The 55,668-nt window shown below is 52.3% G+C and overlaps 2 protein-coding genes across 2 annotated transcripts; one reads left to right on the top strand and one right to left on the bottom strand.

Annotated features, from left to right (window-relative positions):
• Window positions 1-7,594: 7,594 nt before the first annotated feature.
• Window positions 7,595-8,646, top strand: LOC122364436 (trypsin-1-like). Its single transcript, XM_043334796.1, has one exon. It carries the CDS (start codon window positions 7,660-7,662, stop codon window positions 8,506-8,508), a length of 849 nt encoding a protein of 282 aa, XP_043190731.1. The 5' UTR covers window positions 7,595-7,659; the 3' UTR covers window positions 8,509-8,646.
• A 141-nt stretch (window positions 8,647-8,787) lies between these two features.
• LOC122364437 (B-cell lymphoma/leukemia 11A-like) lies at window positions 8,788-40,443 on the bottom strand. The gene is made up of 4 exons (XM_043334798.1): window positions 40,023-40,443; window positions 26,553-26,597; window positions 16,133-16,528; window positions 8,788-11,571 (listed from the first exon to the last, which is right to left on the bottom strand). Exons 1-4 carry the CDS (start codon window positions 40,078-40,080, stop codon window positions 9,515-9,517), a joined length of 2,556 nt encoding a protein of 851 aa, XP_043190733.1. The 5' UTR covers window positions 40,081-40,443; the 3' UTR covers window positions 8,788-9,514.
• Window positions 40,444-55,668: the final 15,225 nt, after the last annotated feature.

Genomic DNA, 55,668 nt, shown 5'->3' with positions numbered 1-55,668 from the left:
CCCTCTCTCCCTCTCTCCCTCTTCCCTCTCTCCCTCTCTCCCTCTCCTCGCCTCTCTCTCTCTCTCTCTCTCTCTCTCTCTCTCTCTCTGACAACTAGCATTTGGTATGTTTAGGTCCCCCCATGCAACCTACAAACTCGCCAGCCCACCACATTTACCAATGCACCGTGCACTGAGCAGTGTGCCCTGTGTAGACGATGCACAATGCCTATAGCGCGTGCTGCCCTCTGCCAGTGAGTATATGGCGCCACCTGTGAATGACGTCGAAGCACCGACAAAACGGTGCAGGTAACTTCATGGGACATCGAGATAATGTGACGGAGAAAGAGAATGCCTTACCATTGTCCATTAGTCTGGTGATGTTTTCAACAAGCAACAAACAGCTAAGCTTAGTGCACGGCTTATCGAATATCTTTTCTGAACCGTTGATGAAAATTGGTTCTTCTAGCGGGTAGGTCAACAAAGTCCGTAATCGAGACACACAAAATCAGACCGCGTAAGAGATAGGTAAGTACCTACTGTCGATTAGTATAGTCTGGATAGCGTCATTAACCCTCGCGGGCCCGGGGGGGGCGTTTTTCGCCCCCCCCCCCCCTGGCGAATATTTGCGATAGCTCCCGAACGCTTAGGGATAGGAAAGCGAAACTTTCAGTACCTTTTCTCCCATCTATTTGACATCTTCTGAATAAAAAATTTGGACCTAGCCCCCTTGATGACGTCACAAGGTCCATTTTTCTAGACCCCTGCACGGCAAACTTCGGCGTCACAGACGCAAACTTCAAATAGCTGCTAAAAATAGAGTTTTAGAGATAAAGACAAATTACGAGCACGGTTGTGTAGCGTTTGACCTAGAGAAAAATAGAAAAATAGTTTTGGTGACCTGAGATCAGAGGTCAGGTCAACGACCCCGAAATGTGGTTTTAGTTTTTCGCAAATAACTTCGACAAAAATGGTCCTAGAGCTACGGCAGTGGTACCATCGCATTCGCCTTGTCAAGCCGCGTCGAATGATATATATTTTGTTCGGAAAAGGTCAAGTTTTATGTTGACCTCATGTGACCTCGAATGACCTCTGGTTGACCTTGACACATGAAAGGTCGTATATGATGGATTTGTATCCGCTGATCACGAATCTGGCATCTATTTTCCTCTCAGCCTTCATTTAGAGCTTCCGGATGGCAAAATTGTCTTATTTATTATAACTAACTTGAATTAGTGAAATAGCCTCTAGCAGGGATACTCTTCTGTAACCTTGACCTTTGAGCAGCCTTGTATCGTAAGATGAACCACAAATAGGGAACTGATAAGCCTCAAAACATTTCAAAACATCTTGGAAGTTAGCACGCAAGATGTGCGAAAAAGTGCCAAGTTTGAGGTCAATTTTGAGCGTGACCTTGACCTTGATCTTTGATTTTGAGCACAGTTTTGGAATCCTCAGATTCTCTGCTTTCGTTTGACACCCAATTTTGCCGGTTTGATGCAGCCTGCCGTCCTCTAGAAGGCTTACTTTGAGATCACTACAAATGTGCCGGTTTTTGCCTTTGACCTTGACCTCTGACCTTGAAAATTGACCTGAGGTCAAAAATTTTAGGTGCTTTAGAATCGTCTCGTAAGGACTTTTCGTTTGGTATCGCTTTTGTTTCCGTAGCTCCCTTATTTACGGAGTTAGACAGGGGGGGGGGCGAAAAACGCCCCCCCCCCGGGCTGCGGTGGTTGGGATTACCCCCCGGGCCCGGCCGGGTTAAAAGCCATAAAGTGCTCACCATGCATAATGTCATCGAAGGTCTATTTCCCCCGATTCAGACATTCTACGAAAAATTGATTCATAGCTAGTAAAGTTTATGTTCCTTTGTTGGCTAAAACATCGCAACCGCAAGAGAAACATTCGACACCATGGTCCAAAGACATAAGGTATCGTTAAATATTCACGTTCGTTGTTATTTCGAAATTCCTTCATATAGAAAAGGTAGCATTTTTGTGGATACAATGACGTACCATACGTGCAACCTTCTGTCATCTGTCAGACGGTAATTTGTCTCTATTATTCGATGAAGTTTTCACCATTTTCAAACTTACGGCTTGGTATAAGTCAGGTCACTGAAGGCTCTTTACGAACAGTTGTCCCTCCTCCATCATGAGAAATCATGTCCGTCTCCATTTCCTCCTCCGTCTCCATAAATGTGCAATTGTGCATACAGTAGGTAATCGATTTACCATTTGGTAATGTTGAGATATGGTGCAGCCATCTCCACGGGCCCACGGTTGCTAGTTGATACGACATGAAACATTTCGAATCAATTTACTTATTCAAATAATATACCTTCTTGTCTTCGACCACATAAGCAAATAGCTTATAATTAGTTATCATTATAATTGCACACCGAGCTAGTGACACGCAGACTGCCTTCAAGTTCTATCCTGATGGGCAGGGCTTCAGTTTATGACTAGTTTATGACATCGCTACATTCCATTTTGAATGATTTCATGTTGCATTTAACCATCAACCGTTTAAAAAATGAAGAGACTGGCGGAACAAGATGGCGCCCGTCCGGACATCGATTGGCCAGTGCGGTGGCCGGTCCAGTGCAGTGGCGCAGAAAAACGGCCGACCGGCTGGCGACGGCGACCGAGAGCGGCCACCGACGCGACGGTCGTCGACAGTCGACTGACCGGTCCGGCATCGCAAAATGGCCGCCGACTGACCGATCCGAGTCCGACAGCAAAATGGCCGGTATCACCGCACCAAAGTGATTCAGATCATAGGCGGCGGAACGGGGGGGGCACCGGGGCACCGTGCCCCCCCTTGAATTCTGCAAGGGGGGCACCAATAGCAAGGTGCCCCCCCTTAAATTTGATGTATTAGTACCAGGGGCGGATTCGGGAAAACTCCAAGGGGAGGGTCATGAATCGAAGTGGTTCCCCTACCTATGCCCAAAATTAAAACCTCAACGGATTTCGGCCACTTAATTTTGGTGGTGCCCTATTTTCAGTTTTTTTATTTTTTATTTTTGGTTAGTCATGTGATGACTGGTGCCCCTGGTGCCCCTGCTAGGCCGCTGGTGCCCCTGAAAAGACTGTGGCACCTACCTACCCTGCCCCCTGACAAGCCTACGGTGGGCCCTGACATGACTTAGGTGCCCATGGGCCCTGACAGGCCCGTGGTGCCCCTGACAGGCCTGTGGTGTCCTTGCTAGGCCTGTGGTGTCCCTGGGCCTTGACAGGTTTGTGGTGCCCCTGTTAGAACGCAGGTGCCCTTGACAGGTTTGTGGTGCCTCTGACAATCCTTAATTGCCAACGACAGGCTTGTGGTGCCCTTGACAGGCCCATGGTGCCCTTGCGAGGCCGGTGGTTCCCCTGCGAAGCCGATAGTGCCCCTGGCAGGTCTGTGGTGCCCCTGGAAGACCTGTAGTGCTTTTGCTAGGCCGATGGTGCTCCTGACAGGCCTGTGGTGCCACTGACAGGCCCGTGGTGCCCCTGCTAGGCCTGTGGCATCCCTGGCGGGCCTGTGGTGCCCCTGTCGGCTGTCAGGCCTGTGGTGCTCCTGGCAGGCATGTGGTGACCCCAGGCCCTAAGTCATGACCCATGTGACCTCCACCCTGGGATTCGCCACTGATTAGTACTGCGATGGCTTCTTGTTTTTGGGAATTATACATGTAGGATAAATCGAATTTATCAAACGACAATAAGGAAGAGACAAACACATAGGTACTTGAGGATCAGCTTAAAGTTAACCACACATACGGGCAGGGGTGTAATTTTCCTAAAATTATTGTGGGTGCCCAGCTGTAGGGGCGCCCGGCGCCAGGCCGTTTTGGGGCGCGATAGATATTCTTTATGTGGGAGCCTAAATTAACACCGAATTTGATAACATTGCTAGCCGAATGGCGCTTCAAGTGACGTGTCTGACTAAGCAAATACACGCTTAAAAGTGGAGACTGACCGGAAGGACGTAAAAAAGATGTAGAGAGGCGCCATCCAGTAGGAGGGGCACGAAATGTGGAGGCACCAGACGGTTACGACTTACGAGGGCGCCGTGAGACGATGAAAAGGGCGCCATTCTCTTAGGAGGGCGCCGAGTGATTAAAACGCTATGTGGTCCAGGGGCGCTAAGAGGCCAGAAGGGCGCCGCACAGTCAGTAGTGCTACGTTGGTGGGGACGTGGGGGCGCCAGATGGTTACGAGGGCGCCTTGAGATCATGAAAAGGGCGCCATTCTCGTAAAAGGGTGCCGAGTGATTGAAAACGCTATATCGACACCATTTTTTAAAACCCACATCTGCTCTCCCGTGAATTTCCGGGAGGCACGAAAGATCTCCTTTTAAAGGAACTATCCCACCTTCTAAAATGTTGTTAAAACCAGTTAAATTGTGCCCGACTTTATAGATTGGATGACCAGGAAAACGGTTCTGGCATTTATTTTTCATTAAACATCTTAGGCTTCCCATACACACAAACTTTCAAATATGTGACATCACAGCCCAAAATTACCTCCTTCCCCAGGCCACATTACTGTCATAAAGCTGATTCTTTTTACTCTGTAGGCACCACAATAAAGTTCAGACCAAGTTTTAACCCTCGCCCGTAAACGGCGATCTGCCACCTTCGCCCATGCAGGGGGGGGGGGGGTTGGTGCGACCCCCCCTTGGCGTTTGAAAACGGAGCGTCGTAGAGCTTAGCGGAAAAGACCAACGGATTGCTCTCGCCGAGATCTCGCGATTGGTGGTATAGTTTTTGGTCCTAGGTCAACATTTGACCTACTTTTGACCGGTCAAAGGTCAAATTTTTCGGAAAAATAGACTTTTTCAACTTTCCGCGGCGATTGCGGCAAAACGGTGGAAGATATCGACTTGAAACCTTTACTTTCGTGTTCCTTGATCAATTCTCTATCGTTTGGTATGTATTTCGTTTCCCTAGCTCTAAAAATGGCGCGTTGGGAGCGCCGGAAGTCGGCAAGGTCACAGTCGGCGGCAGAAATTCGAAAAATCAAAATTTAAATTTTTGAAATCTGATTGTGTTTTTGGATTTGGGAGGTCCATTTGCTCCCTATAGAAGCTAATATTGCTGCATATTCCCATCGAGGTGACAAGAATTAGCAAAATAGTGGTTCGGGCGCTTTTCAAAAATAGTACCGGACGCTGTTCCTCTTGTGACGTCATAGCTCCGTGACCTGACCTGACCCGGTCAAGTTTCTTATACCATATGATAGCCAATACTTGCCCCAACATGCATGGGAAGTTTCATCACGATCCATCAACCGATGTCCGTACCACCGGCAGGAAACCTCGGGCGTTGGCACTCAGTTTGTGAAAATCCGGCCGGAGGCTGTTCCCTTTGTGACGTCATAACTCCGTGACCTGACATGACCCGGTCAATTTTTTTTATCAAAAGATGCGCAAGGTTTGCCCCATAAGGTACCCAAAATTTGGCGGCGCTGCGCGCCGCCGTTTTTGCACTATTTCCGAAAAACCTCGGGGGGGGGGGGTTTGCACCAACCCCCCCCCCCCTACATGGGCGAGGGTTAAGCGATTTTTCAACGAACAAACCCATTTAAATCAGAATGACTAAACGAGGTGACGTCACACTAACGGTCGCTCCATGTTGAAGATAGGGCCTTGCGCAAGGCCCATTTTCAAAAGAAGGGAACGCATTTCTTCAACACCAAGAGGCCGCGGGGGTTGCAACCTAGATAGATAGTGGTTTCTGAACCTCGCCGCAAGCTTGGCTATCTCAACTCAAACCCCATGTTAAAGGTGGGATAGTCCCTTTAAAAGTGTCCAATCGTCCGATCCTGATCAAATGTGTGTTCGTAGGCCTGTTCTTGTATTGCTTTATCTGCCAAGATAGACAAACTTGAGAAAAATCGAGTGATTGTACCTTTTTTGAAGGTCTCTAACCAACTTGTCTGAAATTCACCGGAGAACAAATGTGGAGTTTAAAAAAAGGTGTCGATATGTGGTTCAGGGGCGCTGAGAGGCCAGATGGGTGCCGAACAGTCGAGGGATGCACGGTGAACAGAGACCTAAGGACGCGAGACGGTCAGGAGGGCGCCGTTAGACCATGAGAATGGCGCGGTGCTGTCAAAAGTGCGCCATTCTCCCAGAAGGGCGCCGAGTGATTAAACACGCTATATTATCCATGAACGCGAGACGGTCGCCGTCAGGAGGACGCCGTTAGAGCATGCGAAGGGCACCGTGCTCTCGAAAGGACGCTTGCAGCCTTGTAAAAGACTTGTGGCTGCATTTTCATCATTGTGGGGGCATAATTCAGGATTGTGGGTGCATATGCCCCCACAAAGAGATATAAAATTACACCCCTGCATACGGGGTGAACTGCCATTTTCGTTTAGTAAAAAAAAATAAAAAAAAATCAAAAAAATCATCGTGTCAGGGCTGTGACGAAAAATAAGTGGCCTAAACCCGATGAGAAAACAGGATTTGGGGGTACCCTAGGTTTGGCTCCTTGAGCCATGGTGCCCCCCCTTGTCTCAAATCGTTCCGCCGCCTATGATTCAGATACAGACAGGGATGAGCCTTCCTCAGCATTTGTTAACCAGTCTGATGGAGTATATACCATCATTCTAAGAATATTATGAAATCGTGATGTAAAATTGAAATGAATAGGGAAAATAGGTAAACTTGACTTTTAAAATGTATCCTCTAGAAACGATCTTGGACTGTAATGGCAGTGTGGCTGCCCAGCTATATGCACCTTCTTATCAAATACACTAACGGCCCTTGCCTTTTCTCTGGCTCAGTTTCCGTCTCGTGTAATGCGTTGCATTAACATGGGGAACTGTGACTGATGCAACACCAGTAGTATGGTGGAATGTGGCATCCCCGTAGGAAGACCAAGCGTTCTCTCCCCCGGCCGGTTTTCGACATTTGGGTCATCCGTCAGGGAGCGTCCTCAAATTACGCGCCCGTCCTGTTATTGATGGGTGTTTTATGCAGGCCTTCGGTCGCTGAGCGCTGGCCGCGCGCCGCCAACGTCGCCAGCGCGCCGATATTGCCGCAGCGTCAGATGACAAATACGCCGCAGGGACGCCCACCGTCCGCGTCCAGCCAGCGGCGGCCAGGCGTCAGTAATGCGGGGGGATATGGCGCTGTCATTTACAGTCCACGGAAAGGTCTGAACTAAGGAAGGAGAGGAACACTCGTTGTAAGAAATATGCGGGGAAATGTAGGCATTGAGGTCAAAAGTTGCATAATGCATGCGCTAGGTGGAAAGTTGCAGGTTTGGAGTGTGTTGAAAATTCAAGAATTAGATTGAATCTATAAGGCACAGGTGGATAGTTACGATATATCTACCTTCGTACTTTGCGGCCAACATCGCAGTTTTCTTAGGATGGATTGGCTCTATATCTTCATCCTGACACCCACAGGTTCCGTTTCGTGACTGCAAAAATATCCAATGTCATTCGTTTCTAATTAAGATCGCCAAACTCAGCTGTGCCCTATATACTTTGTCATGCCGTTCCGGCTCCTGGCGTCATACGTTGAGCGACGCACCTGTTGGGGCGCTGCCTTTCGTTACCACAAGTGTGCCCTCACCACGGCCAGTGGCGTCCGCTCGTGTATCGCTCAGAGACCAGTGACAGCTCGTCAGAGTCGTACTTCACCGACAGGCGAGAGAGTGTGTCAAGACACATCATCTAAGACATCATGAGACTCAGCGCTATCACTGTTGTGTTTCTGTTCAGTAGCGCTTTGGCCGCACCATCGCCCAGTCTCTACTCAGCCTCCAGCAGCTTCTGTCGCTGCGGCATCGTCAGGAGCAGCTCGTCCAACAGGATCGTGGGCGGTCGGGAGACGGACCCGCAGGATCTGCCGTGGCAGGCGGCGCTGATGTGGCGAGGTCACGGCTGGGCCGGTTGTGGCGCCACCGTGATCGGCAGGCGACTCGTGCTCACCGCTGCACACTGCACCAGCGGGAAGACCGCAGACCGGCTCTCTGTGATGGTGCGGTCTGACCGCGTCTTCAACCCGGACGAGGACTCCCTTCGGTTCGATGTTGCGGATATCATTCAGCACAGTGGATACAGCGAGGTACACAACGGTAATGACTTCTCCCTGCTCCGCCTCTCGGAGCCCATCGAGTTCCCTGCCGACGGTTCTATCTCGCCCGCCTGCCTACCAGCACCCGGAGACACGTATGTTGGCGCGAACGCAACCGTCAGTGGATACGGCATGCTCAGCTGGAAGGGTGAGTTGTCTGTCACTCTGCGCTCTGCGCACGTGTCTGTCATCTCGAACGCCGCCTGCGAGAGGGCCTATCCTGGTAGCATCAAAGACTCGATGTTGTGTGCTGACGGCGCCGGAGAGCGAGATGCGTGTCAAGGGGACAGCGGAGGACCGCTAGTCGCCGAGAGGGAAGGCAGGTTCAGCCTGATCGGCGTGGTCTCCTGGGGTAAGGAGTGTGCCGAGCCCGAGTACCCGGGGGTATACGCCAGAGTCACAGAGGCGCTTGACTGGATCAGAGAGAACGCCGCGGATGATGATTTCTGTGATTAAATTCAGCAGTTGATGTAGATAAAAAGTATTTTTCGTCCATTTTTTTTTTGAAATTTAGACTTTCATTAATTACATACTTAGACTTGAACACAAAATTAGTATATTTGTGAAAACTATGGAAAATATCTGAAAGTACACGGAATTGAAGAAGAGAGCGATAGCCAAACCTATGTCTAAATTGATAATCGTCTGTGAAACAATACAAATACAACTTGAAACATCCCTGGACTGATTTATAGCCGCATTATTTATGACGTTGTTTACAATGAAAACAAACGGTGGGTTTGCATTTTTTTATTGCCGTGCTTTCCATGTACATGTTCCCTACATTTACGTTACTCGTCTTTAGAGAGGACGTAAATTCAACGTGTTGCTTTTACTGCATCTATTGGAAACACACATATGTGAATGAACTTCAAACTTGGTGAGCTATTTACAAACTGCCTCTAGCACATATTCATAAGTAATTGAGAGTTAAAAGGAACATTCTACTACCGAACACCCGCAAATGTTCCTTACAGAACACTTCTAGTGAGCAGCCTCCTAAAGTCAACACGTAGGCACTCAACTCCAAGTAAAAACCACATTCACAACATGCGTGCGCATTTTTGGTTATCGGCAAAGTGACATTAAAGCTGATGAGTTTCTAATACTGCGTGCGAACGTTGTACTTTGTCAGCACACACTCCAATACTAACTCTCCTTGGTGCGGTATCGGGCACTGGACTCGCTGTCACCACACTCCCCAATGTCCCCGACGGGTCTAATTCACACATTCTTTGCACACATGACGTGGTACGTACGAGCGACAACCTTCCTGCGTCAGGACTCTGACGTCATACCGTTCGCCTATGAATCACAGTGTAGTCATTGTTCTCGCTCTATCATATTTCACGCACAAACGCACACACTTGTGACATCACAGAACACCATCGTCATGGATAACCGAAACACGCACACAAACGTACCCAACAACCCTAGCTAATCACACTTCTCGTTCCTGTTCTCATGACTGGCCAGGAAGCACTGACGGCATGAACGAGGCCTTGCTGGCTTTGCTGACAACACACTTCCGCATGTGCTTCTCGAGGGTGGACGCGACTGAGAAGGGCATGCCGCAGAATCGACACTGGAACACGTCCTTGCCCATGCGGCCGTGGGTCTTCATATGCCGAGTGAGCTTGCTGCTCTGTGCGCAGGCGTAGTTGCACATCCGACAGCGGTAGGGCTTCTCACCCGTGTGAGACCGCTTGTGGACGGTGAGATTGGAGCCGTTCTTGAAGACCTTTCCGCAGTACTCGCAGGTGTCACGTCTCTGACGACGGGTCAGGCCGAGGGTAGCTGCGGCGACCGAGGGCGGCTTCAGGCCGAACGGCTCCGTGGAGGTGGGAGGCTTCAGGTTGTCCTGTCGAGTGGGAAGTTTGTAACCATCCAGGCTACCCGGAAGCTTATAGGCGTCTAGACCGGTGGGCAGTTTGTAAGCGTCCACCCCACCAGGGAGTTTGAACGAGTCCAGTGACCCGGGTCGGAACCCGCTCAGCCCCAGCTCGGCCGAGGCAGCCAGCGCGCTCCCTGCCGCCTTGGCGTGGCGTAGTAGGGCGGGAGGAAGGGACGGAGGCAGACCCAGAGGACTCGGGAGAGGCAGCGGCGGGAGCCACATTCCGCGCAACGGTCCCGCCTCCAGCTCTTGGCGAAGTCGGCGCGCTTGCTCCAAGGTACTGATGCTGGGAGAGGAAACAGTCGGCATCGGTACCGAAGATGGATGTAGGGGCAACGAGGTCGCAACGTTATGAGAAGAGGTCTTGTCCGTGGCACTCTCCTTGCCTGATTCTTGTAGTGCTTGACGATAAGCATCCCGGTACGCATTGATGCTCGATAGACCAAACTTGTCCATCAGTTCACCGACCAGCGAAGGCTTTGCTGTGGCCGGCGGTGTTGGCGCAGGAGAGGGCGACTTTCTCGTAGCTGTTCGTCGAGTAGACAGGTCCTCCGGCTGATCCTCTGGAGCATCAACGTCCTGTTCACCCGTCTCTCGCTCGTCCTTCGCACGCTCCTCAGCTTCTTCCTCGTCCAGGGTGCTTGCATCCTCACGAAGCTCTTCAGCAGCGGCAGCAGCTGCTGCCGCGCGATCCAGCTCGTTTAGATGCGTCTTCATGTGTCGCTTCAGTTTGCTGCTCTGGGTGCAGGCGTGGCTGCAGATGCGGCATCGGTACGGCTTCTCACCGGTGTGGATACGACGGTGGACAACAAGATTGCTTTGAAAACGGAACTCCTTGTGGCAGAACTCGCAGGCTCTTGGACGATCACGGGAAGTGGCGGCTGGGCTGGTCGTGACAGCCGACAGACTGGTGGGTGGAGACGACTGCCGCGCCCTCTTCATGGGAGGCTCAGCATCGGTGCTTAGAGAGGCACTTGCCGGCGGCTGAAGGGTACGTGAGATGTCCTCAGTGAGGGAGTTAAAGCGGAACCTCTCCGAAAGGATGTTTTCCACTCGGAAGTCGCGGCTTGTGGGTCGGATTGGAACGGGGATGGGTGAAGGACGGCTGCTGAGGTCGGATTGGAGGCGTGGTGGTGAGGTAGCCTCCCGAACGATCGGCTGCGGCTCGTCTACGGATGGAAACGAAGTAGCGTGCTCTGCTGAATCTTCCCCAGGAGTGGAGGCGTTGCCATCACGTGGGAAGACGGCGCCCTCGGACGAGCAGGCCTGAGCGGCTGGTGGCGGGCTGGGAGACTCTTGTCCTGACCTGGAGTCACACTCAGGGGATATCGACCTGTGAGCCGGTGATGAGACTGATATGGAGGGAGAACAAGGTCCTGGTGACGGAGAGGAGGGCTTCGGGGCGTCATCCGAGGGCGGCGGAGATCCTTCTGTCCGTGACGGCACTTCATCGGATATATTCTCAGAGCCTGTTGCTGGTGCGGGAGACGATGTTGTTGAACGATGGACGTTGGTGGCGTTATCCTCGTAGATTTTGACCTGATGCCGCTCCTGAACATGTCGCACCAGTGCCCAGGCCGAACTGTGCGGTTCCTTGCACGTGAAGCATACGTAGCTCCAAGGACCTGAAACGAAGAGAAACCTAACGTAAGCATAATGTCGAGGCATCATTCGATAGCTGTAACCATTGAGATTAAGTGCTTAGCGAAGTATAACGGCCCTGTCACTTTGAAACCACGCTACAGCTGATTAATATTCGTGTTCGGGTAAGCGATTGTAGGTTTACTATTCTGATATTTTGGCTCTCACAGAAGGAGACACAATTGTGGGGTAGTGACCCAGACCAACTCAACCACTTTGTCAATTCTGCCGTGTCGTTTGCCATTTCACCGCCTTGGCTTCCCGCGGGCAGGCGTTATGTTAATAATTTAGTCCCGGCTTCTCGCTCGTGGACAAAGTTATCGTCCCTCTGGAGCTGGCACGGTGCGACACGGCACACAGTGCCATTAGGAGGCTGTCGCCGCCGCCACACCGGAACTGTCGCAGGTCGCAGCGTGCGTGGTGGGGTCATTGGGAGCAAGCTAGAAGTAGAGCTTATGAGTTTGAGTTTATGTGAAAGTACAGATACCAACTCCGTATTGCGCAACACTCATCGATCATGCGAGTTTTAGATCGATATACATATGCCTTTTCCACCCATGTCTGTGTTCCACAATCGTGGCTGACAGTCAAATCCACCACCTAAGGCCAGCAATGTAGCACAATGAGAGATAAGAATAACAATTTGGCAGCAGCCTGAGACACCAGAACAGGCCCACACCAGGGGGCAGACACGTTGCCCTGACCACCGCCGAATCGGCCACGACAGAGTCTCGTCATATGACATCGACCAAACGGTCGGACGGTGGAGCATCCCACACTGATTATTCGATCAAACGAGGACGAGGTCCGACATATAGCACGCGAGCAACCCCTCGGCGATATGTCAGAGCTGCTTTACCGCGGCAGTTTTTGTTTATGTCTGCCAGTGCCAGCCATCTGACCCTGTGCAAATTATGCATGTAGGGGGTTGATCAGAGAGGACAGACATGGTATGAAACTGGCTAGTAGAATAGCTTGTTATGGACAGTAGACTCGGAATATTGTACGCCATGGGAAACTAAAAACGGCCAGGAAATTCATAAACAATAAACAATAAAAGGAACTCGCCTAAACACTTAAATTGATGCTAGTAATATTGCAGACCGGCAAACATGATCCAGACACCAGTGGATACTTTCCACGGCCGTTCATGAATGTTGTTCGTCATTACCTCAACGGTTGACTGATGGCTTTGAGTGCTATGGTACTAACCTCACATATCGCTTTCAGTGTCACATATCGATATCGATCAAAAACACATACCATCACCATTTCCACACCTAGGATTTACCATTTTAGCACGGAAGCAATCACTCAGAGGCGCCAGTTTTTTAGCACCTCGCGGAAATCTCTGCTCGTTTTGTGGCCCGCCTCTCGCCTGGACTAGGGATCATATAAACACAAAGCAGCGGGCGGAGGCGCCGACAGTGACGGATGAAGGTGGTCCGACACGGTCGACCTGGTGGCCACACAGGGTCAGCTGCGGGCCATCAATCAGGGTCTCGGCGGCGCCCCGGTGTGCCCCAACCTTGGTGTAAGGCGCCCCTGACGTGTGCCGCCCCCACACGTCACGACCTGGGGAGCGAGCGTCCGACAGAATCACGACGGCTAGTAGAAGTGCGCGCGAGCTTTGAGCTGCTTGCGCTGTGAGATGCGTGAGATGTGAGATGCATGAGATGTGAGATACGTGAGCTGTGGACTACGTGAGCTGTGAACTACGTGAGCTGTGAACTACGTGAGCTGTGAACTACGTGAGCTGTGAACTACGTGAGCTGTGAACTACGTGAGCTGTGAACTACGTGAGCTAGTATTCAGTTTAGGTACCTTCGTTTTTGCTTTGCATCATGTCACTAGCAGTTTTCATCACACATTTATGCTGATGCACTTGTTAATTGCTTTATCATATCTCGAACACACCGCCATGTAACGTATGACTGCTATTCTGTTCAGCGGCAGCCACCGCCAGACATTTATGAACTAACAACCTTAATTTATAACGTCCAATTTCATCATGACAGTCGGTTCTATTGATTCTCATGGTCATAGCGGCGAAAAATATCGCTCCCGTCCACGAAAGGCTCTTCACCGGCCTAACAAACTTGCATGTCCCGTCGGTGGCATGACGCACGACCGGACAGTCATGTCATCCCGGCGGTCTGCCGCAGCGACCCGTCCCCTCCCCAGCGGCTCAGGTGCGGCGGCACGGCGCGCCACTGCCGGAAGCGACTGGCGCGGTCACCGACGGCCACTTCCGGCCGGACCGGGCGCCGGACGTGGCTCTATTGGCTCGTCGACGACTGGCGGAAGTGGCACCGGTGACACGACCGGTCATAGAGCGCGGTTGGCGCCGCTGGACCTCATGACAGGCATGAGCAGACCGGCGACCGGCGAGCGCTGCGGACGGCGCTGCAGTGACACGGTTTGGAGGATGCTGGGTTGGCCCCGTTCAGATCAGTCCATCGGCTAGTCCATCAGTCCACCTGCCGGTCAATCAGTTTGCCTGTTTTGTCGTTCCGCCGATTTGCTGGTCTGTCCTGTCCTTCGTTCCATCCATTGATCTGATTATCTGACTATCCGTCAATTTGTCCACTCGTCCGCCTGTCCTCTCCCGTGCGTTCATCGTTCCGTTCGTCAGACCTTCCGTTCGTCTATCCGTCTGCCTTCTCTCCCTCCTTCCGTTCGTCTGTCCGTCTGCCTTTCAATCCTGGCCCTCCATCCCACTCGCCGCCGAGGACGGCAGAGTGGTCACGGGTTCTCTCTTTGTGGTCACGGGTTGCGAGCTGCGGCGGTCCGTTAACCCGCGCGGGGCTGGGGGGGGGGGTAAATTTTACCCCCCCTCGCGAATTTTTGCGATATCTCAAAAACGGCGGCGCGCAGCGCCGCCAAACTTTCAGTACCTTTTCTTACATCAATTTGACACGTTCCCTGAAAATTTGAGCGAAATCCGTCGGCAAATTTTTGAGAAATTGACGTTTTAGTGACGTCATGTTCGCCATTTTCGCCTCAAAAACGGCAAAAGTTCAAACGCCGCTAACATCTTCATTTTTAAAGGAATCAAGACGTAACAAAAAAGGTTATACGTAATTTTACTTTGTCTATCAAATGGCTATCTCGGTTTTTTGAAAATTTTGGATTTTGGCCTAAATTTTTTCAAAAAACTAACTTTTTTGGGAAAATCATTATAAAATCCAAAATTTTGAGTCTATCGAAAAAACCGGAATATATGTCATAGAAGTGGTCTATGTGCACCTACATACCAAATTTTAGAAGAATCGGTTCAAAAATGTGGGAGTTATTCAAAATTTTATGACGTCACGACACACAAAATTTTTGAAAATGACTTTTTTGGAAGTTCTAGACCTCATACGGAAACAAAAATAGCACCATTCGATTCGCTGTGAAAAACAGCATCAGATAGACACCTTTTTAGGCCTTAAAAACCAACTTCAAAATTTGACCTCACTTGACCTGACCTTGACCTGACCTCGACCTGAAATTCATCCAGAGGTGGTCCATATCACTTATTGAGTGTGCCTATTGAATTCTATGAGTAAAATGACCCATAAAACATGTGTCGCACATGCCCTTTTCTATATTTTGTTTTTTGGTGACCTGACCTGACCTGACCTGACCTTGACCTTGACCTCTGAATGATATTGTATGCAACGAATATTGTCTTGGTAGCCTAAGAACACGTTTTGGGCGATCAGTCTCAGTCCATGACTCCATTCTTCGGTAACTACGGTGCAAGGCCGATACTGTAGAAACTTGCAATTTGTACCCTTGACCTGACCTTGACCTTGACCTCAAACTTTAAATTAAGTACATGTTTTTAGTAGTTCGTGATGAGAGCTTTCGATTGGCGTTTGAATTTTCCAAATCGGACCATTAGTTCGGGAGATAACAGGGGGGGTAAAATTTACCCCCCCCCAGCCCCGCGCGTTCGGCTGGAGACCCCAGCCCCGCGCGGGTTAATCACATGGTCACTGCGCGTGACTTCCGCCGGTCACCTGTGGCGGTAGCCGTCCTTAGACGGTGTTCTGGCTCGCGGTTTGGCAGTGATCGATAGTTTCTCGCGAGCAGCTCGCGACGCAGTGTTTCTAAATATCGGAGACGTCGGTGAGTTATTGTTGCGCTCCACCGTTCCAGGTTGGCGCATGACTGGTTGAGATGGTGTTAGCTAGTGTCAAACCGCGGGTAAATGATGATCGATTAAATGTGTCTGACGAGTGGCACAGTTTGCGGTAAAATAATGTATGTTAGGGCTTAGTCCCCAAATCGAATGGGTAGGTATATTTCATTCAGTGGATAACTAGGTACACAAGTGGATAAAACAATAGCTAGTGATTTATCCATTTGTGTACCTAGTTAACCAGTGAATGGAATGCCCCATTCGATTGTTCATCTTATGATTACAGCCTGGGCCTATTTGAAGCACGTTTACCATACGCAGTTAACTGTGGAAAATATGGGCTATTGCCTTTTGGTGTAAGTTGCCATTTGACATTGCAAAGGGACTTTATCAGCTAGTATAACTTCTCTCACCTGATTCATTGGTATTGGCGCCGACATCGACGACCGAGCTCTTCCTCCTCTCGTCTTCCCTCTCTTCACTCTTGGTTCCCTCTTTCTTCTCCGACGAGGACCCACTGGATGCAGTGGACGGCGTCGGTGACTGTTCCCTGCACTCCGAGTTCTCTCGGTCTCGGACAGATGGCGTTAGGTGCCGCAGCAGACTGGCCGCCAGGCGGCGCTGTGTCTCGAGGTCATCGCCTCCCTCTGCCCCCGGCAGTGCCAGGCGGGTCAGATGCTGGCCTGGGGCGACGCTCGGGTCGGTGGAACAGCTGAGCGCCCACTGCTGGATCAGCCGGATGAAGTCTGGCAGGTCAAAGTCGCGCTGACAGACACGGCAGGTCATGGCGTCTTTGGTGGGCTCCGAATCTGCGGAAGAAGAAAATAAAAATTAAACACAAACTTTCACCTACGAGGCTTTTTGATCAGCACACAGTAACCTGCACATATTCTCTGACAAAATTACGTAGTTGCACCAAGCACCTCCATTCTTACACGAACCACATATGACTCAACGAGACGAGATGACTCATCTGCGCGAAATGAGCAAACATCCAGCGGGGTTCATATCTGGCAGTTTCCCCGTCCGCGGTCAGACGTCCGACCGCGGCGGCCACCACAATCACGAGGACAACAGCGCAGCGGCACTGGCCTTGATCCGCCAGTGAGCGATGAATGGTGCTCGGCGCGGCGGTCTGAATCACAGAGCGCCGCGCCGACACGCACACCCGTCACCGACATCGCTGCCCACACCGCCGCCAAATGACCGGTCGCGGCGGCCCACCTGGGCTCAGCCGGCGCCGCACGATGAGATGTTTTTCACTCTGATTCTGCAGCGGGCGGACGCAGTCGTCGACTCTCAAGGACCATTGACACCCTGCAATTTCCTCTAGAGCTGGCTGTGCGCCGGACGCGAGAGAGGAAACGCCTGGTCGAAGCCAGAAAACGACACCTATACTTTGAGACGGGATTGGAGAGAGATCGTGCAGGTTGGTTGGAAGAAATTGCAAGGAGGCTGCGGATAAAATGATAGGGATAAGATGGAGGAAGGAGCATGTCTGAAGAAAGTTTAATTGTGAAGTTTGATTCAAGCAGCACCGCAGAAGCTCTTCTCTCTTATCAGCAGTGGGCAATGGCATGCAACACGAAAATGTCCCCAAAAGAGCCACGTTTCTCCAGCGACTTTGACGTTCTGTCGCAACTTTAGGTAGGCCATGTTAAACTCATCAGAATTGGTATTATTTCTCCACATGGCTGAAAGCCAGGATAATATTTGTACCATTTATTGCAAGCGCCATTTATGTCTGTTATCAACCCAAACTACGCCAAGCGAGCTAGTATTGCCATAAGCGTTCCGCTAACTGGAGCTGCCCTGCGGCGTGTGCATGGTAGCGTGACAATGAATGGACCACTGTGGACCAGCGGAATTAATTACAGGACACCCTCTCGACCCCTGGGTATCGTCCTATAGATAACCGCTACCCACAACCGTCCACTTCAAATCAGGGTATCCATTAGGAAAAGCGGTCATCGTGAAGCGAGCTGCAGCTTATACAATTGGCTGCAGGTTGTCACACATCAGAGGACCGCATCAACATCGCGTGTTGCCGCCGCAAGGCTGCCGCCGGCCGCGCTGTGTGTGTGTGGCGGGGGGGGGGGGACATCCCCCTTACCACACACGACACAAACCAATCACTGTCCACTAGGGGTGCACGGATGATGCACTGCGCACGCACGGGCCGCGCCCTGCCGTGCACGAACGTGTAATGATACCAGTTCTGTCTGCAGGAAATGGCCGGGTCGTTAGACTCGAACCGGCCGACGCGGCGGCGAGGATCACGCGTGCAGGGTGCAGTCGGCATCGGCAGTGACGTCAGATGTTGATAGTGACGTCATGATATTAATGAGGGATGGGGAATGGTCGGTGAACAGAAGTGATGTCATCTGTCGCGCGATAATGATCGGTCAGAGGCGGCCGCTATGCTTTGCGGCACAGCATGCTTACAGACGTCTACCAGTAATGCCATCTAGGGAGGAGTATTGCAACTAAGTAGCATATAACTCGCATGGCCATAACTTTCGGCAAGGCTAGCGTAGAGATCAGATGAAATTGTTTTGAAAATCAACATTCTATGCTTTTAGCAAGCAGCTACTGACATGAATCCTACATCACTGATGTAGAAAACTGCGGCATTATTTTACGGGCGCTACAAAAAGTGCGTTTATGTACCAATGGCGACACTGCACTCCTTCATTCAGTGGCTCTATTTTGTATTATTGGCAGTCAGCCATGTTATGAATAAGAGCCAGCGTTCAGAGGCTCGTGGGGTGACTCGTGACGTCACAAAGGTGACGTTACGACTAGAGGTGGAAATGAATATTAGTCATTAGTCAAAAATTAGTCGACTAACGTTAGTCAAGCACTTTTTTAGTCAGTCAAAAGTCAGTCAACCAAAATGTTTGTTAGTCATTAGTCAGTCATTAGTCAATGATTTTGTTGCATATTAGTCGACTAATTTGTCGTGATTCGTGAGGTGACTTAACCCTCGCCCTGACAGGGGAGGGGTCGATGCGACCCCCCCTGAGTTTTTTTTTTGCGATGCGCGCTGAACTATTAGTCGGATCGTGCTGAAATTTTCAATAGCCTCTGGGGTATCCTTTGCACAACTTTTGCTAGACAAAAAAAAAAATCCGGTCATGTCAGTTCACCGAGCTATGACGTCATAATAAGTACAACCTCCGACCGTTTTTGACAAAATCGTACATACCGTAACTGGACGTGATCTCATCGACAAGAACGAAGCTATTCCGTGTGGTTTATGTCAGAATTTGACTGGACATGATCTTTACATTGTATATTGACCTTTCTAAGGTCAACCAAGATGATCTCGCATGTTCACACGCTGACCTCCGTGATATGAACTGTGTTTAGTGTCCGTAGTGGGGTTCCTTGAGGTCCTGAATCCGAATCTGCGGTTCAATTTCCACCTAAACGCCTTCAAAACTGTTCCTACAAGTGGCAGTGAACTCCCCACTTCCCCAGGTCTCCGGTTGACGGGCGGCCGCTGCTGCTGCCGGTCAGCGAGCATAGCCTTGCGGCTTTTTGGGCCAGGTACCGTGGTACGTGACGTCATTGAAAGCCTTTTTTATCACCATAAAAAGTCATAAAAAGTCAACAATATGTAATTTTGCAGCTGAGGAATACGCTCCTCTGAGGAATACGCTCTTCGAAGTTGCAAGTCTCTATCTTTCATAGACGCACCAATGTTGACTCGATTAGTTGGAAAGCTCTCGATATTCGCAAACGTCCTCGCCAGCGGCGGGCGTGGCCTCCCATGTTCCCGGGGAATACGTCACGCCAGTAATGACTGAAATGCAGTCAACTATTCCTCATTTTGTTGCTAATTCGTTGCGAAACGCGGTCGTGAAAGTTTCATGACGCTATCTTTCATAAATTCGCCAATATTGGCTAAGTAATTTGGAAAATTATAGTTTTTTCCACGAAATTTGACCTTTGACCAATGACCTGTCATAACTGCGTCAAATATTGACCCATGGTAAAAATATACCACCAATCGCGAGTACTCGTTGAGACCAATCGACTGGTCTTTGTTGCGAAACGCCACGACGCTTAGTTTCGAAACGCCAGAAGGATTGCATCGACCCCCCCCCCCCCAGCCAGGCCGCGTTACGAAAAATGCCCTGCCAGGGCCGGGCGAGGGTTAACCCGCGCCCCACTGGGGGTCGCCGGCCGAATGCGCCCGGCTGGGGGGATAAATTTTACCCCCCCCCCTCCTCCCCGCCTGTTATCTCCCTAACCAGGCGTCGTAGCGGCCGACAAGATATCTTGCGGTGGCTTCGCATCGCGTTTGCCATAAAATGATTAGGGAGAAAATTTGGGATCGATTTGTGTTTTTTCCGGTGTCGATCGGAATTATTTACGCAGTGCTAACAAATTCCGAAATTTAGTCAAATATTAGTCAAAATCAAGAAAAATGGCGTTAGTCATTCATTAGTCAATCAAGCCTTTTGAGACCAAAGATTAGTCAGTCAAAAGTCAGTCAACCAAAATTGTCATTAGTCATTAGTCAGTCATTAGTCAAGATTTTGGAAAACGTTAGTCATTTCCACCTCTAGTTACGACTTTGTGGTTAGCTGACCACAAAGATGCCGTCAGCTGACCACCGCGTGCGGTCAGGTCAGGTGACCGCTCAGACCAGCGCACTGCGCACAAAGTCCGGCTGTCGTGCTCTGCGGGCGATAGCTGATGGAGCTCTCTTTTTAGCTCAGCATCATACAATATCAATAAAATGACTTTGGAATCACATGCAGTTTTATATTTGCAGTTTCCTTATGACCGTCAATTGAAGGCAAAAGCAGCACCAACATAATTCCTTTATGTTCCCACACTATCCATTTTGCAATAATTCGCAGTCAATCAATCTACCACTGCTAGCACCATTTCATTACACAATCAGTGCTTCCATTCCGCCCACTCACGGTCGTTGCCCACCCTTCGACTGCCGTTTAAATTCGCCTCAGTAACGGACCGTTTCACGGACACCTGTACTCCCCTCTCCCCCTCCCCAGTACTTCCGGTCAGTAAACACACCTGTTACCCCTGACCCATGACTAACCGCCTCCCTCCCCCCTCCCCAGCGCGATGCTTTGCAAACGGGCGAGGCGTGTGCACTGTGCAGCTTTTGGTGAAAAATGATAATATAAACGCAAATGGGTGCGCAATGCTGAATGGAGAAAAAGTGAGGCAATACATTGTTTTACATAGGTTTCATTTATGAGGCAAAGGGTGCAGCCAATGTTTAACAGCGTTCCTAAGACAGAAAGAGTATCAACAAGGAAGCAACTGCATTAGGTAGGTACCTTTTAGTTGATTGTAATCTGTCATCAAGCAATTTTTTAAGAGCAATGGAGCATTTCGATTCAAAACTTACTGATATTCAAATAGGTAAACTTAAAAATAAAAGCCGTGTTAAAATCTTTTAATACTAATCTTTTAATTAACACATCAAATCGTTAAAGATTAATGATAAATCGCGTCTTTATCATCCCCCACTAAAGGCAATTAATAAATGTATCGTTTTGTTTTACCAGATCAGACGAACTGTTTCGTATCGTGAATGATTTACACCTCTCCACAGCACCGTCCGACGCACATTGCAGTTTGCACACTACTCCCATCTCACTGTTTGTGGTGCACCGCTCTGCAGTCACGCGCTGGCCGGTCACGTCCCGGCGTTCCCCACACTGACGTCACAGATCACGTGACCTGACCTGACTGGACTCGCCGCAGGAAGCGGTCATCATGACACTGGTGTTGTGACTAGGACGCTGTAGGTCACTGTGGGAGTGTTTCACTGGACGCTGCTACCACGCTGCTAGCGCATTTCGCGAGCTGACGTACGTCACGTATGTGACGGAATGCGAGTGGAACTCTAGTTTGGAGTGATGCATTCTTGGCGTAGTCCAGTTTTATGGATCGTAAAAAGATGCATGCGTTTTGCAAATATATTACAAATATTTGAATTGTTAAACTTATCCTTTCTTATTTCAACATTTTTCACGAGAAAAGAGATGACAAATTGTCAGAAAATGTCATATCTAAATAATTTTCGCACCTTCATACAAGAAAGGAATAAAGTACCGTCGAAGAAGGAGGGCCGTAAATTCAAGCTGATTTTCAAGTTGCCATGTGGAAATTCACATTCAGCCTTTCCCGATCCCACCCGGGCCGACCGCCGGCGTTGGGCTCCTATATGGGACCCCCTCCCCTCCCCACGCCATATGGCCCCGTCGCCGGTCGGGGCGCACACAAAGCCGGCCTTCTTTACACCAAACGGCCGCCACAAGCGATAAAGCTGGCCGGCAATATTTCACCGGGCCGCCGTCCAGACCCGCCTTCCGGGCTGGGCGGGGCGTCCGGGGGGCGGGGGGGGGGGGCGGGGTTTCCCGGACCGGATCCCCCAACCCTGCCCCCTTCCTTCTCCAGGGAGCGGGTCAGAGTATAAGGCGGGGACATAAATCAGAAGAGAGCGTATGAAGCGGGCCGCGCCGCCCCAGGGTCCAGGTGCGACGCCGCAGGGCAGCCTTTTTATCCCCCGCGCACGCCAATCTGTCCGTGGCAGCGCGGCATTTGTGACGCGCGTTTGGGGCGATTGTGGCGCAGCGGCGCGCTATTGAGAGCCTCTGAGAGGCGGGGCTCTGGTCACAGAGACAGCTGACCGGGGTCCATAGAGGGATTCTCGTTTTTTGGTGAGCTAGCCATGCCGCCCGCCCCCGGGATGAGGCAGGACAGGGGAGCGCGAGGCTCGGAAATGTTATCGTGGAATCAGGCCATGTGGATAGCTGGCCAGCTGCCTGTTAGAGCGTGGAACCACGTTGCAGCGTGGTATGTGGTCAGAGAGCTGAATGTTCGTGGTTTTCAAACCGCCAAATTAAATGCTGACAGATGTGTAGCAGTTGACACTTTCTGAACTATTTATCGACGCGATATAGGCCGTTATGCTTACATTGGTGCGAGAGATACATATAAATAGCTAAACGTCTACAAAGAAATAAGCAATGCAAATAAAGCTTATCTACCCGAATTTAAAAGCACACTGTTGAACACAGTCTGCCCTCCATTTCATCAGCCATCTTGTATTACAGATGGAGCTGATAGCATATTTTGGTCAGCACTCAGCCGGCCGTGCCAGCGTCGTGACAGTGCAGCCGTCACTGTCACCGCATGAGACACACCATCTCGCCGCGGTGACCGCTGAACAATGCCAGGCCCCAGCGGCCGCCGGACGCGGTCACTCGGCCCTCTCAGCCGAGGGAGCGAGAGCCATAATTTGCCACGGGTGATTGCCACTGCCCTTTGAAGAGACATTCCGCAACAGATGAGCTGCAGAAGCGAAAGGTGACACTTGGTCCGTGTCACTGGCATCGGTGAACGAATGATATGGAACACGGCCAGAGGCACTGAACTGAGCTCACAAAGAGCTGCTGCAGGATAGCTGTAAGTGCGGGGCTCTAGAGCTCAGAAAGCTCCACACACGCACACGTACCGCGCATCTGCTATTACAATCGCTGCAATTGTGCGCCGGCACACGCGCAGTTGGGTGGAAAACATCCTTTCTGCTGCGCCGCTGCCGCCGCCGTCGCTCGGCGCTGTTTTCTGGTCGGTAATGGGGCAGAGATACGGATCGTTGACGCAATAGATGCTGCTACGCCGAAAGGCGGCGGCGGCGTAAGCGGCGCGGCGCGACGCGGTGGCGCGGGCAGGCCACCGTTTGAGGTCAGCGATAAAACTGGCCATTAGGGCCGGCGGTGCGCCGCTGTTTAACAGGCCGACACAAACAGCCCGCGCCCGGTGACCCGAGAGATGACCTTACACGTGATCAATAGGTCGGCGCGCGCCCCGCTGGCTCTCATTTGACACCTCCCAGCTTTCCCCGAACGCCGCCCCTCGAGGCCAAGCTGGCCGAGGACGGTACGGACTAGGAAGTCTGAGCGCCAATCGATTCAACGTGACTCTGAATAGAGTTTTAATCTTATTTGAGTCGTCCGTGTTTTCGTGATGATCGTAATCGAGATATACTAGTGTCAGACGACTCAGGTAAGAACTATGAACGTATAGACAAAGAAACGAATGGAACCGGTAACTGCACCTGAGTGCATCGGCCACCGGGCTGCTCTTTTCAACCTCTTCTGCTTGTTACGAGTCGACGAAACACGAAACTCCATTCAAAACATCGGCATTGTGAACCCCTGCGGGTCTTCGGCAGTAAAATCCAAGCCATTAGCGTGACTTTCATCGAGCCTATCACAGCGAATTATCATAACTTCCCACCTCTGACCTCTCATTTCTCCCTGACCTCGGTAGCCGAGAAAAACATGGAGCCACTGTCTTTCCTATAGCTTTCCTCACAACCAGCTCATCAGCTGAGAGCTCTGACGACGGTATCAGTGGCGCCGCGGCGGCAGACACGGCGCTGGCGACACTCGGAGACAGTAATGGCGCAGCCGTCCGTCGTGAATCACGCGCGGCGTACGATCTTTGTGGCGCAGGGCGCGCTGTGTGACACAAAGCGGCCATTGTGCGCCGCTAATGTCTCTGTTTGTCTCTGTTTGTCACCGCGGTAGCACCCGGTGGCCGACGGTAGCACGACTCGGAGACAGGACAGTACACGGCGCGACCTACGACCGACGGCGCTGGAGATATGGGAGACCGGAGTTCCCCCGAGATTGATGACGGTCTGGGGTAGGCTGACACGTGAGCTCAGAGCTGACCCATTACACTGCAATTCAGGCAGCTTGCGGATTGCAGATTGCAATATATAATAGGTCAACACAAAATAGTGTCGAATAATATGCTTGTCGGAATGCTTCGTTGGTAAATATCTTTTTTAGGAATATGTGTGGCTGTGATTTGTCTAATAGAGCCACATACATTTGTTTTGTTTGATGCATTCACTGGCAACTCATAACAAATTTCATATATAAATTTATGTTTTAAAAAGACTGACAGCATTCTCAATGACAGCAGGCCCCTGACCCTCACAGCCTCGGGGTCAGGTCAGGTCAAAGTTTCTCAGGAGGGATCCCACAGATCGCCCTGGGGCAGTCATCCGGTGAGTGGGGACCGACTGGGAGTCAGCGCGGTGCCATGCAGAGTTTACGAGTGTGCCCCGCCCGGCCGCTGTGTCCAATTAAGCCGTGAGGTCACCCGAAGGCCCGGCGGCTGTGGCAGCGCGCGGGGTCAATCCCACGCCGAATGGATGCACTCACACAATGAGAACTTCACCGGCCGCTGTTATGACGATGATATCTCGGTGTTTCTCGTTAGACTCAGCCACATACGGAGAGCCGGCGGCGGCTGGTTACGACAGAGCGCGTGCGCCGGTCGGCGGCCGGCCCGCTGAGTTCCCCGCGCACAGGCTCGCCCACTCTCCATTTGACCACGAGCTGCGCGCGGCTCGAGTTCGGAGAGCAGCAGGAGGTCCGGTCGAAGCAGATTTAACGGCCAACTCAACCCTGACTGGTGACCGTGGCCGGTGCACAAACAACACATTGACGCCCACTCAGCGCAGCGCGCGCCACTGCCCCGGGCTGGCGTTTGAGCCCGACATCACCTTTTCCTGCTGTGCACCGCCCTCGCCTCTTTCCGCAACTTGCCGGCCGGCCTGCGTGAGCCGGTCATCTATTGGGACTGTCAAGGTCAAACGTCGGGTCACGCTTGAGGCGCTGGTGGTCAGGGTCAAACGGGGCAAAAACTGACCTCAGAAGTCTCGCCGCCAGACTTATCGGCGCTGGCTTTTCTGGTTTAGTCCGAAGAGAGAGAGAAAGAGAGAGAGAGAGAGAGAGAGAGAGAGAGAGAGAGAGAGAGAGAGAGAGGGAGAGAGAGAGAGAGAGAGAAAGAGAGAGAGAAAGAGAGAAAGAAAGAAAGAAAGAAAGAAAGAGAGAGAGAGAGAGAGAGAGAGAGAGAGAGAGAGAGAGAGAGAGAGAGAGAGAGAGAGAGAGAGAGAGAGAGAGAGAGAGAGAGAGAGACGCGGTCCGGCCGGCCCTGAGCGTGGGCGATCGGCCGATCAGCCGCGGGGCAGAGACGAGCACTCCCGTCACGGTCGAGTTGTGATGGTGGCAGCGGCGGCGACAGGTCGGTTACGGACCGGTGCTGCCCGTGGCATGCGAGTTATCATCGGGTGCCATCGAAGTCACCGGGGCGCGGTCGGGGGGGGGGGGGGGGGGTCATCGAAGGTTCGGGGCAGGGACAGCCAGTCAGCCGTGAGGGGGCCAATGGTGGCGGTGGTGGGGGGGGGGGGGATGGGGGATGGTATGCGGGACAGGGGGAGGTTGTGTCATAATATTGTGATGGGTAGCTGAACAACCATTGTTGTGGTTTGGTGCGTGTTGCCATGTTACTATGGTAATTTTTATTCAAAGAATGAATTCAGCATGCCTTTGTTTGCACGTGCAATGTCTAGTGATTCAAAAGATTAGGTTCATTTTAATTATAGAAACTGCAAAGTTTTTAAAGGGTTATGCTCAATATATTATTTTTCCTTGAACGTGCCTTCCGTCCAATGACTAACAAGAGATCATGCTACCAGTTCACCTGAAAATTTAGCCGGCGACCCCGGAACAACCGTCCAACCGAATCAGCTCAAACCCAGAGTGCCGGGACGACGCGAAAGCTGCGGGAGCAAAGGGCAAATGTCGGGCCGTGCCCTGCAGAGCACATCCCCACTCGAGTGGCCGAAACGCCCGAAACGACCGGACGCGGGCCGTGTCATGGATATTGTACGACACGCTTTCTACGCCGGTGGAAGTGGGCGCCGCGCCGGCGTAATTAAGGCGGCGTCGGTCCGATTGCGTGACCAAAAGTGACACGTACCTGACCCGCCCTGGCAGCAGATCTCACGGTGCAACAGCTGCATCCCTGCAACAACACACAAACAGACACGGTTAGAATAGCTTGGAACAGCAGCGAGTTGAACAAAAATTACTGCGGTTAGTTAAAACACAATTTTTCTTTTTATGAATAATTTACGACAAATGTCCTCATGATTTATTATTTTTTTAATACTACCTCAAACAATGTCTTATACAATAGCTTCACTACTACAGTCATAAGAATCGAAACCCAATTTGCCTAAAGACCACTGCGAAGTTTGACCTCCGCGGCGATACGGCGCAGCGGTGCCTGGCGTCCGGTCGCACTTTCTATACACCTGACGACAAAACTGTCGCCTGTGACCCGTTGACCCCTGGCCACCCAGGGTGCACTGATGACCGGATAGGGCCAGCGGCGGTGGCGTCGGCCGGCGGACGTCGCCGTTTCGTTTCTCCACTCACCGACCGCCGTCACCGGTCACAGAAGGTCACGTGCGGCGCCTCGGGCCATCAGAGGTCAGCGTGGGTCACCAGAGGTCACCAGGGGTCACGGCACAATGACGGGCTCGGCAGCGCCGGAAGGTGACGCCAGCGGTGTGAGATTGAGGCACGTGTCGCACTGGGCCACCGTCGGCCGGCGAAGGCGAGAGGTCAGCAGGAAACCGCCACCGGCCCGCCACCGAGCGCCGACCGAACGCGATGGCTTGGGAAACCGTCAGCCGCCAGCGCCGCCCAGTCGACGGGCCGACATTTGAATGGAATCGAGGCAAGATGATATCGTTTGAGTAAGCGACATAGCTGTTTGCCTGGTGGTAAGGTGCGTTTGAGCTGCCATGAGCGATCATGTTAACCCGCGCCCCGTTGGGCTCTGCCGAGCAACGCGCCCGGTTGGGGGGGGGGCATTTTGGCCCCCCCCTAAGATCTCGAGAACCACGCAACATAGCGACAAGCGGTAAACGGCGTTGGATAGCCCCAACGGGGAACTACCTTGTGACCCAATTTTATTGACCTAGGTCAAACCGATGACGTCACAGGTCAGGTCAAAGGTCCAATTTTCACCGTTTACAGGCACTTAAAGAAATGCGTTGTAAAATCGAGTAAAATGCATTTCATTGAAAATCATCGATGGGGATATGTTCTTCAAACACATATTTTGCTATTTGAGGTCACTGATACCAGGTCAGGTCACAGAGGTCAGGTCACGGGGGGTCACAATATGAAAGTGTCGTGCGATACATGTTTTATGGTCCATTTTACATGACAAATGCGATTATATGGGTCAGGCAGCCTTTGGGGCCAGCTTAGATCACGTTTTGGTCAAGGTCAGGTCAAGGTCAGGTCAAGGTCAGGTCAAATTTCAAAGTTAATATTTTTGCATAAAATGGGTATCGAATCGATGCAGCTCGTCACGGGGAGTTCAATGGTGGTCTTTGTTTTGCCGTACGTGGTCTAGAATTGCTAAAAATTGAGTTCAACAATTTGACGTCATCATTTTTGAACAGTTTTTTCGCTATAACTTGGCCAAAAAACGAGATATCGATCTGAAATTTGGTATGTATATAGAAGAGCGCTGGGACTATCACATATATTCCGGTTTTTTCGAAATTCGGAAAAATTTTGGATTTTTTCAAAGTTTTTCTAAAAAAATCAAATTTTTGAATTTTTTTGGTCAAAAACCAAAAATTTTGAAAATCCGAGATAGCAGTTTTGTAGCGCCGCTTTTTGTCTACTAGACCATATAAAGAACTTTGAAATTGCTTGATAACTGTAGATTTGGTGAGCGTTTCAAGATTGCATGTTTTTTGCTCATTTTTGCTCGAACATGACCTCAGTTTGACCTCAATAACTCCTGACCTAAGGTGACCTAAGACTTGAAATTTGGTGTGAAGGTGTCAAATTGATGCCCGGGAAGGTACTGAAAATTTGGCGGCGCTGCGCGCCGCCGTTTTCTTGCTATTCAGGAAAAACCACAGGGGGGGGGGGCCAAAATGGCCCCCCCCAACGGGGCGAGGGTTAAGGTAGCCTAATTAGACGATCAGCTGACTTCGTCACCTGCGGTGGCCATGGATCAAGGGAGCTCTCGCCCTCCCCTTCCCCGCGTACCTCAAACGTAGCTCGCCCTTCCAACGATCACGAAGCCCCGGAATCTAGAAACCCGGGGACCCTGTGGCCCAATTTCACGCGTCCGGGCGCCGTGAGCCTTCACCAAGGCCATCTGCGGCTGACGGCGGGCCTTCGAGCCACCGCACCCTGACCCGGGCAGGCCGCGGTGGTTCGGCCAGCCGGCACGGCCCGGCCACACATTGCGGGGAGATGGCGCCCGCTGGGAGGTGGTGGCGCTGGGACTAACTGGAGCGAACTGCACATTCCATGTCCTCCAACACTAACAGGGTACTACCGGGATTCCACTGGGGTAACACCAGACAATCCTAAAACACTACCGGGAATAAGTCGGCAAGGGTCGGTGAGCGCAGTGGTCAGGGAACTGCGCATCGTAAGACCTCAAGGTGCATGTTTCGACATTTTTTTCTTCAATGAATGTGAGTACTGAGTTGCATTATCGATATAGCACTACCCAACATTCTCCTCTGTCTCAGTGAGCACCTCCTATCAACCTGGCCCAATCCCCAACTCCTCAGCCGCTGTCGTTACAATCAGTCCTGTTACGCCTGCCGTTGTCGCCGGCTCCCCTAACGACTTGCCGCTCCCGCAGCGGAGGCGCGTCCCTCGGCTCCCAGCGCGGTCTGAGTTGACCCCAGGGTGAGGAGCGTCCGGCGGGCCGACGGGGGCGCCTGCTCAGCTTTCTCCGCGGGCCAGGGCCGGCGCCGCTCCCACGCCCGGGGCCATGGGAGCGGCACGGGCGCCGCCGGTCGCCCCGCTGACCCCGGCGCCCCTCCCCACGACCCTCCCCGCAGGACGCGCACCAGACCCAGAGGGGAAAGAAACGTCATGAATCGTGGTGGCTCAACTGTGGTGAGAAACATAAAAATGCACGACGTGCGTCTTAGGTAGGGTGGGATTGTGTGCGTGTGTAACTGTTTGGTGCTCATTCTTTTGGTATGATAGCTGGTTGTGAAACTATCCGCCTGCTGCTCCGCGCGTGGCATTCACTTGTTTCGATGAGGTGAAACCCGGGCGAGGCTGGATCAGATACCCTGCTATTGACGTGGTGCGACCGCCCATGGTAGTGGACCGAGGTGACATAATAATAGAGCTGACCTGACAACTGTCATCGACAACCACCAGTAGCGTTTCAGGTGTCCCAGGTCACCGCAAGGTCATGTGGGCCCATTCATCGCCCAACACCTAGATATTATCGCGCTCGGAAACGAAACAATGGAATGCCGCCCCTGGGCACGGACGACGGAGCATTAATTCCTCACCGAAAAACGTTCACCCAATTACAGTTCCGAACGACCGGCTTCTTTTCGCATGACGTACAACGCGAGAACAGTTTGGACCGTATAGTGTGACAAACCTCAAACCCAAGCTCGGCGAGCCGTTTCGCTGGCTCCTCCAGCCGGCACCTGGCGTGTGCCACATATTTGGAGCGCGCCCGCCGAGCCTGACGGTGCCAGAGGTCAGCCGGGCCTCTCCGAAGGTCACCGCCCGCGGGCGGTACGGTTTCCATAATCCGCCCATCTCATTTTCACCGACCACGGACGGCCGTCACGGCCAGGCCACGCCTTCGCTCGGTGGTCAGAGCCGCTGCATACGGAAAATTGTTGCCTGAATTTTAAAGGAATTCCTCATAGAAAAAATGATGGCTGGGTGCTTTGAACGAAACCTTTTATTAGCACACTGGCACGGATACTTCTACAAGCCTCAGCCCTTGCTTCGGGTTGAACCACAACACAAGTCTGCTCGAAACTCCAAGAATGTTGCGCAAGCTGAGGGGGATCAATTTCCAGTCCCACCTTCCATCTCGACCCTGGCATCGGCCCGCTGATACCGTCGGTCTCCGGTTCACCAGCTGTTGAACGTGCCTCCTGACCGACCGGCGGTCAGCCCTGCTCTAACGACGTCCGGTGGACCAGTTCGGGTACCGCGCTGTGTCCTCCACGACCCGGACGACCCGAGACACCGCTATGCGGTCACCCGAGACCCACCAGTGGGGTTTCAGTTTCGTCTGACAAACAGACATCATTACAGGTGGTCGCGCGCTGGCCCTCGACGACGTTACATTGGAAGTCGGGGCTTGGAGGAGAATGTTGGTGGGTGCGGCAAAGAGTAATTGGGCACGTGATGATCTCTACTTGGCTATGTGGCAGATCTGAATTTAAACAGGTAACCAAACAAAGTCAAAGGGTTATTTATTTGTAAACATAGTCACAGACTAGCAAGAACATGTGTAGGTATAACTATAAATTTAGTCCCCCTTATTTCAGTTTACGTAGCACGTTAGAAAAATCCATGTTCTTTTAATTTATTAAGTTTTTCAACGAAAAGTTTAAGGCCACGTATATTTTCTAAATTTATGTTTTGACAGTGCTTATCACCTTCACCGGCCTCGCTTCATTCTTTCACAAGCATTCTCGCTTCAATACCTAACCAACTCACGCTTCGCTCTAGCCCATCCGTCGCCAGGGGTCATACCCCACCGGGTCAGTCGGGCCCATCCTACGCCGCGGGCGCCCGACCTCGCCACCCCTGACCTCGCCCCCCCCTGCGGTGACCTCCAGGGCGGCCGGCCGATCGGAACAGCTGACAACAAACACTCAAGGTCACGCCTCTTCGTGCCGTGCGCCGTCTGTCGCACGCGCCGCAGCGGAGCTGGAGCTAATGAGAGCTGTGGCAGCCCCACGCGGGGGGGGGGGGACGGCTGCCACGACCGTGAAGAGCCGTCTGAGGATAAACAGTCGGGCTAAATCGTGGTGGAGGGCTGAATAACACAGGGCTAGGAAACGGTTTCGCTGTGGGAAGAGCAGGGGCTGAGTTAGAGATACGTTGTGAAGGAATAGCGATAAATGCATGATGTGAAGAAGAAAAAAATACCGCAGTGAACTGACTCAAAAACCATAAGAGGTGACGACCAATGACTGAAGTACATTTCATTTCAAGCGAGAGTTGTCCAAAGCCAGACAGGTTACGAAGATGGGACCATAAGATTCGATACAGCACCAATCCAGACCCGCCCGAGATCTTGGTGATATGTCGTTTGTGGCTGTCAGGGGGCTGGCCGGGTCTCAGCTGGAGTTCGCCTGTCCGCCCCTGCCGACATCTGGCTACCTAGCACCAGTCTGTCTGCTCCCTCCCCCCTCCCCCCTCGAACGGTCACCGGTGCCCACAAAAACGACCGGTGAACCATACTGAATGCAGCGCTTGGACGCGGGCGCCACGATCCGTACAATGGGGATGATTGAGCCCAGTGACCCGAGTGACCCTGACCGGGGTGCGGGGCATTCAGGCGACGCGGTCAGAATCTGACCCTGACTGACCCCTGGCCACCCACTGAACGATAACCGCCTCAGGCGCGAGCAGCGTGACCGTCGAGGGACCTCGGGTGACATCTAAGTGACCCCGATCTGACCTCTGAGGGCCCGGAGGTTATCTCTAGGTGACTGTTGCGTGGATCGTCTTCAAGGCTGAAAGATACGTTTATTTACCCGTAAAGCGATCGATGATCGAACGCATGAGTGGACGTTCCTGTTTTACATATTAGTTATGACAAAACTTTTGACGAAGTGCATCGGCGTAGAATTTTTTAACAGCACGAACATAACTGTTGACATCCGCACCATCCGAGCTGGTGCTCCTGCTGTGACCTCCCACTATTTGATATCGACCTCCCGCCGTCCCAATATACCGACCAGATCCGTCCGCCCGCCTGCCCGCCCTATTGATCACACGCAATGGCCCTATTGGTTGCAACTATGCAGGCTTGCGCAAGCGGCGGCGGGGCGGCTGAATCCGGGAGCCACAGCGTACCGGCGGACTTCTGCCTGAGTAAACAGGATAAACAGCTCTGCGGAGCGCCGCGGGGGCGGCTGGGGAGGGGTCACGGCTCCGGGGAGGGGGGGGGGGGAGATCGAACGGGAGTGGTTGGCGCTTGTGCTGCCTGGAGCCTGTTACCTGGTACGCTCCGTGGATGTTTGTGCCACAACTGGACAAGGTAAATGCGGTAGTTTTGGAAATAAATCGACCATTGCGGACGGGACTGTGAATAAATGAGCAAACAGGCCACTCGCTTACCGCATTGGCTGCCGGCCGACGCAGGTAGGCAGGCCAGACGCAGCAGCACCGGCCTGCGCCACGGCTGAGCGGCCTGTTAACGACCTGCCGCGACTCAGCTTTGGCAGCCGAGGGCGCCTGGTCTGTGTCAATGACGTCATTAATGCGCAGCCCTCACTTAGGGGCAGCTGAAGAAGCCGGCCACTAAAACGGACATTAACTTTTTCAGACGTTTCTGTCAGACGAATATTGGTCGTTTTCATTTGTAGGAGTTAATTTAGATGACATCGGCTTGGCCATTTTTCAGTGTTAGTTTTTGTTCTAAATTCATTCGCCAGCGGCATATCAAATCAATTTAGCGTGGGGGCAGTTTGGTGCAGTTTGGCTCTCTCTAATCGGAACTATAATGCGAAAAAACTATCACGCGATGATTTGATTAGCCCTATTGTATTTATGGTTTTTATTCGTCACATTTTAGAGAAAAGATCGCGATGAAAACCTATGTAAGATATTGTGGCCGATCACGCTCTCTCCCGCAGCAAGAATCGCTAAAAGAAATCAGACTCGGTGTATGAATAAAAATCGTAATAATTAGGCAGCTGCAACAACTTGTGTCACATCATCTCAATTCTCAGCCGTAGCGTAACTCAGTAAGGACCTGCTGGTTCAATGTTAATTCCTACAGCCCATTCACCGCGGTTAGAGTCAGCCCTGTCACGAGACACCCAAATAGCTTGTCCAGCAGCAACGACTCGTTGAAAAACGGCCGTCCAGCAGGCCATACCTTTTGTGGACGGTTTGTTCGTTATTAACTGCGACCCCAGTAAGACATTTAGTCGTTCCGTGTCCCCTCAGCTGCATTGTGAAGTTGGTCAGCCATTCGCTCGGGGCTAGCGTGTCACTTCTGGTGAGTGTCATAACTCAGCGGCATAGACCTGTGAATGGGCGGTCGAGTGGACCAAAGGGGAGCGCCACGGGAAGTTGCCGAATTGAGGCTATTTGTGGGGTTTTCTGAGTTGTGGTTATGCGCTGAGTGATGGTGGATGGCCGAGTGGTCAGCATAACTAAGAGGTGGTTGTTGCTAGTTGAGTGAATCCTGGACATCAACTGCTTCCTGGCACGATAGTGATAGTGACGCAATGTTCTAAGCACCTTGAAAATAGCATAGTTCTCAGTGACCCCAGAATTTCACAATGGCATGGGCCGTGGCAAAAAGAGCTGAATGCTGAGAAACAAGCTGCACTTAACAGTACCACACGTATACAAATTTGTTTCGCAAATCAAGCTGATCTATTTCTTCCCCGGCTAAATCTCTACCCGGGCTAAAATTATATCAATGAATTATCTAAGAACTAACCAATTCTGAGAGAAAATATAAATCCTTCCTCCACGGTTTTATATTCATATGAACACGCCACACGGAGGGAACCTAGGCTCCCGCTGGAACTCACATCTGTCCACTGCCCAGTACGGTCACACATCACTCATGGTTTGGCCTTGGAAGGCAGAGAACCACTCTGGAGCCTCGGGCATCCGCATCACTCTCGGCTCATCCCATTCATCAGTGTACGCATTTTTCATGGCGACCACAATGACACCGGTGTGGCGCCGCCGCCGAGGCCGGGTGGCCGAAACCTGGCCTTGCAGGCCAGGTTAGACGGTAAATACTAAATAGACAACATTACAGAACAGGAGTTAGAAGATCACTTACCACTAGGGCAGGTTATCAGGTTGTGCTGCCTTAGTGCAGTGTGAAAACAGTGAATCGGAATAGGAGTTGGAGGATATCAACGAATTGATTTAGGCTTGTCACTCGTCACTCGTCAGCTTTGCAACTTGCAAGGAACTGCGCCACGGCAAGATCCAAGGCAAGGAGAATAGCTGAGCTGAGCTGTGCTGAGCTGGGCTGGGCTGTACTGGGCTGGTTCGATAGAATCAGGCGCGCTGACCATTTGTCTCTAGTTTGTCCCTGTTTGTGACCGCAAATCGTCTCGGCAGTCACAAATTGTCATCTCCTTACCAGTTACCATCGGCTATGGGGACAAACTCCCGTTTGAGTAATGACACTGTCCTTTGTCTCGGCAATCTTCCAGCTCCCTTGGGACATAGGTGAGGCATCCTGAGGCAGTGGCTCGTCTCTGATGGACATAGAGGCCCGGCAGGTTCCAGTCCGGCCACCGGGAGGGCAGTAATGGAAAGCGAGGAGCGATTTGTCGGACAATTAGTGGCTGGTGTTGGCTGAAGGCTGATTAGAGCAGGTCATCACCGCCTCTGGAAAGGAGCAAAGTGATTCCGTGGTGGTTTAGAAATGGGGGTAATGGCCTTTGGAGAGTAGAATGGCGGAAACTCTATGGATGCGTTCAGGATCGAACCTAACGTGCAGGTGCTCTCCATCGATTAGACTGTAACAGAACTTCATGTCACTGGCACCCAACAGAAAACTAGCGACATAAGTTGGTTTATTTTTAAGTTTCAAAGAAAGAAAAGCTTGATTAATTTTTGTTACAATGATGCCTTTATCTGCCATACTCTCGCACAGTCGCAGGGGAGTGCGTGACACCAACGGATTAACACGTTCAGTCCGGAGACCACCCACTGTCCGCCGTTTTTCACCGAGCTTATCCAAACCCTGAATGCCCCGCAACCCAAAACCGGTCGTTGAGTCCATGATTGACTGACCATTGGCCGCATTCATCTCACCAACAATACTCCACCGCCACGGTTACCATTTCCTAAACTCGCGCTGCCACCGGGGTCGGTTAAACGGGGGGCGGGTGCAGTCGGCTGGCCGCGACCGAAGACTAGATTTATCGCTTCTGTCTCCTCCCCCCTGCCGCGGCGACTAATGTGACAATTAGGCGAGGGTGATTGAAACGCAGTGACGCGGGTCGCCCCTGCCGGCGTGCACGCGTCTGGCGGGGTCGGGAGGCAGGTGGACCGAGAGGTATGCCATGGTCCTGCCAGTCCCTGGGGAGGGATTTAGGCCTGTGAGCGTCTCAAAGGGGATATTTCTGAGGGCGGGTTCATGACGGGGCGTGAGAGAGAGAGAGAGAGAGAGAGAGAGAGAGAGAGAGAGAGAGAGAGAGAGAGAGAGAGAGAGAGAGAGAGAGAGAGAGAGAGAGAGAGAGAGAGAGAGAGAGAGAGGAGAGAGAGAAAGAGAGAGAGAGAGAGAGAGAGAGAGAGAGAGAGAGAGAGAGAGAGAGAGAGAGAGAGAGAGAGAGAGAGAGAGAGCAGAGCAGAGCAGAGCAGAGCAGAGCAGAGCAGAGGAGAATATAGAAAAGAGGGGAAGAGAGGAGAGCATAAAAGCATCATCCATCAATTCGGAGCCGGTCAAACTAAAGCAATCAATGAGCCAAACCAAACTGGACCAAGCGGGCCCAACTGAGAACCAGCTAGACCCAGCTGACCAGCGATCTAAAAACCGACCCTCACTGGGGGGTGAGGACGTGAAAGCTGCACTGTGACCTCAGCGGTGGTCGGGGCGGGGCTGAGGTCTTCCGGACCGACCGGTCAGGATGTCCTGTGTGCAGTGCGGTTGGTACACGGACCGGACGAGTGAAAACGGGCGAGTGACGCCCGATGGGCACCGTACTGACACGATAAAGTGAGAGGATTTCCGACCGCACTGGTCAGAACCTTGTTACTGCACTGGCGCCACGGAGGAGCACCGCAACTTACCACTGCATGGCGAATCGGAAGCATGAAGATGAAGAATGAATTTGTGCAATGCGGAAATTTCCGTCCAGTCGATTCCGACTTTTTCATGTTTTTACGAGAAACATTACGTAGCTGTAAAAAATGTTTTTGAACAACTCTACTGCTGAACAAAGTGACAAAATGCCAACAGAAGCGGCTTCATTTGTTCTTGTAAGCTCATCGGTTATGAGTCATTAGTTATTTTATAAGCTGATGTGCTTTCATAGTAAGCCCTTCTGACAGTTTGTAATTTATATTTGCACAAATTGATTCGATTTACCCGGAGTGTCCAGATTCCCCACCGCACCCGGCAGCTGACGGGCCAACCGCTCCCCTGTCATCCCGACCGCACCGCAACCACTCCCACGAGACAGCCCGTGTCCCTCTGTGTGTGCACTGTCCTCCGTCCCCCTCCGACCGGCGCGGCGCGGCGGCGGCGGGCTGCAAAAACAGCCGACACCGGTGCCCATTGAGCTCCGTTTTTACCGACGACAAAGCCTCCGCCCGGGGAAGGAAGGGGAGCAGCCGCAGCCGTTCCCCTCACGGTTCCGCCGGCCGCGAGAAAGGGGTGGCGCCGCGCGAGACACATCCGGATAAATAGCATAGCGCACCGGTCATTGGCACCCGCCGCCACCGGCCAGGGGTGGGGGAGGGCGAGAGGGGCGATCGTCCGCTAAAAACCGCCGGAGGAGATAGCCGGCGGTGGGAAAAACGACCGTGATTGGAGGGACGAGGGGGAAAGGTGGTGGACGGGGCACCTGGCCGCATTCGTCACGGGAAGAGTGACAGGCTGCGCGATGAAACTGGATCCGAGAGAAACAGCGATGCTTGGCGGCGACCAGTGAGGTGGATGCTCGATGGAAGTGATAAAAGTTCCTGAATTTCACTGATTTATATAACAAAATATAAATTTGGACAGTGGGTCAACAACGACTTTCATTCATACCTATATTTGATACTTATTTATTTTAAATCGGATAAAAACCACGATACCACAAGTCATCTTCCCGAACTCATCGTTTCTTTTCACCACACGCGCCAGCATCATTCTAAGGGGGAGAGGGGAGGGGCAACGTCCGCTGAGGCTCGATCGAGCCATGGACGCTGGCTCCATGGGTCGGCAGCCCGGCTGGCCAACGGTGGTGGGTCGTTTATCCCGATTGAGTCCCAGATGATGGAGTGGTTGCCGTGAAGCGGCTGTAACTAGCGACAGGGCAGCGCCACGCGGCGGGACGTAGCGGGACGCGACGGGACGCGACGGGACGTGGGACGGAGCGGTGGGAGGGAAGGAGGGATGGGATGATGGGACGATGGGAGAGCGGATAGAGGGAGAGTAGGGATGGTAGAACTTTGATACAACATGGTGGTGTACCAAGAAGAGAATGCACAAAAACGATCAGACGGACAGTGTGCTATGGCCAAAGGCTGCTTACAACCAATTCATCCATGTTGAAGTATTTATCCGCAGAGCTTGAGCTGGTTGGGTAGTTTATACAAGACAGGTAGGGCCTATCGGCATTAATCGATCGGTTCTGAGGTGTCGCGATTCAAGGAAACCGCAGGGACGATACATTTGAGACGGAGAACTGGAGAGGAATGAGGACGGTGCGGCCGAGAGGACGATCTCCGAGGACCCCTGCAGCGATCGGCCGAACCACACGCGCTATGACGTCACCGTTCTGCGGTGCGCGATTGAAGTGTGCTCAGGCGGAAGGCTTTGAAGTGCCGCCCACAATGGCTGCTAGGGTTTACGGGGGTGGCTGGTGTGAGGGCGGCAACGGACGGGCAAAAGGGGAGATTGCAACATGCTCGGCTGGATGTGATAGGGGAAGATTTGAAACTGGAGGATCAACACCGAAAAGCATTCAACCCTCAAACGCTCAGTTGAAAACATAATTACATAAACCCACCTGTATATTTATCTAACAGGTATCTGACAACGTAGAATACTGTTGGGGCATGCAAAACATTTGAATGTAGGCGAAAAATAAGGAATACAATCTATGGAAACCTAAGGTCACCATCCAATGTCACTCTTCTGCAGATAATTGAACGTAATGGTCCGATTTAAAGAGCAATTAATGGCTCGACTACGACAAAAGGCGGCACCGAAATTTACTGGCTCGTTCGAACAGTGGAGGTTCAACAGAGCAGAACGGGTCAGTTCAAAAGCATAGTTTATCGTCAGAGTTCCTTTTATATTTCTGCATGATCTATTGATCTAGTATACAGGTATCTACGATAAGGACTCGTGGACAAACGTCACTTGCTCAGAAAGTCTATGACCGCTTCCACAGAGTTTACTCAAGTAGAGGCTTGATCGAGGCATTATCAACGGCATGAAAGATAAAGCTGATAGAATAGAGTATGTGTGAGAGATAGTTAGTAAGCACTGTGTTGGATAATACCAAGGAATAAGCAGCTGTCACTGCACGGATCATGTCTAACTGCCTTTTGTGACTTTGGGAAATCAATGCCACAAATCAGTGCCCTCATACTTTTCATTTTGCTGCACTTTTTTTGCAGAGCCGGTCAGAACCGGGCGGCATGATGAGCACAACGACATCCAAAGTGCACCAAAAAATTAGGGTCCGCAGTGCTGCATCACATATTTCCGCCTATCTGAAATTGCCAGCCTGGAAGGCAGCTGTCGGAAAATGTTCAACAAGCCATATCTTTGCATGCATTCTCACCCCCAATGCTCACCAGTGCAAAGCCAACAGACGACATCTAAAAAGAGAGATGACAAAATGCCTAAATGACATTGGCGTGGCGAATATGATGTCATGAGTCAAAGTGGTCGGTAACTTGAAAGCCATGAACTTTTCTGATTTTGCTTATATAACGACTCAATAGCCGAATAACTAAATGACACTTATATAACGCACAATGTAAACGTCACCAATGTCCACTCGGTAACACCGGTATCGACTCATGGCTGTCATCGAACGGCATAGGGCTGGGTACATACATTTATTAATTCTACTTACCAGCCTTCAAACGAGCTAGCCAAATTGCGACTCTCGTCACACACAGGCGGCTAATCGCCTGTTCTTTTTTTCTTTTTCGCTTAGGCTATATCTTGGAATGTGGATAGCCCCAACTACCATACACCTGTCGAACTTATTTCTGAGAACAGGCCCGTAGGCTAGCTCAGCACCCTCGGCCGGTTGGTGGGAGAGGCTGACAGAGCGGTAGTTGTCTGTCTGACAGCCATGTGGAGTGGCAGTGACAGCAGTCTGGGCAGCACCCGTGTCACTCCAGTGGTGAATGATACGCGGCAAACGCGGAGGAGTGGGAGAGACGTACGGGAGGCCAACTGCGTACGTGGCATTTGTAGCCGATTATCGTTGGCGAATGGCGACACATTCTTCGCACTCTTCGCAGATCAACACAAAATGCCGATTGGTAGTCAATTTCAAGCGGTATGGTACTTACGTGTACATAACATTATGTTATCAAAAACCACAAAGCCTGCACTTACCGCCGAGCGCCTTTGCAGTGAAAAGTGATCGATTTTGGTTCTGCAAATACCTTTTTCACACACACAAGATCCAATGATCCAGCCAGCGTGTCTGTAAAGACGTGCAGCTTCTTCACTCACCTCTGTCCGGCTGGATGTCCTGGACGATCCGCACCGACGGCGGCATCTTCACCCTCATCCTGACGTCACGCAGAGGTCGATGATGACGTCACGTTCTGTACTGAGTGACAGTGACCTCAGGTCAGGTCAGTCCGGGTCACTTCAGGCCCGCTTAAGTGGTAGTTTATTCGCGGTGGATGGAAGTCCGTCACGAATGAAGAAGTCCTTTTGGAATCACGTGATTCTAATTCCAGTCGACCACTGGTCACTCGGTGGGTGACCTCGAGTGACCTCTGCCCAGTGCACCTCTGACCACTGGTCACCAGTGGTCAGCGCCGGTCAGTCTCCGTTGGTCAGCTCCTGGACAGCTCCTGGACAGCTCCTGGACGGCCCCTGGACGGCTCCAGACGCGTGCTGCTCGCCACACAGCACGGCGGCGACTGGCTGCGACGGCGGCGGCGCCGGACGCGACGGGCCGGGCCGGCCGGCGGCCAGCGCAGCCAGCCAGCGGCCACCGGGGCTGGCCGGCCGGCCAACCAGCGGCCAGCAGCGGCGCTACCCCCTCCCCCCCCCGACAGCCGGCAGGGCAGGCAGTCGGGAGGCAGGTCGGGATGATAGAAGTATGTAAAAAACGACTAAAGTGATTTACTTGCAATCTATGGTAGAAACGCTCAACAACGCATACAACATGCAAAGCGCATGCTACATAACCTTGAAGTTTGATATTTTTTCATTTTGCTTTGCTGAAAAAATGGCAGCAGATAATTCAGTTCGCGCTGGAGCACGCGCCCATGATGTGCGCACGCTGTTTCGTGTGTCATGCGAATTTATAACGTCTGAAATGAATGTCTCTCTCAATCATCTATCGCTGTTGCCTGTTAGCTATGTAGTTCCAGCAATCACTCGTATGCTGATTGGAATTTATCGTTCTAACTCATCAAGCAAGTTCACTATAGGCGTATGAAAACATTGATGGCATTCGAGGGATTATTTATGCTTCAATTCACGACATTTCGTCTAGTGTCTGATGTTAAATCTGGCCTGTTGTCGTTACAAATGCTTGAATATAAATGCAAATAAGTTAAATGAAATTGTAAAAAATGAAGGAAGTTCCAAGTACATCTTCAATTTATCACTTAGTTCCTTCCGACTGCTATTGCGAATTTTATGCGACTAGCTGAAAAAACATGAAAATCTTTATAGGTACCAGCATGTGAATTTTGAAAGCAAGCGCAGCTGAACTTTTTAACCAAAGTTTTAACCCCAAATGTCCATTTATATATTTATTTTTTACTGTCACCGTCTGAGCGCTTGCCCCACACCAAAAATATAGGTGTCAGTACAAAGTGTGTGTCAGTTTCCGTCGATCCTGGGCGGTGGTGCGCGCAGTGTCCTGCCGTCCTCCCTTGTCCTATCCCATCGCGTCCCACCTCGCCCCACGTCCCGTTCCATGTCGCTCCTGGCTTCATTCACCACCGCTGGCCATTGTGAGTCCAGCTGCCGCATTGGACACCGTCCGCTGCTGGGATGACGGTGCAGGACACTATCATCCTCCCTCCGCCATCCGCCGTCCGCCGTACGGCGACCAACAGCAGCAGATGCCTGGCGCGGCCCATAGACGCGTCATCGGCGACCAGTGCGGTCACGGGTCAAAGCGTCGGCCCGGCAGTGACCCGTGCGCCACAATACGCCACCGACGCACCACAATACGCCACCAGCGCGCCAAAGAACGTCACCCAGATGACGGTTGGTCGTCGCTCATCGTACGGACGGCCGGCCGGGGAACGGGGACAGTTACTACACCGGCGCGGCTGGGCGGAGGAAGGACTGCATCGGGGTCATGACCTCAGTCACGTGACCATTGTGCGGTCAGTTGACGCCAACTGCTAGTGCTAGCTACATACTTACTTGTCCTTACATGGGTGAGGTGAGAGGATGTGATATCCTCTTTGACAAGACATGTGGTGTGGCATGGTACTTACATGATTAATTGTGTCATGAAAACATGATTTTTTCGGATCATTTGTGGATTGTAATTGTGTTAGTCCCCAAAATAAAAACAATGATTTAGTTGTGTGAGAAGCAAAATAGATGGTCTTTGCTAGGACTAGGTCCTCGATTATACCTAACTATTAAAGCATAAATTGGCACGGCGACAGTAATCCATCAGAGTCCACCGACCCTCACCCGGTGATGATCGCGACTAGTGATGTCAATTACAGAAAATCGGAATACCGATACCAAACCAAATACCAACCAAAACCATGGGGAAATACCGAAACCAAACCAACTTGGGAACATGAGAGAAATACCAACTTTTTACCGATTTCTTAGCCTCTTATGCATTAGTGAGGATTCATGATACCAACAAAATACCAAACACATTAGGATTGAAATACCAAATACTAAGTTGGTATCGGTTTGGTATCGGTATACCAAAAAGTTGGTATCCGATTGACATCTCTAATCGCGACGGTCCACCGTTTCGGGGGCGCACGATGCACAGTGCACACTGCACTGCTGCGCGACCGCAGCGGCCGTTAATCTGCCGTTACCCGGCTCCTAGCGGAACTGAGTGACCCCTATGGACCATGGGTCGGCGGGCGGGGCCGCGCCCGCAGGACGGGAGATGCTGCCGTGTGCACCGGTGCATGTGCACAGTGCAGCACGGTGTGCACTAGGCGCAGGTGTGCACGCCGACCGGGGATGACTGATGGCGGGAGGCAGCGGGCGGGACCGGAGATGTGACGGGTCGCATAACGGGCGGGGTCGCACGAGACTCGGGGCGGTTGTTGGGCGTCGTGCATGGTGTGCATGACTGCATTGTTGCATACAGTTTCACCAACTCGGTAAGTGGTTCGCTTGAAATCTTAGAACCATACTCCGATTTGAAAAACAGTTTCGTTATGTTGGGTGTTTTGAAGTAGTTGATGCTCTTTTGCTGCTCTTGCAGCCTTTTCAGCGCTCCCTCTAAACATCCAGTTAGCCTTTGCCGAGGCGCTGACGAAAAGAGACACCTGACCTTGGTTTGGTGACCCGGTGCCCAGTGGGGTCACTGGGGTCACCGGATGAGCGCCCCTCTCACCGCTGCAGAGGCCCCTCTCGGTCGTCCGTCACAGTTCCCAGCCAGGCGCTGGTCAGGGCCGCCTCCGATTGAGATAATGATGGGAAAGTGGCCGGGAGTCTTCTCCCGGTGGACGGATGGAAACCATTGTTGAAATACGACTGGCGGTTTGACCTGGTTGCAATGAGATGGGGTTGTGGGTCGCAGTATGTTTCGTAGAGGGGCGTTGGGGCTGATTATGCAGCGTAAAGAGCTGAGATGAAAGTGGCCATGGCCGAGGAATCCAGCACGCCCCATCATGATGCTCGTCTCACGCTGAATTATTGTCCAATGTCTATCTTTCTGAGAATAGTGGAAGCAGCTTGCATTGCGATAAAACGTGCATATTTGTGTGACAATGCATTGGTCCGGAAAGCTTATAAGAACTGTAAAGAGCAGTGGCTCAGCATTTCTTGGCAAATTAAATATGTCACGCTCGTAATGTCATAACGGATTACACCGGTTATGTTCTTATAGGCTCATCACCAGCATTGTCCTTTTATTCTTCTTTGGTCACAGTCACCTTACGTCCAGCATATTTTCCCGTTTCTGCGCCTCCCTAACACTGAACTCGTTGATACCGAGCATGGCCACGTCATAGAAGCCACGTCATCCAAAGCGCCACACGGCACACTCGCGTCGCGCCGCCGCGATGTTTTGACTCGCGACGTTACGAGCGTCGTTCTTCGAGTCGATGACGTGATATTGCGGCGATGTGTCACAGCTAGTGCTGGTCGAGTAGATAAGATTGTCATGTGGAACAGCAGGACCAGCGCGCTTGTGTTGTCCGAAAGCCTCAAAATTTGTCCTTGGGATGTGTTTTGGTTCAGCAAATAGCTGCACATTTTATGTTTTACCTTATAATGTAGGCAAAATGGTACCTAAGAAACTGAACATTCTAGGCTATTCAGATAAGATTTCCAAGCATCGTTATTACAGCTAGGCGGATGTATGCCGTGCTAATTTATCTATTTCAGGAATTAAGCCCTCACAAAATGTCAAAACCAATCCAGCCAACCAGTAGTGCGCCACAACAACCACCACAATATCTCGCTCGCACTGACGGCTCGCGTCAACAACGCTCTCCAAGACGGAAGCGGACCGCTGCGGCAGACCCGCCGAGCCGTCACCGGTGGTAAAGCGCGGTTCACGCACGTCCTCTGTTTGACCGGACGTCCGGCAAAGCGGCGTGTTTGATCTGGCCGCGCTGACCGCCGGGCTTCCCATGATGACGTCACAGTGACGCCATCAGGTGCGAAGTGTTTGTGTGTGGTGGGGAGGGCGGCTGTGGTGGGGAGCTGGTGGAGCGGTTCACACCGCAGCGGTGACACACCGGGAACTGTTTGTAAGTACCGGTGTGAAACTGGAAAGGATTCTTAGCAGGTTCAATGGAAGCGGGATCCAGATTTCTAAGAAAATAGAGAAAAGTGATGAAATGAAATGGCCGGTGATCTTGGCTTCTACTGTGCTAATTGAACCAATTACCACAGTCAGAGTAACATTGCAATAGCGATGCAATACCAAGCTTGATCGAAAGTTGCAGTTAGGCCAGCTTTATTACAAGTTTTAGTTATGTATGGCCTTCAGCATTCAAATAAAAGCTGTTCTTTTTAGTTTTGGAAGACGAATGGACCTTTCGCCCCCACCTTACCCATCTCCATTCTACATCCGGTGCTCGAGGATGAGAAGCATGGACACGCTCAACTAACGACCTAACTTCTCATGACGCCCGTGACTGCAGCTCTTTTGCTCGCCTAATGAGGCGACCCCACCCACCGCAGGACGTCCACGCCGCCCCTATCTCCCCTCCGTCGGGCCTCTAGACCGGAATGTTCGGTGCTCGGTATCTGCAGTCCTTCCGATGACAAATCGGCGACGCCGCGTGTGGCCCTCCCCGAAGAGAGATTGGCGGACCCCTTCCCCCCTGACCCTCCCTGGGGACATAAGACGGACTGTGGGAAGGGTCAAGAGTCCCGTGGTGGCAGATGGACTCCCACGAGACGGTCATGGGCTGAGCATTGAGAAATATTGCGAACTATTGTGTTTCTTACATGTGCGTGCAAGCAAAAAGTTTTGCAAAAGCCTAATGTCCGTTCAGTCCAAGCTATAATGTAAATATATGACATCCTGCCTATGGCACTGACCGGGATTCGTGATCGGTAAAATCGATCACTTATCGTTTGCTTGTCACCTATATCTCTGCAATATCTGCCACACACGCGCATGTAGTCATTTCCTGACGGCCGCTTCCGGTGCCCTGCGTATGCAGTTGCACGCATCGCATCACGGCTTCTCAAGGCTGCGTTCCGAGATTGGTAGGTGCGTCACCAAAGTACCTTTTGGTGGGGTGGAGTGCTCTGTGGTGGAGTGCATAACTGCCCACGACAGGGTTCATGACAGAGCTCATTCTCATTGAATAAGGCATTACGTAAATTGGTTTTAGATCACGGAAGTTCGCAGTTACTGATACTGGTGACCTTCCTAGTCGTTACTCATGACTCGACAAGCAGCTGTAACTAACTATATAGTTTCTGTTAAAAAAACGCATTTGAAAACAGCCATTTGCCAAAGAGCAAAGTCGTCAAACGACATTACAAACTAACATGGACGCTGTGGTAGACGTAGTGAGCGCCATAGCTGCCAACAGAGACAAGGGCCAAGTGACATGTCTGACATCTTGTGACCTCTCCAAGGCTTTTGACACTGTTGATCGTGAAAGACTGCTGCAAAAACTCAACTGGTACGGAATATCAGACCACTGGCTCCGAGATTATTTTAAGGACAGAACACAGGGTGTGCGGGGTAGCACCGAGCTGGCAACGGTCGATTTTGGCGTGATACAGGGTAGCACTCTGGGGCCCTGGCTCTTCAACACCCTCACGAATGACATGCCATGTCATCTGTCCGCCAACTGCAAGGTAGTATCGTATGCTGATGACACCGTCCTTATGCACAGCACGCTCCCCACCGCGGACGGTCTTGCTGAGCTTCAGCGGAACGTAGAGGCTGATCTGGGAGCGGTGGCTGCATGGTTCCGGTGCAACGGACTGAAAGTCAACCCTGACAAAACAGAGATGACACTGGTGGGAACTACCTCGTCTGTCAAAAAAGTAACCAACTTCAACATCACCTTCGACGGCATCAGGTTGGAACGCACTGAACACATGAAGTTTCTCGGCGTCTTACTTGATCAGACTCTGTCGATGGAACGACAGACAGCCCGTGTCGTGCAGCGCGGGTATGGCACCCTCGTCACGCTCAGGAAGCTGAGAGGCACGCTGCCTCCCTCCACCATGACAACGCTCATCCAAACCCTGGTCATGCCTCACGTCACCTACTGCCTGCCTGCATGAGCTCCGCCCACGCATCAGCTACAACATCGCATCGAGAAGATGCTGAACTTCGCCATCCGCATAATCACCGGTAAAAAGAAAGCCGATCACGTTTCAGCCGCTCGCAGACAACTGGGCTGGTTGAAATTTGCCGAAATAATCGAGCTCAGAGACTGTGCTTTAGTGCACAGACTTGTGCACTGCACCGACACTCCACAAGCCCTGAGATCGCTTGTGTGTGCCCGAGCGGATGTGTCCGGACCACTCGTTCGGCCACCGACGGTGTCCTACACGCACCGCGATGCAGGATGGAGGTCACACACAAGACCGTGCCAGTTCGTGCTTTACGGACATGGAACCGTCTGCCCAACGAGCAGCGACAAAACATCAACCCGACCACTTTCCGAGTCAGCGTAAGAGCAGCATACGCGAGCCAGTCATAGATGCGCCACCTATCATCCGTTTTTTTTTGTCTGTGATTTTTAGCCAAGCTGTGCCATGTGCGTACTTTTATATAATTTTATACGTTTTATCACACTCGCGTGGGCATACCTATTTTTATCTCATGTTCTCTGAAATCTGCTTCAACGACTGTGTGATATACGTGTCCTTTATGTACTTTGACACTGTGGCGGTAAAAGCCAACATTGTTGGATCCCACTAAGACATGCAATAAATAAATAAATAAAAACATGAATAAATGAATGATAGGATTTATAAGCTAAATGGCAGTCCTATGACAGTCCGAGATGACGGTCTGACGACTTCCCCTGCCCCCGGCGGCTGCCGTCAGATGACCACACGTTTTGTGATGGGGCTCTCGTTCCTAATGGACCGGGGAAGTGTCGACCGATTAGCATTTCATCTGAATTGTAGATGAGTCGGGCGGCGTATTACAATAACGGCAAGATTAGCCGAACCAACCTGTTACAGATGAGTGGGCAAAAACGCCGGTAATGACTGAGCACCTCTATTTGCTGGAGAGAAGTGTTTTTCTGCAGGCGTTATCGACAGATCGCTGACAAATGAACAATTAGCCAAAAACCACTGAGTGAAGATCTAAATGAGGCCAACAGACTTTTTCAGGAATCTATATTATGATTTATAAGTTGTCCGTGCGTGCCCGTGTCTGTCAGGACTTATGTGTCTTATTGCGCCTGAAAGGCGCTGCGTATCGGCGTGAAATTTGGCATGCCAAATCTGTGGGCGTGGGCGGCCTTTGTATTAAAATTTGGGGGTGATCGGGCCAGAGGTGCGCCGTCAGCACGCGCTCGCGTGCGCCATAGGGTTAACACGGGAAACGGTCAAATCGAAGATCGGGCGAAAACCGACCTGCGGCGCCTGTTTCCCGGCTGTATAAATCGGCAATTCAGGGTCGCAGCGAGAAGCGGTTTACACCACTCGATAGAGGAGAGATGGGCCTAGCGTATTGACATGGTTTCATAGTATAGCACGCGCCACGTGCAAGACAGCACCCCCGGTTGTGAAAAAATGACCGATTTCGTGCATTGTGGGAAGAAAACCGATGCTGCTGGAAAACGGCTTGACGGAATGAAATCGGTGTGGTGCCATTTTGCAGACAAATGTATGTGTAATCAGAGAATAGCAAACAAAAAGTGATGATCCGTACCATTTCCTTAAAAATGAAAAATTTATTGGAAAATTTGATTCGAGCGGAGCGCGATGTCCTTTACAACATCAAAACGTATTGAAAACGCTGATCAATCGCTATAAATCCCACATATTCGGAAAGAGCATTCTTTTCTGACCAATATCCACCCAAAATATTATCGAAAAGTCAATAAACTTTTGTGAAAATGACTCAAACATACGACCGTGTTTCGTTAACGTTACGGGTATTTTTCGACAAAATCCGTCGATGGCTTATGGCCGGCAGGTCATACAACTTTTGACAATAGCTATCAAAGCATGGGCTGCAATGCACCGCCCGCCCAGCGGAAACCCAAATACTTGAAATAAGCACCTACCAGTAAACAACACATTATTGTACTAGGAATAACTCAGCTACTACTGGGCCGATTGTCATAATATCATGAAAATGATAACAAAAATTTAAAGTTCAACCTGACTTTCATAGCACCCAACAAGTGGATATCACACTAAACGAAACCTCGATAATCTTCCAAATCGTAGTCATCGACGAAATTCAAAAGAAAACTTGTCAATTGATCCCGAACCATGAGCTGGTCAAGAGTTCAGATTATTGGGTTATATGGGACCCGAGAAGGACCAGACCAGACCGAGCATTTCGACAGCGATCGGCCGCGGTCTCGAGGTCGGACCGGGCCGGTCGGTGTTGGAGCTGGGTCATTCATCAGGACAGCTGATCGATCGCCGTCGCTCCGGCTAGAGTTTTAGTGAGGGTTTTTCGACTGCCGCCGGCCGAACAGAACGCGGAGCGGTCTCTAATCTGGCGGCCCTTCGAGGAACACAGTGCATTATTTGCATTGATAGCGAGTAGATTGTTGAAGTGCTGATGAACGTTGGGTCGCAGGCACAAGGGACTGAATCCCTCCGTCGCATGGCCGACATGGGCATCTTTTGGTAGCTTGAGATGCAATTCACTTTGCTGACATCGTATTATATCGGATTAAATGTGTAGGGTATTCCAAAGCTCAATACATCAAAATGAAAATCTGGTCCAATGCAGCTTTCGCAGAGCTTCAGGAAAAGTTTGAATTTTTCGCCCCGTCTCTCTCCGTCGGTGCGTCGCGACCGTTGGTGGCTGCGTCAGTGACCGAGGGTCACCTGTCACTTGTCACCTGTCCCTCCCTGCGCGGCGTGACGCGTCCCGTCACCGTCACCGTCACACTCCCCTCGGACAGTGACGGAACGCAAACAGCAGCCCGCGTGCGGACAAACACGTTGGGGACGCGCAGAGAACGGCCCACAGTGGCACCCGGTGTGCACCCGGCCTGTTCAGCGCACCCCTGACTGAGGTTAATGACCTGAGGAGGGTCTGGGCGGGTCAAACCCCTCCCCTGTGGGTCTGATCCCTCGGGGCATCTGACGACCACGCGCACGGTGGCGGCGATTGGAAACTGAAGACAAAAATAACAATAACACGTCGGTATGGTGACTGAAGCCGACCACTGTTGCTCCACTAACGGCCGACGCCGAGTTGGGGCATTCAAAATTGCAATGGTGTATGGTGGCGCTTTTTTGAAGCCAGAATATGCCAAAGCAGCTCTTGCATGTGCAGGTGCATGGTGTGCATGGGTAATAAGCTTGTCATCTGATCAAACAGCGAGATATTTTGTCCATGTAATTGTAAACCAAACTCATGCAGCGTTTTTCATCTTTGAGCAGCCATTGCTTTATACGAAAGACGCTTGTCGACTCGTACCTAACCTACGGAATCCGCTACCTAACGCAGCGGTGTTTATAAATGCAGCCCGTGTGACATTCGATGAAACAGTAAACACGGTCACATCAGCGACACGGCCGCTCAGTTGCTGGCCGTCGGTCCGTGCCCTCCTGCGTGCCACCGCGGCGCGGCCGTAACGGAGCGAGGGTGGCGGCGCGGCCAAACAAAACAGCAGCGTCGACGCCGACGCATCGCCGTCGGTGTCGACGGTCAGACCGGGAGGCGGACGGGGTCGAGGAGGACACACTGGTACCTACACTCGGGGAGGAGTGAGATGGTAGGAAGGCGGTGATGAACACCATGACGTAGAAGATGAAATTGTGAATTCAGCTCGCAGCTGCTCTTAGAGAGCAAACAATTGGTGAACTCTGATCAAAGAGCTTATAAAAAAAAATAGTTGAGGCTACCTTTTAGCTTATAACACGATGTTTTTTTTAGTCACATAAGCAATAGTTAATATGCCTCCGGTCGAGAAACGTTGAATTGATGCTGCTCAGTGCTCATGCTGAATAAGCAATCCTCCTTGTCCATCTCCCCCGTAGTTTGGTGCACGAGACACCCAGTCGGTCTGGTTGTGTTCGATGATCACTCACGTCACCCGGACAGCCAGGATGAATGACCGTGTTGTCCTGCTCCCCTGGGAAAAAGGACCATGTAACTAGCGTGGTCCTCCAGGCTGAGGGGAAGGGGGAGGAACACATTGGTGCACGCATAGGTAGGTATAGTTGGTGTGTGTTGGCTGCAGATTTAGGTAGAAAGAATGGAAGGGAAAGATGAAAAGAGAAGAGAAAGTAAGAGAGGAGAAGGGAAGAGAAGAAAAGAAAAGAAAAGAAAAGAAAAGAAAAGAGCAGAGAAGAGGAGAGAAGAGAAGAGAAGAGAAGAGAAGAGAAGAGAAGAGAAGAGAAGAGAAGAGAAGAGAAGAGAAGAGAAGAGAAGAGAAGAGAAGAAAAGAGAAGAGAAGAGAAGAGAAGAGAAGAGAAGAGAAGAGAAGAGAAGAGAAGAGAAGAGAAGAGAAGAGAAGAGAAGAGAAGAGAAGAGAAGAGAAGAGAAGAGAAGAGAGAGCAACAACCAGTAGATAAAGCGGCTTGCAAAGTTCTTTGAAGTTTCTCTGAATATCATTTGCGAGGGTTGCCAGAACATCTTGAGCTGGTCCAAGGCCAGTTGTAAGAGGTTGTAGCGTGACGCAAGGATGAATGTGAGCCGTATAAGTGTGAGTCAGCTTCAGCGTCGAGCTGTGAACCGGTGACCCAGCGTTGGTCATAGCCGCCGGCATCTGATGCCGGCAGGGCCGAGTTACACCCTGCAAGTAGCTGGGCCGGGCATGACGTATGGGAGCATGATTGGCTGGTTATGATGTGAGATATATGACGTATGACAGCGCGATTGGTTGGTGATGATGTGAGATGTGTGTCTGCGAGCTGTGGATGTGCCAGGAGGGGGATTGTGAGTTTAGTTGGCTGGAAGATGTAGAGGAGAGCAGAATAGATCTTCTTCTTGTGCTGGACGGTGACTTTTAAGTCAGTACGACAAGCTATTTCGGCCTTCTCGACTAAGTGTTGTGATTATGTCTGACGTAGAAGAGGGCAGTGGTGCACCGGTAGCTGGTACCAATACCATGGAACCAGAGTTTCCTGCGCCTGCATTCGATCTGCGGGCAATACCGGAGTTCGACGGCAGCGGTGACGTCGTCAGATGGCTGGAGCAGGCGACACAGCTGTGTGCCCTGCGTCGTGTGTCACTGGCCGCTGTCATACCCACACGCCTGAGGGACCAGGCGTACGAGGTGTGGGCCACCCTCTCCTCCACCGAGCAGCGGGATGCTGCAATCGTCCGCCAAAAACTGCATCGTGCATTTGCATTGGGACCCGACGCGGCTATGTATGAGCTGTATCACCGACGTCTACAACCGGGCGAGTCTGTGGATGCCTACCTGGGATCAGTCAAGCGGCTGATATCCCTCATAGGTTCAGTGTCCAACGAAGTGATGACGACGCACTTCCTGCAAGGTCTGCCGCCGGAGGTGCGGCTAACAGTACGTAACAGTGCTGGAGATGAAACTCTCTCCTTGGAGCGAGCCGTCGCCGTCGCTAGGTCAACGTTGGCGATGGCGGCCAGGGAGAGAGCGACTGCATCGGTGGCTGTCGTCCAGCCGCCGCCATCATATGTACAGCAGCAGCGGGGAGCCAGAGGGACGGGTCGCCGTCCACCACTGCGGTGTTGGACCTGTAACCAGGTAGGCCACATCGCCCGGCTCTGCCCAAACGGGCACGGCGACGGCGCTACATCAGCGCCACGGGCTCCGCCGTCGCCAGCTGCCGCAGTGACCCAAGAGCCCCCATCATCGACATCAATGTAAATGGGCGCAAGTGCCGAGCACTCGTCGACACAGGGTGCAGCGAGACAGTGGTGTGGAAGGGCATGGTGTCCTGCTGGGAGCGGAGTGACGCCAGGTTGGTCGCTGTCAACGACAGCCCGGTGCTGTGCTGTGGGCGGGCTGTGGTCAGCCTTGGAGTGCGCGGGGCGACAGTGAGTGTGCGGGCGGTCGTCGTACCGGCCCGGTTGCTGGGCGTAGACGTGTTGCTGGGCATGACCGGCATTGACGCCCTGCAGGGCGTGAGTGTAAGTGGAGGATCCGTTCGCTTCGGGAGCGACAACCCAGTTGCGAGCGTCGACACGGCTGCTGTGGTGCAGCGTGAGGCCCCGCCGGAGCGGGAGGTGTGTCGAGCGGTCGACACGGCTGCTGTGGTGCAGCGTGAGGCCCCGCCGGAGCGGGAGGTGTGTCGAGCGGTCGACACGGCTACTGTGGTGCAGCGTGAGGCCCCGTCGGAGCGGGAGGTGTGTCGTGCGGTCGACACGGCTGCTGTGGTGCAGCGTGAGGTCCCGCCGGAGCGGGAGGTGTGTCGAGCGGTCGACACGGAGCCGGAGCTAAGGATTGACGAGACTGACTTCACGGCTGTGTTCGATGATGTGTGGACAGTCCGTTGGAAATGGGCCGGTGGCGTGGCTCCGCCCCCGCTTGGAAACTCGATAGCTCAGTACGGTGTGCCGAGTTGTGCGCGTGAAAAATTCGATGCAGAGCTGGCGCTGTGGATTAGTGAGGGCTGGCTGCGCGAATACGATGAGACGATGTACGGTCCCGCACAGGGATTGATCCCGTTGATGGTGGTTACTCAGGCAGCGAAGGACAAGGTGCGGCCGGTGTTAGATTATCGGGAACTTAATCAACACCTGACACGTCACACAGCCGACGCTGACGTCTGCGTGGAAGAGCTGCGAAGGTGGCGACGTCACGGACGCCGGGTCGCTGTCCTGGATCTGAAGAAAGCTTTTCTTCAGCTTCGTGTGGACCCGGCCCTGTGGCCGTACCAGACAGTCATCGTGCAAGGGCGGCGGTACTGCCTGACCAGGGTCGGCTTTGGGCTCAGTATCGCGCCTCTGATCATGAAGGCTGTGGTCAGGAAGGTGCTCGCACAGAGCCCCGGGTTGGCAGAGGCAGTGCTGCCTTACGCCGATGATCTGCTGGTCAACGAAGCGGTGGTCTCGGCTGATGAGGTTGCCGAGCACTTCGCTCGATTCGGGCTCACATGCAAGCCGCCGGAGCGGGTCGCGACCGGTGCACGTATGCTGGGCCTTCGTGTCGCCGAGAGCGACGGGCCGGCACTCCAGTGGAGTAGGGACGGGGAGTCACCAACGCAGGCTCCACCCGTGCTAACGCGGCGATCTGTCTTCGCGTGGGCCGGCCAGCTGACATCTCATGTGCCGGTCGCAGGCTGGCTGCGGCCGGCCGCTGCATGGATGAAGCGGACTGCCAACCGCCTCAGCCCGGACTGGGACACTCCGATCGTCAGCGAGGAACTACAACGTGAGGTGGATGAGGTGTCACGGCGGTTTCGAGCATGTGACCCGGCACGCGGCCAGTGGTGTGTGACAGGGACGAGCGTCGTGGTGTGGACCGACGCCAGCTCCATCGCCCGCGGTGTCGTGCTCACTGACCCTGACACGGGCGCCATCATCGAGGATGCGTCCTGGCTGCGTGCCGAATCGGAGAGGGACGTGCACATCAATATCTCAGAACTGGATGCCGCTCTCAACGGTGTCAACCTGGCGGTAGCATGGGGCTTCCGTCGCCTGACGCTCCGGACAGACTCGGTGACGGTGCACCGCTGGCTGAGTGACGCGCTGTCGGGTAAGGCAAGGCTGCGAACCAAGGCGCAGTCCGAAATGCTTATCCGACGGCGCGTGGCTGTTTTCCGTCAGCTCGTCATCGAGTACGAACTGGAGGTCACTATCGAGCTGGTCGCGTCAGCGGTCAACCGTGCTGATGAGGTGACGCGGGTGCCCAACGCCTGGCTGCAGACTGCCGACCAGCCAACCACTGATTCGTCCAAAGCACAACCGGTGGCTGTCGCTGCCATCACAAGTGCCTCAGCGAGTGACATCCGCACCATCCACGAAAACATCGGTCACCAAGGAGTGAGGAGAACGTTGTGGTACGCCCGACGTGAGCTGGGGGTGAGGCGGGTGTCAAAACCAGCTGTGCGAGACGTGGTCAGACGATGCCAGACGTGTGCCTCGATTGACCCGGCGCCGGAGCGCTGGCCCGGTGGGTCACTCGGAACAGAACGCACGTGGGATCGCCTGGCCATGGATGTCACCCACGTGCACGGCCACCCATACCTGACGCTGGTGGACTGCGGGCCGTCGAGGTACGCCATATGGCGACGGCTTCGCCGGGCAGGAGCTCTGGAGATTGTGAGTGAGCTGGAGAACGTGTTTCTAGAGCGTGGAGCCCCGGCGGAAATACTCACGGACAATGCGACAGAGTTCCGTGGCCGGGTCATGTTAGCGTTCGCGGCTCGCTGGGACGTATCCATCCGGTTCCGCGCTGCCTACGAGCCCGGCGGGAACGGCATCGTCGAGCGCCATCATCGTACCATCAAAGTGATGGTGGCCCGGCAGTCCTGCTCCGTTGCTGAAGCAGTCCATCGATACAACGTGACACCGAAGGATGGCAGTGACCCGGCCACAGCTCCAATCAACGGGGTGCTTCGACACCCTGGCCGAGACGTTGACGTGACGCCCCGCACAACCTCAGACGAGCCTGGTGACGCCCTGCCGCTGAAGAAACCCGGTGTATACCAGGTAGGGGACAAGGTGTGGGTTCGGCGGCGGGGCGACCGATGTTTTGTAAAGTCAGACGAGGGTATTGTGACAGGCGTCGTTTCGGCCCAGACAATCGAAGTCGATAATGTCCCACGACATGTGCGAAACCTCCGACATCGGTTGACCGTCCCTGAATGTCCGAGGCCAGGGGCTCTGCGAGCGCCAACGGTGGAGTGGTCTGATGACAGCGAGTGTGATGGCGTGTGTGTGTCGCCAGCTCCGAGTGATATGACGGAGTCGGACACGCGGCCGCCCAGCGTCGCTCAGTCCCCGGACCCCGATCCACCGACCGGGTCCGATGTGTCCGCAGACGAGAGTGAAACGTTCGTGCCTGCGACGCTGCGGCGTGGTACGCGTGTTCGAAGAGAGCCGGAAAGATATGGCGATGGTGTGCCAGAGGATGTAGTTGATGCGTTGATTGAATGACATGTAACATGTAGAGTAATGTGGTTCTTCAGAACCAGGGGGTGATGTAGCGTGACGCAAGGATGAATGTGAGCCGTATAAGTGTGAGTCAGCTTCAGCGTCGAGCTGTGAACCGGTGACCCAGCGTTGGTCATAGCCGCCGGCATCTGATGCCGGCAGGGCCGAGTTACACCCTGCAAGTAGCTGGGCCGGGCATGACGTATGGGAGCATGATTGGCTGGTTATGATGTGAGATATATGACGTATGACAGCGCG

This window comes from Amphibalanus amphitrite, unplaced genomic scaffold (assembly GCF_019059575.1).
Source record: "Amphibalanus amphitrite isolate SeventyFive unplaced genomic scaffold, NRLGWU_Aamphi_draft 000676F_arrow, whole genome shotgun sequence".
NCBI lineage: Eukaryota > Metazoa > Arthropoda > Thecostraca > Balanomorpha > Balanidae > Amphibalanus > Amphibalanus amphitrite.
The sequence above is the reverse complement of the archived record's forward strand: the minus strand, read 5'-3'. Positions and strand labels throughout refer to the sequence as shown.

Bases quoted from the DNA above. Each gene is read 5' to 3' on its own strand.
- LOC122364436 (XM_043334796.1), top strand. From the start codon at position 7,660: ATGAGACTCAGCGCTATCACTGTTGTGTTTCTGTTCAGTAGCGCTTTG.
- LOC122364437 (XM_043334798.1), bottom strand. From the start codon at position 40,080: ATGAGGGTGAAGATGCCGCCGTCGGTGCGGATCGTCCAGGACATCCAG. The intron at 26,598-40,022 runs GTGAGTGAAGAA...GTGTTGTTGCAG, and splicing joins GGACATCCAGCCGGACAGAG to GGATGCAGCTGTTGCACCGT. The intron at 11,572-16,132 runs GTGAGAGAAGTT...TCTTCGTTTCAG, and splicing joins CGCCAATACCAATGAATCAG to GTCCTTGGAGCTACGTATGC.